General features: G+C 43.1%; 2 protein-coding genes across 5 annotated transcripts in view; one reads left to right on the plus strand and one right to left on the minus strand.

Moving 5' to 3' along the window:
* Positions 1–9,968: 9,968 nt before the first annotated feature.
* On the plus strand, positions 9,969–51,792 carry LOC115155538 (ly6/PLAUR domain-containing protein 6-like). Of its 2 annotated transcripts, none has more exons than XM_029702230.1 (5): positions 9,969–10,164; positions 42,867–43,040; positions 47,196–47,294; positions 48,554–48,684; positions 50,153–51,792. In XM_029702230.1, exons 2-5 carry the CDS (start codon positions 42,923–42,925, stop codon positions 50,324–50,326), a joined length of 522 nt encoding a protein of 173 aa, XP_029558090.1. In that variant the 5' UTR covers positions 9,969–10,164; positions 42,867–42,922; the 3' UTR covers positions 50,327–51,792. The 2 variants fall into 2 exon arrangements, with proteins under 2 accessions (XP_029558090.1, XP_029558091.1); XM_029702231.1 differs by lacking the exon at positions 9,969–10,164 and adding an exon at positions 28,328–28,438.
* Positions 51,793–66,031: 14,239 nt separating this feature from the next.
* LOC115155539 (methylmalonic aciduria and homocystinuria type D protein, mitochondrial) overlaps positions 66,032–72,089 on the minus strand; it is a 13,626-nt gene continuing 7,568 nt past the window's right edge. For 2 of the 3 annotated variants that reach the window (XM_029702232.1, XM_029702234.1), the window contains exons 7-8: positions 71,629–71,715; positions 70,465–71,421 (exon numbers count right to left, since the gene is read on the minus strand). In XM_029702232.1, coding sequence (XP_029558092.1) covers positions 71,221–71,421; positions 71,629–71,715 — 288 coding nt within the window. In that variant the 3' untranslated portion in view covers positions 70,465–71,220. Of the gene's footprint in view, positions 66,084–70,464; positions 71,422–71,628; positions 71,716–72,089 lie in introns of those variants that run through there. The other variant, XM_029702233.1, reaches the window with a different exon arrangement.

Consider the following 72,089-nt stretch of genomic DNA (forward strand, 5'->3'; position numbering starts at 1 on the left):
CGTGCAGCCGTTTCCAAAGGGCACTTCAAACAGGCGTGTGAGATGGGATGAGCCCAGCTCTTGTGTCTGATATACTGATAAATAATGGGTGTAAAGGCCAATATCGGACATCCAGAAAATGCTCTCAGGTCGTGTCTTGCAGTGGAGGGGTAGACCTGAGCCCTGGCCTCTCTCCTGTCTCCTCTGTACGACTGCAGAGTTGATGTTCACCACAATATGAATGGGCCTCTGTCTGCAGACTTGTCCTCCTCACTGTAACCATTGTCTCTCCTGATTGACAGGACCAGCTCTGATAACGTTAAAGGATGTGATATCCCAGACTGCATTGCAGGCAGCATCCCCTGTCAGAAGGAAGAGGTAGGCCTATAACTTCACCATGTTGTTCTTTTTCAGAAAAATGGAAAGGAAACAAGATATGGTCGAGCATAGTTGGCGGTGGGAAGATTTTCAGATGATTAATTAGTGGAACTTTAATACAATGCCTAAAAATAGACAGAAGCAATATTGCAATATGAATATGCTTTGATGGTCTGCCTGAGCTGTACTTGCAATGGGTTTTCTGTAGGCATTTTGTACACACACCATCACAGATACATCTAGTTATGACACGTCAGGCTGAGTGACGTGATTAGGCCATAGGAGTGTGTGTTGCGTGCTCTGACTCTCTTTCTCGCTTTCTCTCTCTTTTTCTCATCCCTCTATATGTTATTGAGTGTTAATATGTGAACCTATGGTCACCTCTCTCTCAGCTTCCATTCCTCAGGTACCCCTATTCTTCTTCAGACACCCTCCCCCTGCTCTCTACCTACTCTCTCTCTTTTCTCTTTTATCCTGAAGTGAAATCATCCTTATCTTGAGGATGGTCCCTCTGACATTCTCACTCCACCATTAGAAGACACCCGATCCTCAGGGAGGAGGAGGTTGTAATTATGGCAAATGACTGTTGTTGTTTTTTTAGCTTAACTGCACGTGGAATCCAGTCATGCTTGAAATCTGTACATGGAACCGGGGATCTTTCACCACAGTTGGATTACATGAATATGAGGCAGTGTACGGGAGGGAAAAGATGTCACATTTTAATATGCACGCAATTGGGTAATATAATTATTTGATTTATGTTGTAAAAATGTGTTCACAAGACGCATTACTTAATTCAATCAATGAAATTCTGGGTATTTTTAAATGAGCGTCTAGTCCATTTTGTTTTTTCCTGCACTGAGATCCCAAAATGATAATGACAAAATGTTTGTCTTAATTTCATCAGTGAGACATTGTGGATATCAAACACATTTTTGCATAGGCTACAGACCTCTACTCTGAAACAGGTCTGTTTCTTATTCAAACTGCAAGTTGAGGTCACTTGGTCATGAATTAAATTTGCATTATGCCAACTTTCTTAAATGATAGCATCTCTAGCTTGGTTCCCCAGAGCCTAACTGGGTTTATATGCTGGAAAACACATGTAGGCCAATGAGTAACTGCTCTGCAAGATGACCAGGGGATGGCATTAGGGGGCCTGCCTGCCCTACCGTACCTCCTTGCCCGTCCAAATAAAATATTGAAATATTTATAATTCATTTGACCGAGTTGCACACCGACAGAAAGATGCATCATTCTCAGATAAAGCATCCGATCGAGCCAAACAGCGCCCCTCTGTCCCAGTATGTGTAGACCATGCATCTGATGATGTCTGGACAAAAATAGTATGGCATGTCATCCTATTTTTAGCCAGACAGAATCAGAACCACACTGTAGACCCAAACTGTTACAGACCTATATCCATCCTGCCCTGCCTTTCTAAAGTCTTCGAAAGCCAAGTTAACAAACAGATCATCAACCATTTCGAATCCCACCGTACCTTCTCCACTATGCAATCTGGTTTCCGAGCTGTTCATGGGTGCACCTCAGCCACGCTCAAGGTCCTAAATTATATCATAAGCGCCATCGATAAAAGACAGTACTGTGCAGCCATATTCATCGACCTGGCCAAGGCTTTCAACTCTGTCAATCACCGCATTATTTTTGGCAGACTCAATAGCCTTGGTTTCTCAAATGACTGCCTCGCCTGGTTCACCAACTACAGGCGTGGCCAAAAGTTTTGAGAATGACACAAATATTAATTTTCACAAAGTCTGCTGCCTCAGTTTGTATGATGGCAATTTGCATATACTCCAGAATGTTATGAAGAGTGATCAGATGAATTGCAATTAATTGCAAAGTCCCTCTTTGCCATGCAAATGAACTGAATCCCCCAAAAACATTTCCACTGCATTTCAGCCCTGCCACAAAAGGACCAGCTGACATCATGTCAGTGATTCTCTCGTTAACACAGCTGTGAGTGTTGACAAGGACAAGGCTGGAGATCACTCTGTCATGCTGATTGAGTTCGAATAACAGACTGGAAGCTTCAAAAAGGAGGGTGGTGCTTGGAATCATTGTTCTTTCTCTGTCAATCATGGTAACCTGCAAGGAAACACGTGCCGTCATCATTGCTTTACACAAAAATGGCTTCACAGGCAAGGATATTGCTGCCAGTAAGATTGCACCTAAATCAACCATTTATCGGATCATCCAGAACTTCAAGAAGAGCGGTTCAATTGTTGTGAAGAAGGCTTCAGGGCGCCCAAAAAAGTCCAGCAAGCGCCAGGATCATCTCCTAAAGTTGATTCAGCTGCGGGATCGGGGCACCACCAGTACAGAGCTTGCTCAGGAATGGCAGCAGGCAGGTGTGAGTGCATCTGCACGCACAGTGAGGCGAAGACTTTTGGAGGATGGCCTGGTGTCAAGAGGGGCAGCAAAGAAGCCCCTTCTCTCCAGGAGAAACATCAGGGACAGACTGATATTCTGCAAAAGGTACAGGGATTGGACTGCTGCGGACTGGGGTAAAGTCATTTTCTCTGATGAATCCCCTTTCCGATTGTTTGGGGCATACGGAAAAAAGCTTGTCCGGAGAAGACAAGGTGAGCGCTACCATCAGTCCTGTGTCATGCCAACAGTAAAGCATCCTGAGACCATTCATGTGTGGGCTCACTCACAATTTTGCCTAAGAACACAGCCATGAATAAAGAATGGTACCAACACATCCTCCGAGAGCAACTTCTCCCAACCATCCAGGAACAGTTTGGTGATGGACAATGCCTTTTCCAGCATGATGCAGCACCTTGCCATAAGGCAAAAGTGATAACTAAGTGGCTCGGGGAACAAAATATTGATATTTTGGGTCCATGGCCAGGAAACTCCCCAGACCTTAATCCCATTGAGAACTTGTGGTCAATCCTCAAGAGGCAGGTGGACAAACAAAAACCCACAAATTCTGACAAACTCCAAGCATTGATTATGCAAGAATGGGCTGCCATCAGTCAGGATGTGGCCCAGAAGTTAATTGACAGCATGCCAGGGCGGATTGCAGAGATCTTGAAAAAGAAGGGTCAACACTGCAAATATTGACTCTTGCATCAACTTCATGTAATTGTAAATAAAAGCCTTTGACACTTATGAAATGCTTGTAATTATACTTCAGTATTCCATAGTAACATCTGACAAAAATATCTAAAGACACTGATGCAGCAAACTTTGTGGAAATTAATATTTCTGTCATTCTCAAAACTTTTGGCCACGACTGTACTTCTCAGATAGAGTTCAGTGTGTCAAATCGGAGGGCCTGTTGTCCGGACCTCTGGCAGTCTTTATGGGGGTGCCACAGGGTTCAATTCTCGGGCCAACTCTTTTTTCTGTATATATCAATGATGTCACTCTTGCTGCTGGTGATTCTCTGATCCACCTCTATGCAGACGACACCATTCTGTATACTTCTGGCCCTTCTTTGGACACTGTTTTAACAAACCCCCAAACGAGCTTCAATGCCATACAACACTCCTTCCGTGGCCTCCAACTGCTCTTAAATGCTAGTAAAACTAAATGCATGCTCTTCAACCGATTGCTGCCCGGCACCCGCCCGCCCGACTAGCATCACTACTCTGGACGGTTCTGACTTAGAATATGTGGACAACTACAAATACCTAGGTGTCTGGTTAGACTGTAAACTCTCCTTACAGACTCGCATTAAGCATCTCCTATCCAAAATTAAATCTAAAATCGGCTTCCGATTTCGCAACAAAGCCTCCTTCACTCATGCTGCCAAACATACCCTGGGAAAACTGACTATCCTACCGATCCTTGACTTTGGCGATGTCATTTACAAAATGCGACCTGTATGCTCTCGTTGGCTGGCCCTCGCTACATATTCGTCGCCAAACCCACTGGCTCCAGGTCATCTATAAGTCTTTGCTAGGTGAAGCCCCGCCTTATCTCAGCTCACTGGTCACCATAGCAACACCCACCTGTAGCACGCGCTCCAGCAGGTATATTTCACTGGTCATCCCCAAAGCCAACACCTCATTTGGACGCCTTTCCTTAGTTCTCTGCTGCCAATGACTGCAACTAATTGCAAAAATCACTGAAGCTGGAGACTTAAATCTCTCTCACTAACTTTAAGCATCAGCTGTCAGAACAGTTTACCGATCACTGCACCTGTACACAGCCCATCTGTAAATAGCCCACCCAACTACCTCATCCCCATATTGTTATTTTTTTGCTCTTTTGCACCCCAATATCTCTACTTGCACATCATCATCTGCACATCTATCACTCCAGTGTTAATGCTAAATTGTAATTATTTCGCCACTATGGCCTATTTATTGCCTTACCTCCCTAATCTTACTACATTTGCACACACTGTATATAGATTTTTTTGTGTTATTTACTGTACGTTTGTTTATCCCATGTGTGGCTCGCTCTGACTCCTTCTCCAGTGATAGTTTTAGCAGAGAGGAAGAAGCAAAGCGAGAGGGCTCACTCTCGCCAAAGTCTGTCCAGAAAATGCCGAATGCGTTTTTTATGGGCATATTATTAAGCAGAACTAAGCTTCTAGCCTGTCTTCCCGCCTTTGGGACAACGACTCCCATTGTTAGGGCGGAGACATGAGCATCTCATCATTATACAGATCTCTGTTTTAGCCTCTTGCGAAATGGAAAGGAAAGTTGGCGATAGCACATTGCTGTCACGTTCTGACCAGTAAAGGGGTTATTTGTTATTGTAGTTAGGTCAGGAGGTGGCAGGGAGGTGTTTGTTTTATGTGGTTCGGGGTTGTTGATAATATTGTTTATGTAGAGGGGTGTTTGTTTAGAGTTTTCCGGAGTTTTGGTCAATGTTCTATGTTAGTGTATTTCTATGTTCAGTCTAGTCTATCTATTTCTAGGTTTAGTTAATTGGGATTGGGCCTTCAATTGGAGGCAGCTGTTCCTCGTTGCCTCTGATTGAAGGTCCTATGTATAGGGGTGTGTTTGTTATGGGAATTGTGGGAGGCTGTCGTCCGTTCGTTTTCTTTGGTAAGTGGTTTAAATAAAGTTATAATGAGCACTCAACCCGCTGCGCCTTGGTCCACTTCCTACGACGATCGTTACAATTGCACTGTTCGGCTGCTGGCTTCCCCTAAAGCAAATGGATGTCTTGCCAAGATTATACAATTACTCCTGTCTAAATAAAATCATTCAAAATACTTCACCAGAGAGCACGAATTAGCCACAGAGGATCATTAGCTTCTTAAAAAAAATAGCTGTGGATTGTTTCAAATCCCAAGTGCATAGATAGGCCTATGCCTATTATGGGAAACACGCATTTAAGCGGCCTAGCTGATTGAGTCGCTGCTGTCAGCGAAAAGCATCTAAAATATGTGTCTTGAGTATAATAGAAAATGTTGCAACAAGAAGAAGGGTATAGCGCGTCTCTCTCCAGCATACATGCACTCAGCTCTCCCAGAATGCGCTCAGCTGTCTCCCGCCAATTAGTGCGCATTCATCGTGTGAATGGTTCGCCCTTCGTATATGTTGTATCAATTACCCATTACATTACATGTCACCTGTAGAACTTGTAAATGTACCATTGGTCTACAATTCTCATAATCGGAGTGGAAACTTTGTTTGCAGAGTTCGCAACCTGCTACACTTGTGAGAAACAAGTTTTGGTTTATTTCATAACCGTCATTTATGAGTTTGTCCATTTTTTATTAATACTGTCTTTTGTTTGGAGTGCTGCATGTGAGCAGTGAGCAATGAGCATGTGTCTGGTTTCTCTCTACAAAGCGCGCGCCTGAGCACCCAGAGAAGCAGTCCTACCTGGCCTGCTGCGTGAATATGTAGGAAAGTTCCTACTTGGGATTTCTGATTGTCTTAACTCACCACGCCCACCACTAATCATTCATTTTTTCTTCACCTCACACAGGAAGTCTTTTAATTTTTATTTTTTTTACATCCTTTGTGAATAATAATAGTTCTTCACAGTATTTGAAACATATTTTCAACATACTCTCCCAGCCATGATAATCGCCAAGCCTCGGTGTGAAAGAGAAACATACACTATCCTGATCTGATGACCCCGTATGTCCAGTGGAAACGTCACAGAAAAACAGCTGTTTGTCCCGAGCTCACAGGTGCAAGAAATTCTAGGCAGCCAGGCGGAGTAGAGAGATTCATGCTCATTTGAAAGAAATCTTATTTTCATCAGAATATATGAAGGCTATAGGCCTATGTATTTTACTTAGTTGATGATGGAAGTGACAGGCTTACTGCTGCATTGGCCTATTATGGGCTATCCCTGAGGTCCATGCGCTCATTTCTTTAGCCGCCAATGGATCAGAGTGTAGTCAGTGTCCATATGCTTTCGCCATAGTCACATTTTAACATTTATATTTTTTAATTCAGATTATTATGATTAACCATGTGACAATGAATTTGATAAACGAAAATGTTATTATTGAAATTAAACTATTCCATGAAAATGCGCATATAAAATAATCATAACTGGCACACAGATCGGTAGAAATGGTAGGATAAATTGTAAGCTTCCCCAAAATTGAAACTCATGAGCTTTCGCTGGTCTTTTCTTTACCATAACACCCCAAAAAAGTGTGAACCGGCAAGCGCGTGAACACACAGGTCTCTTGATAAAACGTACCCCCCTATGCAAATCAAAGGCCCGTCCAAAAATATTGAAGCCGTGATTTGAAATATAATGATGAATTCATGTTTTAAAAAATGTATTCATTACATAATAGTTGCTCTTATACAAGATAAACAAATAGTTGAGCTAGAAAGCCTGCTTCAAAACCGTTCAACAGCTGAATCCCAACATTTACTAATAACAACAGAACTCTGAACTCTAGAGCCTAGACCAATATCACAAGAAGCACCAGAGAAAAGGAACCCGTTCGCTCCTCACGGGACAATGCACCGGCCATCTATCCATCAACGCTTCCACCAAATAACATGACTTTCATCCACAAGCCTGTTCCGTTCCGCTGACTCTCAGATCCGCACAACACAAATCATACTCAACATCCAGACATACAGTAGAACCTGGGCACATTCCATTTCAGGTGTAACTTTAGGCAGATCGTTTAATGTGTCCTTGATTTATTTACTTATCAAGAGCGAACAACCCTCCCATTTGGTTTCAGCAAAGGAAGCGGAGATCTTTAAAATACATAATCAGCACGTAAATCATGCCCCCATTTATGTCTCTGTGGTAAATCTGTTATAGCGTCAGTGAGAGACGATTCGCACACAGGCCTACAGTGTTAGTACATGTTGCTACTGTGATTTGTTGTGACTAACGCGTCATCAAATGTCATATAGGCCTACCTATCGTTCAACAGTTATCGTATGCACACACACACACCAGCGTTGGGGTCAATTTGAAATTAAGTCAGTCAGTTCAGGAAGTATATTTGAGCTTTTTTCAATTATAAATTCAAATCACTTCCTGAATTGACTGCTATCAATTCGAATTGACTCCAACCCTGACACACACACAGCTGCATTCACACAAGCACAAACACACACTCTGTAAAAAAAACAACAAGTATTAGCCTACCCTGTAAGTAGTCTTATAAGCATGGGTGATGTTTTGTTTGTTTGCGCTCCCTCCTATTAAAGTTCGACCAGTGGAGGGAGCTGATCGGTAACTACAGGAAACGGAGAGCGGAGCACGCCCCCATCCACATCGACCGGGCGGTAGTGGAGCGGGTCGAGAGCTTCAAGTTCCTCAGTGTCCACATCACTCAATAATGAACATGGTCCACACACACACACACACACACACACACACACAGTTGTGAAGAGGGCACGTCAGCGCCTCTTCCCCCTCATGAAAATATTTGTCATTGGCCCTCAGATCCTCAACAAGTTCTACAGCTACATCATTGAGAGTATTTTGACTGGCTGCATCGCCGCTTAGTAAGGCAACTGTTTGGCATCCAACCGCAAGGAGCTACAGAGGGTTGTGCTATGGCCCAGTACATCACTGGGGCGAGCTCCCTACCATCCAATACATCTATGCCAGACGGTGTCAGAGGAAGGACCTAAGAATTGTCAAAGACTCCAGCCACCCAAGTCACAGACTGTTCTCTTTGTACAGAGGCACCAAGTCTGGAACCAACAGGACCCTGAACAGCTTCTACCCCCAAGCCATAAGACTTCCAAATAGCTACCTGGACTATCTGCAATGACCCTCTTTGCACAAACTCTTTGGACTCATCACATATGCTGCTGCTACTGTTTATTATCTGTCCTGTTGCCTAGTCACTTGACCACTACCTACAGTATATGTACAAAAGTATGTGGACACCCCTTCAAGTTAGTGGATTGGGCTATTTCAGCCACACCTGTTACTGACAGGTGTATAACATCTAGCATACACCCATGCAATCTCCATAGACAAACATTGGCAGTAGAATGTTTGGTGGAGGAGGAATAATGGTCTGTAGCTGTTTTTCATGGTTCGGGCTAGTTCCAGGGAAGGAAAATCTTAACGTACAGCATGCAATGACATTCTAGACAATTCTATGCTTCCAACTTTGTGGCAACAGTTTGGGGAAGGTCCTTTCTTGTTTCAGCATGACAATGCCCCACTGCACAAAGCGAGGTCCATACAGAAATGGTTTGTCGAGATCGGTGTGGAAGAAATTTACTGGCCTGCACAGAGTCCTGCCCTCAATCCCATCAAACACCTTTGGATTAAATTAGAACACCGACGGCGAGCCAGGCCTAATCGCCCAGCGTCAGTGCCTAACCTCACTAATGCTCTTGTTTTTTTAATTTAACCTTTATTTAACTAGGCAAGTCAGTTAAGAACAAATTCTTATTTACAATGACGTCCTACCCCGGCCAAACCTGAACGACGCTGGGCCAGTTGTGCGTCGCCCTATTGGACTCCCAATCACGGCCGGTTGTGATTCAGCCTGGAATTGAACCATGGTCTGTAGTGACTTCTCTAGCACTGAGATGCAGTGCCTTAGACCACTGCACCACTCGGGAGCAAGTGGCAAGATAGCAAGTCCTTGCAGCAATGTTCCAATATCTAGTGAAAAGCCTTCCCAGAAGAATGGAGGCTTCCCATAACAGTTATCGTTACTCATTGTGGATTTATTCATTGTGATACAATTGTTTCTATATTTTCTCTGCATTGTTGGGAAGGGCCCATAAGTAAGCATTTCACTGTTGTTTACGAAATATATGACAAATAATATTTGATTTGATTTGATCCACAAAATAATGAGTCATCAACGTTTTTTTTAATCAATACTAAAATACACAATTTAAAATGAAATTGACATCATGCTAATGTGGGCTGCAATGAACAATAGCCTTCCCTCTTTCAAGTTCTGATGTTGCCGACAAACTGGAGAAGATGGACACAGAAATATTGATTGGCCTATATTTTTGAAAGAAAAGTATTGGTTGCTCTTCAAAGACGACAGAAATATGACTTTAATGGAAGAATAAGGGATAAGTGAAAGTGTGTTGTCTGTCTGCCTCATTTAAATGTATTCCTAATATCGAGGAGCGCAGCCTATTGGGACCGTCCCAGCCGGTATTGAACACGCCTCCCGCGACCTCTGATAGGATCGGCGCTGAAATCATCCCAATAACCCGTCAACTAATGCAGCCTTTTCCCTTTCCAAGACGCTCAAAGTCACATACGTAGCTAATACACCGACCTAACGCGAAAAGCTAACAAACGGAGGAGTGTATGTTTGTGTTAGAGCCGTGGACTATTCAAAAGCTTGGACCTGGGGCGAAGTTTGAAGGCTGCAGGAGGAAATTCCTGGTGAGTAAAGTGTTTCGTTTATTTAGGAACCGCAAATACACATGGGATCAATAAGCGACAATACGAGTGGCTATGCCGTGGCATATAATGCGAACGGAGCCCCCCCACCAAGAAGGCTTTGGATACATTTACATGATTTATCATTTGAGAAAGAAAATGCATAGGACAACAGGAATAGAAAAGCCAAGTGCAATATGATACTATATGTAGTGCGTACTGTTTTTGTGTTGAGTTTCTGTGGTAATACGCTTCTTGTTGACCCACTTTGACCCCCATCCTCCTGTCAGGAGTCACGATTATAACATGATAACTAGAATAGAGAGAAGAAATATGATCCAATGACTACATGAATAATACTTCCTGTATGGGTGGAGAAAATGTAGCCTGTCATTTGATTAAAATGAGACGTTCTATTTGATTATAATGTGAAATATATTTGAAAATCTGTTTTTTGTGTTTGATATTAACAAATGATACTCCCTGAACAAAAGAGGACTGTTTGATTCTCCACAAGATAATTATTAGGCTACAGATTACTAGTTACCATTATTATTACACAATAATTACCTAATTTCTACGTTTTGCACATGTTATATTCCTAAATGAAGAGGTTGGTTTATTCAAGGAGTAGACACTATGAGCTCCATTTGGACCACAACACACCCCTGTCAGATTGTACTAAATACACACCACCCTCTGTGTGCAGTGCTATGCCATGCATACAGCTTCAATTTCACACGTTTGGTCAGTATTACAGGGTCCTAATCCACTGTGGAAAAGGAACCCAATATTACAATGGATGTTAATGTAGACTAACATGTGCATGGAGGCTCCCATACCCTTGTCTTGTCCATGTACAGTGTTTACCCTACTCTCAGACAGATGCATCCATGGAGGCTCCCATACCCTTGTCTTGTCCATGTACAGTGTTTACCCTACTCCCAGACAGATGCATCCATGGAGGCTCCCATACCCTTGTCTTGTCCATGTACAGTGTTTACCCTACTCCCAGACAGATGCATCCATGGAGGCTCCCATACCCTTGTCTTGTCCATGTACAGTGTTTACCCTACCCCCAGACAGATGCATCCATGGAGGCTCCCATACCCTTGTCTTGTCCATGTACAGTGTTTACCCTACTCTCAGACAGATGCATCCATGGAGGCTCCCATACCCTTGTCTTGTCCATGTACAGTGTTTACCCTACTCCCAGACAGATGCATCCATGGAGGCTCCCATACCCTTGTCTTGTCCATGTACAGTGTTTACCCTACCCCCAGACAGATGCATCCATGGAGGCTCCCATACCCTTGTCTTGTCCATGTACAGTGTTTACCCTACTCCCAGACAGATGCATCCATGGAGGCTCCCATACCCTTGTCTTGTCCATGTACAGTGTTTACCCTACCCCCAGACAGATGCATCCATGGAGGCTCCCATACCCTTGTCTTGTCCATGTACAGTGTTTACCCTACCCCCAGACAGATGCATCCATGGAGGCTCCCATACCCTTGTCTTGTCCATGTACAGTGTTTACCCTACTCCCAGACAGATGCATCCATGGAGGCTCCCATACCCTTGTCTTGTCCATGTACAGTGTTTACCCTACTCCCAGACAGATGCATCCATGGAGGCTCCCATACCCTTGTCTTGTCCATGTACAGTGTTTACCCTACTCCCAGACAGATGCATCCATGGAGGCTCCCATACCCTTGTCTTGTCCATGTACAGTGTTTACCCTACTCCCAGACAGATGCATCCATGGAGGCTCCCATACCCTTGTCTTGTCCATGTACAGTGTTTACCCTACTCCCAGACAGATGCATCCATGGAGGCTCCCATACCCTTGTCTTGTCCATGTACAGTGTTTACCCTACTCCCAGACAGATGCATCCATGGAGGCTCCCATACCCTTGTCTTGTCCATGTACAGTGTTTACCCTACTCCCAGACAAATGCATCCATGGAGGTTCCCATACCCTTGTCTTGTCCATGTACAGTGTTTACCCTACTCCCAGACAGATGCATCCATGGAGGCTCCCATACCCTTGTCTTGTCCATGTACAGTGTTTACCCTACCCCCAGACAGATGCATCCATGGAGGCTCCCATACCCTTGTCTTGTCCATGTACAGTGTTTACCCTACTACCAGACAGATGCATCCATGGAGGCTCCCATACCCTTGTCTTGTCCATGTACAGTGTTTACCCTACTCCCAGACAGATGCATCCATGGAGGCTCCCATACCCTTGTCTTGTCCATGTACAGTGTTTACCCTACCCCCAGACAGATGCATCCATGGAGGCTCCCATACCCTTGTCTTGTCCATGTACAGTGTTTACCCTACTCCCAGACAGATGCATCTATGGAGGCTCCCATACCCTTGTCTTGTCCATGTACAGTGTTTACCCTACTCCCAGACAGATGCATCCATGGAGGCTCCCATACCCTTGTCTTGTCCATGTACAGTGTTTACCCTACTCCCAGACAGATGCATCCATGGAGGCTCCCATACCCTTGTCTTGTCCATGTACAGTGTTTACCCTACTCTCAGACAGATGCATCCATGGAGGCTCCCATACCCTTGTCTTGTCCATGTACAGTGTTTACCCTACTCCCAGACAGATGCATCCATGGAGGCTCCCATACCCTTGTCTTGTCCATGTACAGTGTTTACCCTACTCTCAGACAGATGCATCCATGGAGGCTCCCATACCCTTGTCTTGTCCTTGTACAGTGTTTACCCTACCCCCAGACAGATGCATCCATGGAGGCTCCCATACCCTTGTCTTGTCCATGTACAGTGTTTACCCTACTCCCAGACAGATGCATCCATGGAGGCCAGAGGTTTTGGGTTGTACGTAACACCCTCAGTGGTGGAGAGAAGAGGGCTTTGTTTACAGGGGGGTTGCTGCTGTTGCTATGTGGATTTTAGTGCATCTGTTTGGGAGTGGTCTCTCTCGTTGCTCCATATTCTGCAGTCAGAGGTTACTCCCCCTGGTCAACCCTCCTCCTCCCTCCTCCCTCCTCCTGATAGGCTGCTCCCCTCTGTGTGCTCATACTGTGGTGGTAGTCCTGTCAGTTTGGCTCAGATCACTTTGCTGTGCATCCCTGTACCCATTTATGCCATGTATGAGTGCCACTAAAATCTGGTGGTCAGAGAAAAATGTCTGTTGATGACAAGAGGGTCCCTCCTCAGCCTGATCACTGGAAATATACTTTGATTTCGGACATTTGAAAAGGTCCTGAGAACGTCCTGCTCAGCGCTCACAACAAAAAAAGGAAAACGATTGACCAGCACTGGGCACGAGCTCGTGATGCTCGGAGCCAAAGCTCGCTGCTCAGACCACTGTGCCACTGCAGTTCACAATGCTCTAGCAAGCCGTGAGAATAATTGATGATACTTGATGATACTTGATGATACTTGATGATAATAGCGAGTTGTTTTTTTATAATACTTTTTTAAAGCCCTTCCTCAAACCATAGCCCTAACCTTAACCACTCGGAATTCATGCCTAAACTCTTAACCTTTTGAGTTCTTTCTGTTTTAACCCTGTCACCACATGAAATGAACCCTGTAAACAAGCAGAATTAATGTGTCAAAAATAGACGTTTATCCAAAATAGGAAGAATTTAGAAGGGAAACTATGAGATGTTGTTGTCCTCCTATAGTAGCATAGAGCCCTTTATCACCCAGTATGGTATTTTCCCTGAGGTTTCATCTGTGCCAACGGTTAGATAAGGACAACAATACATGGAAGGAAAAAAATTGAAAAAGCCCTTCTCAACAATCTGTGCAACTAGTTGAAATCCCTAGCACATCATCACCAACGACGACCAACGACGACCTTATGAACTGATATGTGATCAGAATAGAGGAGTATATGAACTGATATGTGATCAGAATAGAGGAGTATATAAACTGATATGTGATCAGAATAGAGGAGTATATAAACTGATATGTGATCAGAATAGAGGAGTATATAAACTGATATGTGATCAGAATAGAGGAGTATATAAACTGATATGTGATCAGAATAGAGGAGTATATAAACTGATATGTGATCAGAATAGAGGAGTATATAAACTGATATGTGATCAGAATAGAGGAGTATATAAACTGATATGTGATCAGAATAGAGGAGTATATGAACTGATATGTGATCAGAATAGAGGAGTATATAAACTGATATGTGATCAGAATAAGAGGATAAGTGTGTTTAATTCAGTGTGAAGAACCATCAGTAGTCTGGCTCATATTGATAACCGTGTGGCTTGTGAGTTGGGGCTCTGCATGCTTTTGTTTGGGAGGCCATCAGCAAAACTACATAGGATGACTAATTCGCTTTTGAGATGAAAGGTCCTCCAGTAAACTAAGGATGCGTCCCAAATAGCACCTTATTCCCTTCATAGTGCACTGATGTTGTATTTGTATTTATTATGGATCCCCATTAGTTCCTGCCAAGGCAGCAGGTACTCTTCCTGCGGTCCAGCAAAATTAAGGCAGTTACACAGTTTGAAAAACATGGCAATACATTTCACAACAGATTTCACAACACACTAAGTGTGTGCACTCACTCTATTCCTCTATCCACCCTATTCCTCTATCTACCCTATTCCTCTATACACTCTATTCCTCTATCCACTCTATTCCTCTATCCACACTATTCCTCTATCCACACTATTCCTCTATCCACTCAATTCCTCTGTCCACCCTATAACTCTATTTACTCTATTCCTCTATCCACACTATTCCTCTATCCACACTATTCCTCTATCCACACTATAACTCTATTTACTCTATTCCTCTATCCACCCTATAACTCTATTTACCCTATTCCTCTATCTACACTATTCCTCTATCCACACTATTCCTCTATCCACTCTATTCCTCTATCCACACTATAACTCTGTTTACTCTATTCCTCTATCTACCCTATAACTCTATCCACACTATTCCTCTATCCACTCTATTCTTCTATCCACTCTATTTTTCTATCCACTCTATTCCTCTATCCACTCTATTCCTCTATCCACTCTATTCCTCTATCCACACTATTCCTCTATCCACTCTATTCCTCTATCTACCCTATAACTCTATCCACACTATTCCTCTATCCACTCTATTCTTCTATCCACACTATTCCTCTATCCACTCTATTCCTCTATCCACTCTATTCTTCTATCCACACTATTCCTCTATCCACTCTATTCTTCTATGCACTCTATTCTTCTATCCACTCTATTCCTCTATCCACTCTATTCCTCCTCATTAGCTTGGACACAGTCCATTATGTGGTGTTCTGATGGAAAGTGCCTCCGGTCACCAATTGTGATATCATCACCGGTCAGCGTGGTGCTGCGGCTGGGCAGAGACAGATGTGCCACCTGGGGGGGTGTAGTTGTATGTGGCAGTGTGATGGACCAGGAATGGGGGACGGTGAGACACCCCCGGGTGTAATTTGAGACGTGGTTAATAACAACAAGGATGTGGAGACAGGATGCAGGCTGTCTGGTCGTTATCCTCGGTGGCTCCTGGCAGGGGATGGGGGATGGGGGTTGTTACCTGGTTGGAAGATGCAGGTATGGTGCTGGTGGAGGATGGTAATGGGCTGCTGTAGGAACCCTCACTCACTCATGTCCTGGGACAGACAGGTCCGCTGCTGAGCCTCCCTGCCAGGTTGATGGATGGCTTGTGTAACGTGCCTGATGGTCTTTGGTCCGTCCCTTTTTGCCTTCAAACACATGATAAACCAGGCCTGTTAAAGTATACTGTAAGTGCTTTCAACTCTATGTTGGTCTTGCTAGAATGCTGTGTTGACTGTTTTCTCAGTGATAAATTGGTTCTCCCTGCCGTTTCCAGTATCTGAGTTAGCTGCAGTAATTTAGCACCAGTAACAAGATGCTGTTGGAGAAAAAACAGGAGAGTGGTGATAGTGCGCGCTCTCTCGCTCGCACGGACACAGGGAGTCGTTGTGGAATATGCCACCCTGTTTCCTGGTGTAGACCTGGATGGCAGACCAGAGCATGTCTGGTAGTTAATCAGCAGACAGATAAAGAAACAGCAGTTTTCCATTTTTACTAACAGACATACGGCCTTTAGTATAGCCTTTGACAGACATATAGTCTATAGTATTGAATATGGTGTTTACTTCTAAAGGGAATTCTCCTTTTGAAATATTTCACACATCCTTTCATAAAGTTAATATCCAACTTTTATATAAGGGTCAAGCTCTATCTTTTCCTGTTACAGGCTTCTCTCTCTGCTCTCTCTCTCTCTCTCTTCTCTCCCTCTCTCTCTCTCTGTCTCTCTCTCCTCTCCCTCTCTCTCTCTCTGTCTCTCTCTCCTCTCTCTCTCTCTCGCTCTCTCTCTCTCCTCTCTCTTTTACTCTCTTTCACTCTATTTTGCTCTCGCTCTCTCCTTCTCTCCGCTCTCTCCTTCTTTCTCAGCTCTCTCCTTCTTGCTCTCTCCATCTCTCTCAGCGCTCTCCTTCTCTGTCAGCGCTCTCCTTCTCTCTCAGCTCTCTCCTTCTCTCTCAGCGCTCTCCTTCTCTCTCAGCTCTCTCCTTCTCTCTCAGCTCTCCTCTCTCAGCTCTCCTCTCTCAGCTCTCTCCTTCTCTCTCAGCGCTCTCCTTCTCTCTCAGCTCTCTCCTTCTCTCTCAGCTCTCTCCTTCTCTCTCAGCTCTCCTCTCTCAGCTCTCTCCTTCTCTCTCAGCTCTCTCCTTCTCCCTCTGCTCTCTCCTCTCTGCTCTCTCCTTCTCCCTCTGCTCTCTCCTCTTTCTCTCTCTGTCTGCTCTCTCCTTCTCCCTCTGCTCTCTCTCTCTCTCTCTCTGTCTTGCTCTCTCCTCTCTCTCCCTTTCGCTCTCTCTTCTCTCTCTCTCTCTCTGTCTCTCTGCTCTCTCTCTCTGCTCCTCCTTCTCTTGCTCTCTCTGTCTGCTTTCTCCTCCTCCCTCTCTTGAATTTGTTTTCAGATTGCTTAATTGGTATGAAATACAATTTGTAGATATTGCCAAAGCAGTATAGTGGTACAGTATTTCAGTAAATAAAGTACAATGCAATGAGTATAATGAAATCCAGTTCATTTCAGTAGTAGTAGTAATGGTACCTATAATCATGTATACAGGTACAACACTAGTGCAGTTGTATTCTGTAATCTTCGCTCGATAAATGTAATTAAAGAAAATACGATTATAAAAATAAATAATGGCTAATAAATAAACAACAACACGGATGATGGTTCCACTATGTATTACTGTCAGTTATATACAATGTAAATATAAATAAACAACAATATGATGATGGTTCCACTATGTGTTACTGTCAGTTATATACAATGTAAATACTTCAGGGAATTACTGGTCATGGGATGTCCCTCAGGCTATGGCAATCATATACATATATATACAAGGGCTCCCGAGTGGCGCAGTGGTCTAAGGCACTGCATCTCAGTGCAAGAGGCATTACTACAGTCCCTGGTTCAAATCCAGGCTGTATCACATCTGGCCATGATTGGGAGTCCCATAGGGCGGCGCACATTTTGCCCAGCGTCGTCTGGGTTTGTAATATTTGCGGTTCCTCCCTCACCCAGAATAATTCCCAGCTTTATGTCATTAGTAAATGGACAGAAGTTAGGAATTGATTGAGATATTTCTTGGAAAAAGATAATGTTATTGAGGAGTATTTATCACAGTAGAGGGAAAGTGCACCATCTGTCTCTACCTCCCATGTCGTGCAGGGATCACATAGACCCTCCTCTTTGGGTAGCCATGTCTTTCTGTATCTCCCTTTTTCTATACACACACACACACACACACACACACACACACACACACACATATATTTGGTCAGGATCGGTCTCGCTCTCTCCTCCTCTCTCTTTCTCTCTTTCAATTCAAGGAGCTTTATTGGCATGGAAAACATGTTTACATTGCCAAAGCAAGTGAAATAGATAAACAAATGTGAAATAAACAATAAAAAGTGAAGAGTAAATATTACACTCACATAAGTTCCAAAAGAATAAAAGAACTTCAAATGTCATATTATGTATATATACAGTGTTGTAGCGATGTACAAATAGTTAAAGTACAAAAGGGAAAATAAATAAACATAAATATGGGTTGTATTTACCATGGTGTTTGTTCTTCATTGGTTGCCCTTTTCTTGTGGCAACTGGTCACACATCTTGCTGCTGTGATGGCACAGTGTGGTATTTCACCCATTAGATATGGGAGTTTATCAAACTTAGATTTGTTTTCAAATACTTTGTGGGTCTGTGTAATCTGAGGGAAATATGTTTATCTAATATGGTCACACATTGGGCAGGAGGTTAGGAAGTGCAGCTCAGTTTCCACCTCATTTTGTGGGCAGTGTGCACATAGCCTGTCTTCTCTTGAGAGCCAGGTCTGCATACGGCAACTTTTCTCAATAGCAAGGCTATACTCACTGAGTCTGTACATAGTCAAAGCTTTCCTAAAATTTGGGTCAGTCACAGTGGTCAGGTATTCTGCAACTGTGTACTCTCTTTTTGGAGCCACATAGCGTTCTAGTTTGCTCTGTTTTTTTGTTAATTCTTTCCAATGTGTCAAATAATAATCTTTTTGTTTTCTCATGATTTGGTTGGGTCTAATTGTGTTGCTGTCCTGGGGCTCTGTGGGGTATGTTTGTGTTCTCTCTTTCTCTCTCTGGACTGAAAGACATTATACAGAAATAATCCACAAGGAGACTCAGGCACTTCTCAGCTGCCCTCACACAGTCCTCGCAAATCAGTTGCACACTTGTCATCGCCATGATGTTCAATTGGGTCACAGCTCATAGCAGCGGTTAGTGGTGGGCGAGATCTGAGTTCCGAGCTATGATAGTGATGTTTAAACCAGTTCAAACCAGTATTAACCCTTCAGCCAGCCCCGTGGGCAGAGAGAGAGAGGCTTTCTGTCTGCATTACCTCAGAGGCTGGGCGGGTAATGTAGGGTACTCCCTACTCTCCAGTCGGAGTGTCACTGAGGAGAGACTGTCAACAGGATCAGGGTCAGAGATGAGGTGGCCTGCTCCATAGCTCGGTCTGGGTTTTCCTCCAGGGCGTCTGTAATACTCAGATCATTCACAAATTAGTCCAATCAGGTTTAAGATGGCTCTTTTGATTATTCTCAATCAAATTATCCATACAGTTACTGTATTTTTGAGGACAGTACTTTAATTGTAATCTGTAGCCTACGCGTGTTAAAATGCATACGGTTACTGTATTTTTGAGGACAGTACTTTAATTGTAATCTGTAGCCTACGCGTGTTAAAATGCATACGGTTACTGTATTTTTGAGGACAGTACTTTAATTGTAATCTGTAGCCTACGCGTGTTAAAATGCATACGGTTACTGTATTTTTGAGGACAGTACTTGAATTGTAATCTGTAGCCTACGTGTGTTAAACAATGATTACTGTAGATTATGTGGTTCCCTGTAGCTGTTGTGTGTTCCTGTAGTCTGACATACTGATAATGCTGCTTTCTGGGAATTATTCAGCAAAGTTTGTGGAAGCTTAACTGCATGGATGACTTTTACTACCAGATGTTTCTGTTCGGTCACTGCTCCGACTCTCCGTACCGCCAGGGCAGAAACCCCTCTAACCTCTAGTGGAATCATAAGGGCATGGGTGTGCAGTGTGCACTCATGTCTCAGGCCCAGTGACGACAGAGGGATTTGAACTCTATTTTTCTGGGGAGACTTTTATTGTAGAGTTACATGCAAACCCCACTGGACACGTTGCGTGCGCGAGCTTTGCAGAATACATTTACACATACATGTTATACAATCATTTCACCTATACAGCTCACGCAAGTGAACCGGCGTCTGTGTACCCAACATGGTTCTGTTAGAGCCGTTCTGCGCGCTGCAAGTCCCTTCCTTATTGGATATCAGGAAGATACAGACCCACATGGATACATGAAAAACCAACGAGGAGAGAATAATTAAAACAGTGTCCAATCAAGATGCATATTTTGACCAGGGGCGCAACTTTCACTGGGGACAGGGGGAAGAGGTGTGCAGTGTGAAATTGCATTTTTGGCTCCTCGTTTTATCAATGGAATGTGATACAAAACGAGGCAACGCTGTGCTATAGGACCATGTGGACGCCTCCGAGTGGTCAGGTAGGATGTTTGGAGTGTTTACCCCACCCCCCAAAAAAATTATTTTACAAATTATGTCCCTTCCACTTCCCAAAGTTGCTCCCCTGATTTTGACCAATGTGTAAAATAATATGTTAACCGTGTAGATAATTCTATAAGAAATCCAGTGGTCCAAACCTCATGTCTATTATCATAATCAGTTCATAAGTTCTTGGAGTTTTTATCCTTGTGAATGGCCAGAATTAGGGTGACTAAATCAATGGAGGCCAGAGGGAAAAAAAGTGGTTTGAAATCAGGAAAACTGCATCGTGTCAGCTACGCTCTTAGGAAAAAAAGGTGCTATCTAGAACCTAAAAGTGCTCTTTGGCTGTCCTCATAAGAGAACCCTTTGAAGAACCCTTTTTGGTTCCAGGTAGAACCCCTTTGAGTTCCATTTAGAACCCTTTCCACAGAGGGTTCTACATGGAACCCAAAAGATTTCTACCTGGAACCAAAAAGGGTTCTACCTGGAACCAAAAAGGGTTCTACCTAGAACCAAAAAGGGTTCTACCTGGAACCAAAAAGGGTTCTACCTAGAACCAAAAAGGGTTCTACCTGGAACCAAAAAGAGACAGACGAATAATCTTTTTGGAACCCTTTTTTCTAATAGTGTCAGCTTGATTCTGGGCTACTAGCTACCTGACAGGCTCACTTTCCTGTCGAACTCATCTTTCTTCTGGAATCCGCAGGACATAAAACAATATAGAGGTAAGAGGGATGACGATTTTGAGACATGTTCATATTTTCGATTTCGCACAAAAACAGGCGTGCCTGTATGAAATGTCAACAGAGCACTGAGCATATACCAAGCTTTTTCTTTTCAAAGACTTTAACATTTAATTCAGGTCGTCTCATTCTAATTTTGCTTTTTGCGACCCGCGGGAACAACTTTGATGACGACGACCACAAAATGTATTCAAGGCTCCAACCACCCAGGGTAATAATGTAGGATATATTATGAAATCTGACTTTTTGGATTTAATGTTAATGATATGTGAGAGGAAGACCCCACTGGACGATTCAGAACATCAATAATCATATTTGTCTTGGTGAAATGTATTTTATAACATAAGGAAGGGAAATGTCATCACCAAAGCGCTATTTCACTCACACTGGGCAGCGTTGGTGGACACCCTATAATTAAGCAATACTGCCTGAGGGGGTGTGATATATAGGCCAATTTACCACGGATAGGGGCTGTTCTCACGCACAACGCAATGCAGAGTGCTTGGACACAGCCCTTATCCACTTAGCCGTGGTATATTGGCCATATATCACAAACCCCTGAGGTGCCTTATTACTATTATAAACTGGTTACCAACGTAATTAGAGCAGTAAAAATAAATGTTTTGTCATATGCCTTATATACCATGGCTGTCAGCCAATCAGCATTCAGGGCTTGAAACACCCAGTTTATAATTAAGGATTAACTAAAAACTAACTAGGTTTACTTTTTTTGTCTGTGGATTAATCGTTGTGGAAGAGAAACACATGATTTTGTATGACACCAGATCAAATCAAATGAAATTGTATTTGTCACATACACATGGTTAGCAGATGTTAATGCGAGTGTAGCGAAATGCTTGTGCTTCTAGTTCCGAATACAAAAAGGAACCAGATACAAAGAGGTCCATATGTATGTCAGGTAAAATAAAAACCCAATGTTCATCTTCCAGGAGTAACTAGCTAGCAACATGAATGTTTCATGTGTTTCGACCTGCCCCGAAATGAATGTAATTGATTCACAGTTGATTTTGGTATTTTAACCTGCGTAGTCATGATCGCGATGGCGGACGCACGCGTGTGGCCGGTGTAGTCAGTATATTAGTTCATAGAAAACCACTGGCAGGGTTTTCCTAGGATTTTCCATGGCTGCAGAGGGGTGTGTCCTTGTAGAGTTCAGTTCAGTTTCAGATTTTGATTCTAATTACCACCCCTTTGTAACGCTTGTCGTCTGTAGAAGAAGGGGACCAAAGCGCAGCGTGGTGAGTGTTCATATTAATGTTTTAATAATAAGAAACACTTCAAACAAACAAGAAAATGAACAACAGCCAACAGTTCTGTCAGGTCACAAAATGTACAAAACAGAAAATAACTACCCACAAACCCCAAAGGAAAACAGGCTGCCTAAGTATGACTCCCACTCAGCGACAACGATGTACAGCTGTCCCTGATTGAGAGCCATACCAGGCCAAAACAAAGAAATACAAAGCATAGAAAAAAGGACATGGAATGCCCACCCAAATCACACCCTGACCAAACCTAAATAGAGACATAAAAAAAGGCTCTCTCAGGTCAGGGCGTGACACCCTTGGCATCTTTCCGAATGGTTTCATGAAAACAGATGTATTTGATTTGTCCACACCGCATCCCTCACGCCACTGTGTGCCAGGAAGAGGCTTCCATCTTGGGGTGAACCTGCTGTCTCTTTTTGTCCTGGTATATTGGGGTTAGGATGCTTGATTACCATATTCTGCTGTAGCAACTGAGTGGCATATCCTAAATATTCAACTGATAAGAATTCTCTGTGTTTTGATATCTGGGTGGTTTCATGCTGTGAATTTTCTCATCACAGAGTGTAGCGATGTTCATTTGCATTGCAGTGAAGTATGAAGAACCGCTGATTAACCTCCATTTTAGTATGCAGGCAAGTTCATCACCCTGCTCAACCCTTTGAATGGAACAGAGCGTAAAGGGGCACGGTTCTTCTATCTACAACCAGAGATACAAGCACGTCTCTTGAGATATGTCGTTTGATGATATTTCTTTGAAGTTCAGCACTTTATGCCATGAATGTGATTGGGTGGTGTCCTATGCATAAATCATGCTTTGTAGTAGTACTAGGAGTATCCATGTTTTTTTTCTGCAAAGTTACACATGTTTCTGGCACGCAAAGGGAAAGCAAGCAATAAAACTCACTCAAATAATGAGAGGATCATTCATTTCCTTTCTATGAAGCCATTTCCTGTTTTACATTCTGTTTATTGAATTCCTAAGTGTGGATATACTACAATAATCACAGTTGTTCTTCCCGTGAGTAAAATAATAATTCCCTTCCAGGACCTGAGCATTTCCAATAGTAAAATGTAACATTAAAAGTTTTTTTTTTGTCTCTAAGACTTAAGCCCATCTTCAATTGAACGCTTGAAACTATATTTCCTGACTGTGAATCGATCAGTCCAATTTTCCTCAGGTTACATGGTCATTTTCTTCCAAACGAAGCGGCCAGTCATTCTGACTTTGAAGTCAGGCCTTTACAGAACATATTGTTTAAAGCTGAAGCACCGTGTCTAATTGTGTGCTTTTTTATGACAGACTCTTGTTGGGAAGAAAGGAGAAAAATGTGGTCCTAAACCTGTCATATTTACTGAGAGAAATGAGTTCTCTGGGAGCTCAGATCGTCACAATGCGAGCAGACCTGTAAGATCAACTGTAACTTCAGCGTTACTTCCACGGGCTGCTAGGGAGTAAATCGGAGAACCAGAGATTTGTTGAGTTTTGTTTGGAAAGATCAAATGAAATTGTATTAGTCACATGCCCCGAATACAACAGGTGTAGACCTTACAGTAAAATGCTCACTTACGAGCCCCTAACCAACAGTGCAGTTTCAAAAAGATACGGATAAGAATAAGAGATAAAAGTAACAAGTAGTTAAAAGAGCAGCAGTAAAAAATAACAATATATACAGGGGGGGGGCTGTCTTTTATTGACAGTTAACGGGTTGTTTATATGGGTTTTGTCGTCTGTCTCTTACTGCAGGCCCAGCCTCAGCACTGGCCTCAAATGTTCAATCAATCTCAAACAAAATCCGAACCAGTCCAGTTTTATAGCTGTTCAGCTTGCTGAAACTGAAAAGCTGTACTGTACATTTATCCATCCACCTGGGGAACACCAAAGAGGAGCTTTCCTAATTAAACCTTTAAAGTCACCAGTCCATTCCCTGCACATGTGCTGTGAAATGATTTTGTCACTAAGCAGGGAGGTTTGTCCCGTCCTGTGTACTGTACCTCTATTAAAACAAAAGAGATAAATCCCAATTAGCTCCTATGTTGACTTTCAACTGGACCCATGTTGTCATCAAGTTCACAGAGATCAGGTCCTCCCCTGCAGACCCTCTCTCTGAGTCCGAACCTTCTACAGCTGTTACTGGGTACATTACCCCCCCTCAGCCCCTCTGTTTCCCATCAAACCCCAGTCACAGTCACACGTGAGATATTAAAAAGTATTCTGTTTCACCCTCTTTTGATGTTATGATGTTCACATTCCTATAGAACTTTGTTTAATCCTGCTCATATTTGTATATTTTCTTAATGATCATAATATATTTACTGTTTTCATATTCATAGGTTATGTGTAAGTTGTAAACATGATTCGATACTAAAGGACACCCATATTTTCTTTTTAGTTGACTTGTTTTGCCCTGTAGAAATGCAGGCAAATTTACAAGCTTTGTTTGAAAAAAAAGCTGCAGCTACAGGCCAGAAAACACAGAATGTCAGGATAAAGGTCATTATTTAGACATTTGGGAAATGACCCTGTGATTAGGAGGATTGCTCGCCTGGTATTTGTTGTGTGATGTCACGACAGCGTTTGAGTTAATGTGATTTATGTAGGCCTAAATACTTCAATGCATACTGATCATATTTTAATGGGATGAAGTTAAAAGTAAAGGAAGCTTTGATCGCATTGCACTTGGAGCATTCCTTTATTTTCTAGAAGGCCCTAAAACATTAACTCCACAGTTGAAAGTTCCCTGCTCCTTTAAATGGAGTGGTGTCTTGTCTTCTAATGTATATAACTAGCCTACTCACTAGCAATTGAATGGAACAGTTTATTAGGTACACCCATCTAGTACCGAGTCGGACACCCCTTTGCCTCCAGAACTGCCTGAATTCTTCGGGGCATGGAACCGTTGCTCAATTGGTATCAAAGGACCTAACGTGTGCCAGGAAAACTTTCCCTCACACCATTAAACCACTGCCTCCAGCCTGTACCGTTGACACCAGGCAGGATGGGGCCATGGACTCATGCTGCTTTTGCCAAATCCTGACAACAGGAACTGGGATTCGTCGGACCAGGCAATATTTTTTTTCTCTCCTCAGTTGTCCAGTGTTGGTGATTGTGTGCCCACTGGAGCTGATTCTTCTTGTTTTTAGGTGATAGGAGTTGAACCTGGTGTGGTCGTCTGCTGCAATAGCCCATCCGTGACAAGGACTGACGAGTTGTGCATTCCTAGATGCCGTTCTGCCCCACCACTGTTGAACTGTTATTTGCCTGTGGTAGCCCGCCTGTTAGCGTGCGCGATTTTTGCCATTCTCCTTCGACCTCTCATCAACGAGCTGTTTTTGCCTACAGGACTGCCGATGACTGGATGTTTTTTGTCTGCCGCACCATTCTCTATAAACCCTAGACACTGTCGTGCGTGAAAAGCCCAGGAGGTCAGCCGTTTCTGAGATACTGGAACCGGCGCGCCCGGCACCCACGATCATACCACACTTAAAGTCGCTTAGGTCACTCGTTTTGCCCAGGCTAACGTTCAATCCAACAGTAACTGAATGCCTCGATGCCTGTCTGCCTGCTTTATATAGCAAGCCACGTGTCTAAAGGAGCGAACCATTTTCGTGTACCTAATAAACTGTATACACAAACAGGCATTGACTATAATGACTATATTCCCAAACTGTTGAGCCATACAATCCTAATTAAGTCTTCATTTGATCAAGTGTCCTGACACTCTCTTATTACAGTCCCAGACAGTTTCACCCTACTGTGGTAAATCTGCACATCTCATAGCTTGTGTCTATCGTCATGTGACTTACAGTAAGTCTGGTTTAAAAGGAGTACCTAGGCAGATCCCATGTCATGGTAAGGCCAAGGTAGGGGACATTCCGCTGCTTTATTATTGTAGAGTGGACACCCTTTATTCCTGGCCATGGCATTTGTAGGCTGTAGCCAGCAGCCTGTTCCCTCCATGAGTACCAGCTACATGGCTAATCCTCTGGATCTTCGTATGCGCCAGCGGTCGAGATGGGGATTAGAAAGTTATACAACTGACTTGGAGCACTTCAAAAGAAAACTGCTGAATTAGGGTTGTGCTGGTCGCATGTAGGATTTCAATTAGCCAGCCAGTGATTCTGATCCGATCTGACTCCCAGTCTGCTTCCCAAATGGCACCCTATTCCCTATATAGTGCCCTAATTTTGACCAGAGCTCTATAAGCCCTGGTCAAAAGTAGTGCACTGTATACATTTTATTTGTCACATACACGTGTTTAGCAGATGTTATTGCGGATGTATCGATATGCTTGTGTTCCTAGCTCCTACAGTGCAGTAATATCTAACAATTCACAACAATACACAAACATCTCAATTAAAGGAATGGAATTAAGAATATATAAATATTTGGATGAGCGAAGTCAGAGCGGCATAGACTAAGATACAGTAGAATAGGATAGAATACAGTATGTATGAGACAAGCAATGCAAAATATGTAAACGTTATAGGGAATACTGGGTGCCATGTGGAATGCGACCCCGGGGTTTGTGGGTAGGCTACCAAGGGGCCGGGGCTTCGTTGGCTGCTGCCATATGGCAAATGACAAGAGGGATGGTCGTTGGTGAAGCATTGTTCTGGTTCTTTTGGATCAATGGGGGTTTGTCTCGACTGTGGTTGTCAGCCCTGCGTTTAATCAGCTTTACTTTGTTACTCTGAATCACTCTGAGAGAATAGCATAATTGGATTTGTTAAGGGACAAAAGGTCTTCATACGGCATAGATTTGTTGAGCTTTTTTTCAGCAGAGCAGGCAAGTTCAGGCAAACCCCTCCTACTGTTGCATGTACTGGGGCTTATTATGCTATAATAATAACTTTTATCATATTTTATTCCCTTCTGCTCCCTGGGTCCAACGCGGTTTAAATGTGCACAACTGTAAAAGGCACACAGCACAGGAAGAAAAGCTTGCAGTAACTACCTTACCACTCTCCCCTCCTTCTCTCCCCCCCTCTCTCCCGTCCTCCCTCCCTACCTTCTCTCCCGTCCTCCCTCCCTACCTTCTCCATTCCTCCCTCCCTTACTGAATCTGATCAGACCAGTTCTCGGAGTCACAAGACTGCTGGTGATTTGCATTTGTGCTGCTCAGTCAGAAGGGAGGAACCACAGTTCACAGGTCGTTGCTCAGGCCAGGAGATGGTGTTGCGGTCCACTAATTGCCTTACAATGCTGGCAGCAGTATAGAGAGGGACTCTGCTGCTCTCACCCACAAGAAGGCTCAGGCTCTGAACCGAAACGTTTTGGGTCGGGGTTTTGATTTGTATATCTAAAGTAATATTAACGTGAGGTCTGTCTTTGGCAACTGATCTGAAAGGAGAATGGGATGGGATGACATTGTGTCCAGTTGTACAGAGGCAAGGCAAATGTCATTCTGTTTCTTACAGTATGTGGATCTACAACTAGAGAATACATTTCACTAAGGTTGTGTGATGAATGGGGTTTGTTTGTTTATGAGTGGTGTTAATGTTACCCTCCTCCAATATCCACAACCACCTGGAGTTATTCACTACTCCCCTTGGGCCATGAGGGGCACTGAGAGGGATCTTACAAAGATGAAGGGCTGCTTTGGTTCATTACTTCCCTATTGACCTCTCACATCAGGCTAATTAAACGTAAGCACTCCCAGACACACACCCTTTCCTATGCATTTGCATTTAAAGCCACAATCCCGAGTCTGTGATCGGTTGCCCCGACCAGCCACTTGTTTTGGTGAAAAACTAAAAGTGAGAGTGTTGGGGAAATGCAACCACTCTAAAATGCGTTAAAGGCTGGAGTGTGATGCTTTGCCCTTTAACCTGTCACCTCAGAGTGAGATTCATCCTGGCTGTGTTGTGGGATGGATAAAGAGAGAGTGAAAAATACTACACAGGTAAATAAATGAGATGAGAGCTAAGAAATGAGACTGTCGGTTCTTCCTCTTCTCCTCCAAAGTGATAACCTCTACGGCTGTGCCATCTGCCAACCAACAGTGTATCAGCCCTGCCCTCAAACCTGTTGAACAAAAGGGAACATTCCAACCTTATACAAACAAGTGACCACAGCTTCCATTTGCACCGCGTGCCAGCAGGTATGAAGGTTTTCATGACAAGTTTAGCTTATGGCAGACGACCTGGCAGAGGTTAAGAGAGGGAGGTGCCATTGAAATTCCAATCCAAGAATTTCCTGCCTGAAAGGTTGCCCTTCACAACCACCCATTAATTATTATGACTTATTAAAATGTTTCTCAGATTTTTTAAAATATTTTTTTTATGCTCTCTGTCTGACCAAGGATCGATGCTTATCTCAGATAGCATGTTAAGATTATTAATGAATTAATCGAAGAGGAAGCTCTGTTAAAGAAATTCCTAGTGCTGATCTCAAAACAGACGAAGACCGACATCAAATGCCATTTGAAATCTATTTTCAAGAATCATATCAAAGGGTCAATACAAACACCCATAGTTTGTGGGAAGCTTCTAGCTAGTGGTCATTTTTATCTCAATGTGTAGGCAATTCCTTTGTAATTCCGTTATCCATTTGACCTCCGTTTATCTACAATGTTGTAGTCGCCCTGTGCCTTTCTCGATCCTTCTCCATTTCTGTTAGAATCTTGTCTATTTGTCTCCTCCAAAGTCCTAGTGGTCTTTATCAGGCCAGGCACCTGCTGACTAGGTCACAGTCTCACCTCCCAACACAGAAGCATTAGCATGTAACATGTAAATCTAGACTCCTTGCAGAGAGATGGAGGTAAAGAAGATGTCCACAGGCTTCTGTGTGGAGACCTGTAGGTTGAAACCAGACCCTTGTCCCCACTCCCCATGTCAATGGGATGCCTGTGAGGTTGTGTCCGTTAGCTTTCTCCTCATTCATATAGGAGCTATTCTTTTGTATTCCCCAGAGTTGTAGAGGTTCAGGCAGAGTTTAGTCTATCAGAAACACACATCTGATCTGCCTCGTCAGTTCTGTGGCGAGTCAACGGTTTCTCTGGCTTGTTTTAGAACCTCAACAGTCCTCTAAGGACTTCATGTGCTACTGAGAAAGTGATTCCATCTGGGAAAATAATGGAATTAGGTAATCACTTCACTCCAAATGGGGGAGGTCTGGAATGCTGGTATTTTCTAAATACGTGTTCTAAGACAGACTTCGTGGTAAAGAAACTCTTGACAAAGAAAGCCCTTTGCCCTAGAGCTTATACTGTAAGGTCATGCAAGAATGTGTCTGTTTGCATAAAGTTTAGGTAAGTAAAATGGTTTCAAGTTAGTGTTTACCACATCTCTCGAACTGAAGTAAAAGTATTTGAACTTTTGTCAGACTTGTAGTTTCTGTTGAACTTTATCTATCATACGTCTATTGATAGTTTTTTTTCTTCTTTAGTGTGTCTACAGGGATTTTACTGTACTGTCAATATGCTTCATGTATGTGTCTGTCTACCTGCTACAGTAGTTGCTAATGTCTACCCTGTTGACAGACCGAAGCAGGAAACAGGAAATGGGTCAGGGTTGCCGCTGGTTGATATGTACACCTCTCTCTTTGGTCTCTCCCTGAATACACTGTGGACCTTCAACCATGATAACATCTCTGGGAGCAAAGTCAATGCAGTCCAGCGTGGCTACAGAGTGCCACAGCCCAGTGTCCAGAGGGCCAGGAGGCAGTGCAGTCCAGCGTGGCTACAGAGTGCCACAGCCCAGTGTCCAGAGGACCAGGAGGCAGTGCAGTCCAGCGTGGCTACAGAGTGCCACAGCCCAGTGTCCAGAGGGCCAGGAGGCAGTGCGGTACATTGGGCCGGGACTCTGCATAGCCTGTATATGTTGGTTTGTGTTGGTTTTTGTTGTGACGCTTAGCTCAATAAATAGGTGGTGTTGGTTTTCCTGGCATCAAATTGGAAGTAGAAATTGCATTACACGATGTATGTGTTTACAGGAGAGCTGTAATGAACAAGTGTAGTTGAGAGGCACTGATTCTGGTGTTGAATGTAAACAAGTCGTTTTGTAAAGAAACTACTCGACCAACCATCCCTCATAACTTCCCTCGGCAGTTTGCAGTGGTGCGTTGCCAATACTCATGTTATCGTACTCACAGTTACTGTAACACAGTCAACAACATGTTTTAAAAGCATTCAAATGGCAAACCCTGATTTTATTTGTATTTTTTTATTTAACCTTTATTTAACTAGGCATGTCAGTTAAGAACACATTCTTATAAAAATATAGGACCAAACACACATCACGACGAGAGACAACACCACATAAAGAGAGACCTATGATAACAACATAGCAAGGCAGCAACACATGACAACACACCATGGTAGCAACACAACATGACAACACAGCATAACAACAACAACATGGTAGCAACACAACATAACAACAACATGGTAGCAACACAACATGGTAGCAGCGCAAAACATGGTACAAACATTATTGGGCACAGACAACACCACAAAGGGAAAGAAGGTAGAGACAACAATACATCACACAAAGCAGCCACAACTGTCAGTAAGAATGTCCATGATTGAGTCTTTGAATGAAGAGATTGAGATAAAACTGTCCAGTTTGAGTGTTTGTTGCAGCACGTTCCAGTCGCTAGCTGCAGCGAACTGAAAAGATGAGTGACCCAGGAGTGTGTGTGCTTTGGGGACCTTTAACAGAATGTGACTGGCATAACGTGTGTTGTATGTGGAGGATGAGGGCTGCAGTAGATATCTCAGATAGGGGGGAGTGAGGCCTAAGAGGGTTTTATAAATAAGCATCGACCAGTGGGTCTTTAGACGGGTATACAGAGATGACCAGTTTACAGAGGAGTATAGAGTGCAGTGATGTGTCCTATAAGGAGCATTGGTGGCAAATCTGATGGCCGAATGGTAAAGAACAACTAGCCGCTCGAGAGCACCCGTACCTGATGGGCTGGTATCATTTGGGGCTTGACGTACTTTACCTTAACAAATGATCCTACATGGTTCTCTCCAGTCAGGTTAGTGTGCTGCTGAAGGGAAGAGTCTGTGTGATTGTAGAGATTAGTTCAGGCTTGAATGCCACCGTTCAGCAAATGCTGGAATTGTTTTGAATTCCCCTTTTTTCTGATAACTTTGACAACCTACAGGTAACTGCCAAAATAAAGGAAACACCAACATAAAGTGTGTTAATAGGGTGTTGGGCCACCATGAACAAGAACAGCTTTAATGCACCTTGACATATATTCTACAAGTATCTGGAACTCTGTTGGAGGGATGCAACACCATTCTTCCATGAGAAATTCCATCATTTGGTTTTGTTGATGGTGGTGGAAAACTCTGTCTCTGGTGCCGCTCCAGAATCTCCCATAAGTGTTCAATTGGGTTGAGATCTGGTGACTGAGACACACACACACACACACACACACACACACACACACACACACACACACACACACGCACACACTTTAAACCCCTGATGCTCCTTTAAGACCTCTCTTTCAAAGTCACTGATATCTCTTCTTCTAGCCATGGTAGCCAAAATAATGGCCAATTTTATACATGACACTAAGCATGATGGGATGTTTATTGCTTAATTAACTCAGGAACCACACCGGTGTGGAAGCACCTGCTTTCAATATAATCTGTATCCCTCATTTACTGAAGTGTTTCCTTTATTTTGGCAGTTACCTGTATATAAAGTATTCTACTATTACATATCAGTTCTCTGAACACACTTGTTCTCGTCGTGATGTCTCTGACGTCGTGATGTCTCTGACTTCGTGATGTCTCTGCCGTCGTGATGTCTCTGTCGTCGTGATGTCTCGTGATGTCTCTGCCGTCGTGATGTCTCTGCCGTCGTGATGTCTCTGCCGTCGTGATGTCTCGTGATGTCTCTGCCGTCGTGATGTCTCTGCCGTCATGATGTCTCTGCCGTCGTGATGTCTCTGCCGTCGTGATGTCTCTGACGTCGTGATGTCTCTGACGTCGTGATGTCTCTGCCGTCGTGATGTCTCTGACGTCGTGATGTCTGTCGTCGTGATGTCTCTGTCGTCGTGATGTCTCTGCCGTCGTGATGTCTCTGTCGTCGTGATGTCTCTGTCGTCGTGACGGCTCTGTCGTCGTGACAGCTCTGTCGTCGTGACGTCTCTGCCGTCATGACGTCTCTGACGTCGTGATGTCTCTGCCGTCGTAATGTCTGTTGTCGTGATGTCTCTGCCGTCGTGATGTCTCTGTCGTCGTGATGTCTCTGTCGTCGTGACGGCTCTGTCGTCGTGACGTCTCTGCTGTCGTGACGTCTCTGCCGTCGTGACGTCTCTGACGTCGTGGTGATGTCTGACGTCGTGATGGCTCTGCCGTTGTGATGTCTCTGCCGTCGTGATGGCTCTGCCGTCGTGATGGCTCTGCCGTCGTGATGGCTCTGCCGTCGAGATGTCTCTGACGTCGTGATGGCTCTGCCGTCGAGATGTCTCTGACGTTGTGATGTCTCTGTCGTCGTGATGTCTCTGTGATGTCTCTGTCGTCGTGATGTCTCTGTCGTCGTGATGTCTCTGCCGTCGTGATGTCTCTGTCGTGATGTCTCTGTCGTCGTGATGTCTCTGCCGTCGTGATGTCTCTGTCGTCGTGATGTCTCTGCCGTAGTGATGTCTCTGTCGTGATGTCTCTGTCGTCGTGATGTCTCTGCCGTCGTGATGTCTCTCCCATCGTGATGGCTTTGTTGGAACGTTTTGTGCTCTTAGTTACTGCTTAATCTATTCAAATCAAATCCATTATTGCGGACTTACATTGAGTATTGCGATGGTTTCTGCCTTCCCTTAAGGCTTTATTATATTTCATTATGCCAAGTTGGAGCACAACCACAACCTCAGGCCCTATCTTCTCTATCACAGAAACATCCCTACATCAAACGGTTCTGTTGTTTTTATAAATCAGGTACCCTGCCAATAGCTCAGACTAAAGAGAAAATATTTGCTCTGGGTCATTAGTTAAAAAAAGAAGCTGATTTAACATGATAAGATAGACAAACGTATCTTATCTCTCCAACAGCAGTGTGATGTAAAGAAGGGAAAACACTCCCAGTACGCTATGAGCCAGATCCCAGAAAATGAAAGATGTTTTGTTTTGGTATGCTGAAAATCAAACAGTGTGTCAATAAGATAAAGATCATTTCCTTAGTCTTTTAGATTTCTTTGGCCCATGTTACTTTAGCTACCTGCCTCAAGGTTCATACACAATACAAATCCTAATCCACAGTAAACTTGGTTTAGCAGCTTTCATATAACAATGTCAAATATTAAAGCTTATAAGTCCAGAGTAAAAGGATGTGGTTTGGCTGTGTTCTTAGATGGTGCTGCTTGGTTAAATACATTAAAGTGCTTTGTCACTCCCCAACCACAGCGGCCTGGTCGCCCTGGGCGACAGAAGCGCTAATGGTTTTCGTACGCCTGTCCTTAATGACATCACCGGTTAACTGAAGAGGCAATGGGATGTACAAAAGATGGCTTACAGGAGACTTTAAAGTGTAACGTCTCAGGGAGATGCTGCCATTTGTGAGCAATATTTGATTTGGTTTGGTGAATTCACTGCTCAGTTTGGGTCACCTGACTTTGAGAGCTAATCCTAAAATGACCCAGTGAGGCTCAGAGGTAAATCTTCTAATAAGAATCAGTTTGACTTATGACTGGGGGTGTCAGATTTTACCAGATTAAATTTAACTGAATGTGAAGTTTAGAGGAATGTATTTGTTGTTGTTTCTTGTTTGAATTAATCTTAGGAATGAGCCAAATGCAATTTCTTACTCAAATACAGTTTCTTAATCAGTTTGCTTTGTACCCTTCTCTGTGTCTTGTACCGCCATACCTAGGGCTTGATTCAAGTGTATGTGACAAATGCGTAAATGGTTTCAATCTTTGTTTAAAGAATAAAAAACAACCGCAGGGCCTTGTCCCCTGACAAGGCTCTCTTCTGTATACCTTTCAGCTCTCTCTGACAGAATGGCCCAAGGTCTTTCTCAGGGTGAGGACAACACAATTACGCCAGCCAACACCTACATTTCCCTCAGGGTTGATGGACGAGCCTTGTCTTCCATCTCTCAGGCTGTGTCCTGTGGTCTAGGCTCTGACAGAGGTCCAATCTAACCTGGCTATCCTGGCCCTGTCAGCCCATTTTACCATTCTCTGGAAGGTCAGGCCACTTTACAATTCTCTGGACAGACTTTTACAGACTTTAAGAGAAGTTAACATCTACCCAGAATCGCTAAGTTGGATAACAAGGTTGCCCTTGGAAAAAGAGACCATTTCCTCATCTCCTCACCCTTTTGCAGATGCATTCCTCATCCTAATGAATTTCACAATATTGTGTCTAGGTAAGGCTGGTTTATCTATATTGGCCATGTTGTGGATAACTGTATATTTTTTCAGAGAGAATTATTCAATCTTTTCTGGAAAAGTCAAGGGAGATCCATAACCTAATGGTAAAACAATACATCTTAATGTGCACAAACATCGCACCAGTGGCGGTTCTAGACCATTTCAACTGGGGGGGCCAAGCTGGGGCCAGTTGTACTGTTAGAGGGGCCAGTTACATTAGAAGTTATTGTTGTCATATCGTTTTCTTCACTGCATTGCAGGCATTAGCAGGCAAAAGACCATGTTCATAATCATCATCGTTGCCACTGTCTAATAACGGATGTAAAAACGATAGCAAAAATGTATGTAAAAATTATTTCATACTGCACATTTAGGGCGGCCACAAGGGAGTCCAAAATTGTTGTCACAGGGACACTGGCCCCCCCCAGAACCGCACGTGGATCTAGCGTTCGTCTGCCGATCGTTCAGCAGGCTGTGCTTTAGGGACAACTCACTGTAGACGTCTGACTTACGTCATTCTGCATGTAAAATCGGTGCGCACTAGTTCGCAAATTACGTTCAGAGGTGCTAAGTACTCTCAGCCAGAAAACGCTTTCCGTGTGTCTGAGCCCTTAACCAGGCTCACACAGACACTCAAGGACACAGGCATACCATAAAAGGCATGCACAGCTGAAGTTAGAGAGTACAATATACAGTACATGCTAATGCATTAACTTCCTCCTTCCCCCTGTAATGTTGCTAGGGAATCTTATTTCTCTGTCCTGTTAAGTGTGAAAGTGTAGGCAAAAGGTTATTCTCTTTGTTGTGATGGTGATACATCAATCCAATGGCAGTCACCCTACTTTACGTCACAATGCCTCAGGCATTCCATAAGCCTTCCGGAATAACTTTTGATTAAATCATATTTCCCTCTCATGACAGGTGTATAATAACAAACCAATAATATTTCAGTCAGACTTTTTATTTATTTGTGGTTAAAGCAGAGGAAACAGAAAACTGATGATCATTTACAGCATATTTGTATCACTTCCAGAGCTCTAGAGAAGTGACTTGGAAGCAAGTTGATACATTGGGTAACAATAATGTAAACTAATAAGAAATAAATTCAAGGAAACAATAAGTAAAGAATACTAATATAATAATGTCTACTTCTTATGTTCTTTTTAATATCACAAACAGCAAACATGACACAATAATAAAACACTATTATAAAACACAATTACAAAACAGAATAATAAAACAATACAATTACAAAACAACACAATTATAAAAAAAACACTATTATAAAACCATACAATTACAAAACACTATAATAAAACAATACTATTATAAAACACAATTATAAAACACCACCCCTTCCACACACGAAATGACACAAACAGAAAAAAATGGAAAGGTATGTAGTTAGAAACATAACGTTTTATAGATATTACCCTTACATGTTGGAATTTTGATGAATTCCTCACCCAACATACCGTCACTCTCCACTTCGACTCTGCTGTTCTGCTGTCCAGGAGGCTGAGCTGCGACCCTCCTGCTCTTTTCAGAAGCCTGGTCTCTTCTCCTGGTCTTCAGGTTCATAGCGATCACAGCACAGACCATCCCCAGCAGACCACAGACCATCCCCAGCAGACCACAGACCATCCCCAGCAGACCACAGACCATCCCCAGCAGACCACAGACCATCCCCAGCAGACCACAGACCATCCCCAGCAGACCACAGACCATCCCCAGCAGACCACAGACCATCCCCAGCAGACCACAGACCATCCCCAGCAGACCACAGACCATCCCCAGCAGACCACAGACCATCCCCAGCAGACCACAGACCATCCCCAGCAGACCACAGACCATCCCCAGCAGACCACAGACCATCCCCAACAGACCACAGACCATCCCCAGCAGACCACAGACCATCCCCAGCAGACCACAGACCATCCCCAACAGACCACAGACCATCCCCAGCAGACCACAGACCATCCCCAGCAGACCACAGACCATCCCCAGCAGACCACAGACCATCCCCAGCAGACCACAGACCATCCCCAGCAGACCACAGACCATCCCCAGCAGACCACAGACCATCCCCAGCAGACCACAGACCATCCCCAGCAGACCACAGAAGGTAGTAGTTATCGATACACACACCCCTTCATCTCCTCCTTCAGACATAGTTCTCCCCACTGTCCCCCAGTGACAGGTTAGAGAGGACCAGAGAGATGGGAGCTTGAGATACATTAATTTGGCCATTCAAATCTTCAGATATGGTTGCTTTTCTGATTTGTCCAGTAGATTTGACCAGGATGACATGGTCCCCTTCAGCAGTCTTTCTTCTTCACTCAAGCTGGTTAGACTCAGTAGAAGTAGAGTTACAGCTGAGAGCAACCTCCTCTCCCTCTGAGAAGAACTGTGTGAGCTGGTCAGACTTTGGGCAGACCACTAGCATATACCTTTTGGATGAGATTCTTCACTTGATTTTGATGCTTCAGACATGAGTAAACCTCAGAGTGGTTCAGCATCAGGAATGGGATGACCAGCGAGTAATTCCTAGTCTCTCTTCCATCCACCACATGCATCTGCTTTCCGAGGTCAGCGAGGTCACTCAAATGGTTTTGAGATGGCAATGATGTGATGCCTTTTCCCTTCTTGTAGGTGTCCCACCATATCTGTGTCGTATTTGAGTCAGTATTAAAGCAAGGTAGTGCAGGCCTCTCTCCCACAAAGACATGTATATACAGATCCTTAACATACGTCAATATCAGGTTACTACTACAATGGTATCCTTCCTCTACAGTGCAGATGTAAATGCCTATGTCCTCCGTGGTAAAGTTGGTAATTCGGAGAGAGGAGTTATTCTCAATCAATTGGATTCTGCTGGTTTGGTCCTCCGTGAGAGGCTTCCGGGTTCATGTATCTTGAATTTTCCTGTGTGTACCATTGAACCGTCATGCTGTCACCACCACTTGCACCTTTACATTGCAGGTCTACTGTCCATCCTAAATGGCAGAATATTCCATTACTATTATGACTGCAAACTGAGAGACTAATACATTGTTGGTGTGAAATATTGCCAGCTGTCCAGCACTCCACCCTGTACAATCCAGATTGAACAAGCTTTTTCATTTAGTAATTACTAAGTGAAGGGTTAGATGTGTTCCACAACAGTAGGCTTTCTTCACCATTGGATTTAAAGATCACACAGTACCTCTGACGGAGTTTCAAATGAATAAACGTCACCTTCTTCAAGAATATGATTCGTTTCTTGGCCTGCAAGGAAAGTGACAAAGTGAAAACATGTTTCTAGAATTTTTTGCAAATTTATTGAAAATGAAATACACAAATATCTGATTTATTTAAGTATTCCCACCCCTGAGTCAATACTTTGTAGAAGCACCTTTGGCTGCGATTCTGGGTGTCTCTAAGAGCTTTGCACACTTGGATTGTACAATATTTCCCCATTATTATTTTTTTTAATTCTTCAAGCTCTATCAAGTTGATTGTTGATCATTGCTAGCCATTTTCCTGTCTTGCCATAGATTTTCAAGACGATTTAAGTCAGAACTGTAACTTGGCCACTCGGGAACATTCAATGTCATCTTGTTAAGCAACTCCGGTGTAGATTTGGCCTTGTGTTTTAGGTTATTGTCCTGCTGAAAGGTGAATTTGCCTCCCAGTGTCTGTTTGAAAGCAGACTGATCCAGGCTTTCCTGTAGGATTTTACCTGTGCTTATTCCTGTATTCAGATTATTTTTATTTAAAAAAACTCCCTTGCCGATGTCAAGCATACCCATAACATGATGCCGCCTCCACCATGCTTGAAAATATGAACAGTGTTAGTCATTGATGTGATGTGTTGGATTTTCCCAAAAGCAAACTTTTTTTTATTCAGGACAAACAGTTCATTTCTTTCCCACATTTTTGGCAGTGTTTCTGGGCAAGAGTAGTAACCAGATTAAATCCGGTACGTTTTTTTCACCCGGCCGTGAAAATACTGCCCCCTATCCACAACAGGTTAAGTTCCTTGTTGCAAACAGGATGCATGCTTTTTTATTCTGTACAGGCTTCCTTCTTTTCACTCTGTCATTTAGGTTAGTATTGTGGAGTAACTACAATGTTGTTGATTCATCCTCAGTTTTCTCCTATCACAGCCATTAAACTCTGTAACAGTTTTTAAATCACCATTGGCCTGTATCTTTGAAGTGACTGGGTGTATTGATACACCATCCAAAGTGTAATTAATAGTTTCACCATACTCAAAATATTCAATGTCTGCTTTTTTTTTATCCATCTATCAATAGGTGCCCTTCTTTGCAAGGCGCTGAAAAACATCCCTGGTCTTTGTGCTTGAATCTGTACGTCAAATTACCTACTCGATTGAGGAACCTTACAGATCATGTGTGTGGGGGTATGTGTGGGGTACAGAGATGGGGTAGTCATCATGTTAACCACTATTTGTCACGTCCTGACCAGTAAGGGGTCATTTTGTAATTGTAGTATGGTCAGGACGTGGCAGGGGTGTGTTTGATTTATGTGTCTTGGGTTTTTGGGTAATGTTCTATGTTGTCCATTTCTATGTTTGAATGTCTATTTAGTCTATTTCTATGTTCAGGTTTTGGTTTGGCCTTCAATTGGAGGCAGCTGTTCTTCGTTGCTTCTAATTGGAGGCCATATTTAAGTAGGGTTTTTTTGTCACTGTCCTTGTGGGTAGTTGTTCCATGTATAGCTGTGTAGCCTTACAGGACTGGGTTTTGTCGTCGTTATTTTTTGTTAAGTGTTCACATTTATTCTAAATACAAAAAGGAAGACGAGCACGATACCCGCTGCGCCTCGGTCCACTTTTTACGACGCTCCTGACAGAACTACCCACCAAATGAAGACCAAGCAGTGGGGTTTGGAGCACCAGGGAGAAGGATGGACTTGGAGTGATGAACGACGATTCTGGGAGGACAAACTAAGGGAGCTAGAGGAGACCAGGAGGCATCTCCCCCCCCCCCCCCCCAACACATTTTTTTGGGGGGGGGCACACGGGGAGTTGGGTAGAGTCAGGATGCAGACCTGAGCCAACTCCCCGTGCTTATTACAGTGAGTGACGGATCAAGAAAGCACCGAGCTATGCGGAAATGCACACTATATTGCCCAGAAGCATTCAAAGGCCGGTGCGATTGGTTAAAGCTCCTCAACATGGCCAGGCTATATGGAGCACTCAGCCAGGAAGGGTTGTGCAGGCCGTATGCTCCAGACCTCCAGTGCGTCTCCAGGTCCAGTTTACCCTGTTCCTGCTCCTCGCACTAGCCCTGAGGTGCATGTTACTAGGCTAGCGCCTCCAAAGCCAGCCCCACGCACTAGGCCTTTAGTGCACCTGCCCAGTCCAGTACATCCTGTTCCTACTCCTCGCACTAGCCCTGTGGTGCATGTTCCTAGTCTGGCGCCTCCAAAGCCAGCCCCACGCATCAGGCCTCTAGTGCGCCAGCCCAGCCCAGTACGTCCTGTTCCTGCTCCCCACACTCACCCTCCAGTGCGCCTCCATAACCCGGTACAGCCAGTGCCTGCAGTGAGCACTTGGTCCGCCAGTCCGGCGCTGCCATAGTCGCCCGCCAGTCCGGCGCTGCCATAGTCGCCCCTCAGTGAGGGTGGACAGGTTAGGTTGGGACTAGGGCCGGAACCAGAGCCTTCAGCGAGGGTGGACAGGTTAGGTTGGGGACTAGGGCCGGAACCAGAGCCTTCAGCGAGGGTGGTTAGGTTGGGGACTAGGGCCAGAACCAGAGCCTTCAGCGAGGGTGGACAGGTTAGGTTGGGGACTAGGGCCGGAACCAGAGCCACCTCTGTAGGGGGGAGTTTGGGGAAGGGGGGGTGTTTGCACAGGAACCGTCGGTGGCCACCCTCCCTTCCCTCCCTCCCTCCCTCCCTTTAGTTTTTTTTTTTGTTGTGGGTTATTGTTGGTCTGTTGGTTGGTTAAGGTGGATTCGGGGTCTGCACCTTTGGGGGGGGGGGGACTGTCACATCCCGACCAGTAAGGGGTCATTTTGTTATTGTAGTATGTTCAGGACGTGGCAGGGGTGTGTTGATTTGTGTCTTGGGTTTTTGGGTAATATTCTATGTTGTCTATGTTTGAATGTCTATTTAATCTGTTTGTCTTTCTATGTTCAGGTTTTGGTTTGGCCTTCAATTGGAAGCAGCTGTTCTTCATTGCTTCTAATTGGAGGCCATATTTAAGTAGGGGGTTTTTGTCACTGTTTGTGGGTAGTTGTTCCATGTATAGCTGTGTAGCCTTACAGGACTGTTTTTCATTGTTAATTGTTATTTTTGTTAAGTGTTCACGTTTATTCCAAATAAATAAGGAAGATGAGCACGATACCCGCTGCGCCTTGGTCCACTTTTTACGACGCTCCTGACACTATTATTGAACACGGATTTGAGTCCAAGCAACTTTTTTGCAATTTGTTAAGCACATTTTTACTCTAGAATTTATTTAGGCTTGTCATAACAAAGGGATTATTGAATCAAGACATTTCAGCATTACATTTTTATTAATTTCTAACATTTTCTATAAACAACATTTTACTTTATGGGGTATTGTGTGTAGATCTGTGACACAATCTCAGTTTAATAAATTTTAAATTCAAGCTGTAACACAAAATGTGGAAAAAGTAAAGTGGTGTGAACACTTTCTGAAGGCGCTGTCTTCTCACCATCTTTCCTCTGATTTAGCTTTCTGCTCTTACTCTACAGAACAAGATGATAAGATAAACTGCTCATTTTTCCCGCAATCATTTGAGATGCTGTCAAGTCCTCACACGCATGAATGTCATAGCTGAGGACATTTTTGGGGGGAGAAAAATAGATTAGTGTAATGATCTAATAAATAAACATTAGATATTTGACATGGCATTGCTACAAAACCTCACTGAAGGCCTATTCATTTCAATACAAGTTTATCCCCTCAGGTGCAATGAAGAAAGGCACGTCAGTAACTAGTATCATAAATAATCAACACTGCACCCGCTACACACTGGGGCTCCCGAGTGGCGCAGCGGTCTAAGGCACTGCATCTCAGTGCTAGAGGCGTCACTACAGACACTCTGGTTCGATTCCAGGCTATTTCACAACCGGTTGTGATTGGGAGTCCCATAGGGTGGTGCACATTTGGCCCAGCGTCGTTAGGGTTTGGCCGGTGTCGGCTGTCATTGTAAATAAGAATTTGTTCTTAACCTACTTGCCTAGATAAATTAAATAAAAGGTAAATAAGATGTTTATCTTAACTGACTTGCCTAGTTAAATAAAGGTTAAATAAATACATTTAAAAAACACTCTGAAAAAAGGACTTTCTGTAGAGGGGTGTGTCTTTAATGTGCCCGAGATTTGACTATTCTCAATTGATACCTTGAAATATCGTATTCAAAATCATCTGTGACATTTACATTTTTACATTTGAGTCATTTAGCAGACGCTCTTATCCAGAGCGACTTACAGTAGTGAATGCATACATTTCATACCATTTAAAAAAAAAAGTATTTAAATTTTTTTGTACTGGCCCCCCGTGGGAATCGAACCCACAACCCTGGCGTTGCACACACCATGCTCTACCAACTGAGCCACAGGGTAGGCTATCGTTAGACTGAAAGACATTGTTGTGTGCATATACTGTTTATTACTCTCCCAACTGTTTATCCATGTCTAGCTCTGTTACTCTTTTCTCCCTGCGCTAAGACTGAGCTCGATCAGAATGAAGACTGTATGAGGGCTGATGATGCATCTGGCCTGGTCCCTGGCAGACTGTCATTGATCTAGTGAGGAGATGTTTGACTGGGGGGATAATAGATGTAGGCTGAATCCCAACTGGCACCCAATTCCATATGCAGTGCACTACTTTTGACTGAAGTCTTATGTGCCCTGGTCAAAAGTAGTGCACTACATAGGAAAAAGTATGCCATTTCGGACGCAGATGTAATGAGAAACACTGCTCTGTTGTTCTGGTCTGGTGGATGTCCAGTGGCTTTCCTCTGTGTTTTCCAATAGGGCTGGAGACACCCATGGTCACTGTTCCATGGCATGTAGTTGGGATAGGCAGTCAGGATGCCTTGATCAGACATCCAAAGGGATTGTCTGCATTGTGCAAAATGAAGCATGATTTCATATAGACTAAAACAGGTACTTTAACTAAGAATCGGGTTACATGTGGGCTCTCTTTTCCTCTGCAGGTGTCATCGTGTTGTTGTCCAATCAGAGACCTGCATGTGTGAAGCCGCGGCCAGCAATGGAACCCTGGCCTGCAGTGGCCTGGGTCCTACTGCTGATGGTCCTCGCTGATTGGCTGAAAACGGCCCAATCAAAGGACTTCACAGAACAGGATATCATCTACCTCCATCCCTCAAGTAATAGTTTTTATTATTATATTTTTGGGGACCACTTTTGGCTCGGGAGCCTACTTTCAGGACTATTTGCTAAAAAGTAAACAAAAGCACCGGAGAATCTCTTTAAGGGTTATGAAAAAGTGGGTCAGAGGCTATGCTATGCATGAATAGCAGTTAGGGGTATCCAGTGAACTTGTGATCCCCCAGCCTAACCAGACAGATGCACAGCTGGCACAGCAACTGTCTGCTGCCTCCCCACCCCTCTGCACCCCGCCACACCCTCTCCACCCCCCACCACTCTGCACCCCGCCACACCCTCTCCACCCCCCACCCCTCTGCACCCCGCCACACCCTCTCCACCCCCCACCACTCTGCACCCCGCCACACCCTCTCCACCCCCCACCCCTCTGCACCCCGCCACACCCTCTCCACCCCCCACCCCTCTGCACCCCGCCACACCCTCTCCACCCCCCACCCCTCTGCACCACCTGGCACATCTCGTTGATCTGAGGTGTGGGGTCACGTGACTCTGTGCATAGCTACTGGGCTGTCAGACGCCCCATGTTGTCAGTGCTTTCTGCCCTCTTTAGTCTCATCCACCCATTAGCAACATTTTACACACTGTATCTATATGTTATTGATGTCTGTTTAATATTTCCATGTCATCCAAAAAGGTATAATTTTGTCTCATCTGTCCATAGAACATTCTTCCAAGAGTCTTGATGATCATCAGGTGCTTTTTGGCAAACATGAGTTAACTTTTTGGATGAGCTAGATCCCATTTTATGTCTGCCGAAAACAAAACACTGTATTCCACAGTAAGAACTTCATACCAACGTTGAAGCATGGTGGTGCTAGTGTGATGGTTTGGGGATGCTTTGCTGCCTCAGGACCTGGATGACTTGTCTTATTAGAAGGAACCCTGAATTCTGCTCTGTATCAGAGAATTCAGAGAATTCTACAGGAAAATGTCAGGCCATCCGTCTGTGAGCTGAAGCTGAAGCACAGATGAGTCATGCAGCAAGACGATCCAAAACACACAATCAAGTCGACATGAAGATGGTCAACAAATTTGAAGTTTTGAAATGGCCTTGTCAAAGTCCAGACCTAATCCCAATTGAGATGTTGTGGCAGGACTTAAAACAAGCAGTTCATGCTTGAAAACCCACAAATGTCGCTGAGTTAAACCAGTTCTCCATGGAAGAGTGGGCCGAAATTCCTCCACAGCGAAGTGAGAGACTGATCAACAACAACAGGAAGCATTTGGTTACAGTCATTGCAGCTAAAGGTGGTACAACCAGTTATTGAGTGTAAGGGGGTCATTACTTTTTCACACAGGGGAATTGGGTGATGCGTAACATTGTTTATTGAATAAATAAAATTACGTATATATATTTGTTTGTTATTTGTAAACTCAGGTTCCCTTTATCTAATATTAGGTTTTGCTTGAAGATCTGATAACATTCAGTATAAAAAATATGCAAAAGTAGAGAAAATCTGAAAGGGGACAAATTCTTTTTTTACAGCACTGTGAGCTCTGTCTCTTACTGTGTATGACGTTTATGACTTCCTTTATCAACAAATCAAAGACAATTCGAACAGCAAACAACTGTCATGTAGATTAGAATTCTAGTGGCATGAACCAGCAATGTGACAATGATGATCAACAAGACCCAGCTGAGGGTAACTGATTGATTATTGTCCTTTGGCTGTCCCTATGACTCGAACAGAATGTTCCAGCGTGGCCAGAATGTGGACACTCACTAATTGGTCCTCAGTGTCAATTAGATCATGTTCCCAAGCCACAACTTTTTCTCTCTCTCTTTTTCCTTCTCTCTCTCCCTCTCTCCCTCTCTTTCTCCCCTGGCACTCCCCTCACCCCAGTCCGTGTACAACAACAGGCTGGGTCACTATACTGTAGGCCTCTGAGAAGGACATATGCCAGGTATAAGCCGCTAGATTAGGGACTGAAACAACCCTAACTCTCCCCAGGGCGCGGGCATGTTAGAGGTCAGCCCTCCCACGTCTCAGAAACAGGCCCCCGCATAGCCAGAAAGCAAACTCTTAAGATCTGTGTCTCTTTCATCACAGAGAGACAGAACTCCCGGGATCAGGTTTCTGGGATACTGGAGATATCTGTGTCGGCTCGAGGCCACCCCTCTAGCCCCACTGGGGATTTGGTGTGTGTGTGTGTGTACGCAAGTGAGTTGGCTTGTGTGCGTAGCTGTGTGTGTGCGTGAGTGTACACATGTGAGCATGTGGCAGAGTAATTGTGTGTGTGTGTGTGTGTGTGTGTGTGTGTGTGTGTGTGTGTGTGTGTGTGTGTGTGTGTGTGTGTGTGTGTGTGTGTGTGGCAGGGTGTGTGTGTGGCAGGGTGTGTGTGTGGCAAGGTGTGTGTGTGTGAGAGGGCTGCTAGGAAGTGGTATGGTAACTAACCAGACTTCCTGAGGAGATGAAGGAGTAGTCTAGCTAGCTAGCCATGGCAACGCGATATCATGGTCTAGCTAGCCATGGCAAGGCGGTATCATGTTCTAGCTAGCTGGCCGGCGCAAGGCAGTATCATGGTCTAGCTAGACATGGCAAGGCGATATCATGGTCTAGCTAGACATGGCAAGGCGATATCATGGTCTAGCTAGCCATGGCAAGGCGATATCATGGTCTAGCTAGCTAGCTAGCTAGCAAGGCAGTATCATGGTCTTGCTAGACATGTCAAGGCAGTATCATGGTCTAGCTAGCCATGGCAAGGCGATATCATGTTCTAGTTAGACATAGCAAGGCGGTATCATTGTCTGCGTCCCAAAGGGAACCTTATTCCCTATGAACTGCACTACTTTTGAGCAGAGCCCTTTGGGATATATATTGCACTACATGGGGAATAGGGTGCCGTTGGAGATGTAGCCATGGTGATTGGCAACATACCTTGTGTTCTAAATGAAGTTTGCCTGCCCTGCAGACCTTCAGCTGTCACTGGGGAAGGGTGTGGAACTGGCCAATTAGATTAATGTAATGGTGCGAAATTGGAAAGACTAACAGCCTCCTTGTCTGTTTGATCACAACAGATGGCCTCCATGGACATTTTCCAACCTCTGGGGACCAAGAATTGAGAAGGGAAGGGAGCAACTGGGCTACATGCTCTTAGTCTTAGTGTTTTACTGGATTAGCACAGTGCATGATGGGTTAAACTGTACTTGACACTATTGGTCTATATCAGAACAATTGTGTGAGAGAGATAAATGGTTTGGCAGGTGATAACAGCTATAAAGAGAGATAGATTAAACTACAGTATATGTTTGGAAGGACTGAGTTCCCCAGACAATGCTTTCTCAGAGTCCATATTAGAAGTGTGACTATATTAAACCAATCCAAAATAAGGCCTTTGATGCATTCCAAACTTTTTTATCCATCTTAATTTTCCAGATGTTCCATATTTTTCTGGACAGATTTCCTAAACTAATGTTATTAACACAGTTTATGGTATGAACTTGCAAATCTTATTCAACGTTTCAGGACCTCTGTGTACACTGAGTGTACGAAACATTAGGAACATCTTCCTACTATTGAGTTGCAGCCCCTTTTGCCCTCAGAACAGCCTCAATTCATTGGGGCATGGAATTTACAAGGTGTCAAGTGTTCCACAGGGATGCTGGCCAATGTTGACTCCAATGCTTCCCACAGTTGTGTCAAGTTGGCTGGATGTCCTTTGGGTGGTGGACCATTCTTGATACCCACGGGAAACTGTTGAGTGTGAAAACCCAGAAACGTTGCAGTTCTTGACACACTCAAACCGGTACGCCTGACACCTACCACCATACCCCGTTCAAAGGCACTTAAATATTTTGTCTTGCCCATTCACCCTCTGAATGGCACAACCCATGTCTCAATTGTCTCAAAGCTTAAAAATCATTATTTAACCTGTCTCCTCCCCTTCATCTACACTGATTGAGGTGGATTTAACAAGTGACATCAATAAGGGATCACCTGGATTCACCTGGTCAGTCGATCATGTTCCTAATGTTTTGTACACTCAGTGTATAACTTCTTAAACGTTTCAGGACCTCTGTACATAGCTTATTCAAGGCTGAATAGGTTGTTGGCTATGTCTGTTAAGGTGATTCGTTATGGCTGTCCCAGTGCCCTGTGCATGGCCCCTTCTAAGTGTGTGTATGTTATCCGCAGCTACTCCATTCCCAGGCGGGTTCAAGTGCTTCACCTGTGAAGAAGCACCTGACAACTATGAGTGTAATCGCTGGGCGCCAGACCTGTACTGCCCACAAGGTGAGTCCGACCACTAGGACAAACCATTGTTCTTCTCAGCACTGTTGATGATTACATTATGACTTCAATCTCAGGAAGTAATACTCAATGTGTAAATTCTACACTCCCTCTGCTCTCGGATTGGCCTACTCTTATTTAGTATTTAGATTAGGTGTTCTTTCCTTCTCTGAGTGCTTCCAACACAGTTGTAAATGACCACTCTGTTCAATGGAGTCAACTGTACCTGTGTATTATTGAGTATAATGTCACCCTGCTGTTGACATGTTTAGCTCATAAATAGCTAACCACATCAAGAGAGTTAGCGTGGCGCGACCACAATCAGGCCAGATTTACAGCACTCTCTTAAGGACTAATAAGTTACTGTGGCCGAGCCCAAGACAAGACACATTCTTTGTATGAATAACAACCCCATAGATCGTTGGATAGAGAGATGCTGTGCTTGACCTAAACTGCCTGGAATGCATTGTGTAACGTGGTACGATTGGCATTTCCTCCAGGTTTAAGTGACCAAGGTGACCTACAGTCATGTGTCACTTTGGAGTATATCAGAAACCATATGGCAGAGACTTCAATTAAAATACCGTATGGTGGAGACTTCAATTCAGATACCGTATGGCGGAGACTTCAATTCAGATACCGTATGGCGGAGACTTCAATTCAGATACCGTATGGCGGAGACTTCAATTCAGATACCGTATGGCGGAGACTTCAATTCAGATACCGTATGGCAGAGACTTCAATTCAGATACCGTATGGCAGAGACTTCAATTCAGATACCGTATGGCAGAGACTTCAATTCAGATACCGTATGGCAGAGGCGTCAATTCAGATACCGTATGGCAGGGGCGTCAATTCAGATACCGTATGGCAGGGGCGTCAATTCAGATACCGTATGGCAGAGACTTCAATTCAGATACCGTATGGCAGAGGCATCAAATCAGATACCGTATGGCAGGGGCATCAATTCAGATACCGTATGGCAGATACTTCAATTCAGATACCGTATGGCAGAGACTTCAATTCAGATACCATATGGCAGAGACTTCAATTCAGATACCGTATGCCAGAGGCGTCAGATGGAGTTAGTCTATAGTGTTTTTACCCCACAACCTCAGAACAGAAAAAATAACAGTTTTTCTCTCAATTCTTAGTCCCTCGTTAAGCTGAGTTAACTCAGTATCCATCCATGCTAACCAAAAAGTGGTATTGTCGCTACCAGGTCAATATGTTTTATTTACTATCTTTATTATTCTCAACAGAGGCTAGATACTGTTACACGCGGCACAAGATGGACATGGAGGGGGACAGTGTCTCTGTGACAAAGAGGTGTGTGGCTTTGGGAGACTGCCTCTCTACTGGATGCTCTGAAGAAGACCATGAAGGAACCAGGGTAAGGAGTGGGGCGTATTCAATAAGGAACCAGGGTAAGGAGTGGGGCGTATTCAATAAGGAACCAGGGTAAGGAGTGGGGAGTATTCAATAAGGAACCAGGGTAAGGAGTGGGGAGTATTCAATAAGGAACCAGGGTAAGGAGTGGGGAGTATTCAATAAGGAACCAGGGTAAGGAGTGGGGAGTATTCAATAAGGAACCAGGGTAAGGAGTGGGGAGTATTCAATAAGGAACCAGGGTAAGGAGTGGGGAGTATTCAATAAGGAACCAGGGTAAGGAGTGGGGAGTATTCAATAAGGAACCAGGGTAAGGAGTGGGGAGTATTCAATAAGGAACCAGGGTAAGGAGTGGGGAGTATTCAATAAGGAACCAGGGTAAGGAGTGGGGAGTATTCAATAAGGGGAATAGTGTTGGGAGGTTAGATTGAAGATGGGAAGAGGAGAATAGTTTGGCCTGGTGTTGTCAGTAGGGATGACCAGGGATGTTCTCTTGATAAGTGTGTGAATTGGACCATTTTCCTGTCCTGCTAAGCATTCAAAATGTAACAAGTACTTTTGGGTGTCAAGGAAAATGTATGGAGTAAAAAGTACATGATTTTCTTTATGAATGTAGTAAAGTAAAAGTGAAAGTTGTCAAAAATATGAATAGTAAAGTCAAGTACAGATAGCCCCAAAACTACTTAAGTAGTACTTTAAGAATATTTACTTAATATTGTCCAGATCTCAAGCTATGGTTGCGGTCAAAGCTGGAGTGGGGTCAGAACCAGGGTCAGACTATGTGAACATGGCCCTTTATGTTATGGCCCTGTCCATGTCACCACCACTTAACGGTGCTTTTCAGTTCATCTGGAGATCCTCCACAGTGCTCACTCCAGTACACTGCCATTCCAATCCCTGGGGAAAGGTGTGTCCTCACAACCTCGGAAGTCTGCATGATTCCCCTGGAGAGAGAGGAGAGACAGAGAGAGAGAGGGAGGGCAGAGAGAGAGAGAGGGAGAGCAGAGAGGGAGAGCAGAGAGAGAGAGAGAGGGAGAGCAGAGAGCGAGAGGGAGAGCAGAGAGAGAGAGAGAGCGCAGAGAGAGAGAGGGAAAGCAGAGAGAGAGAGGGAAAGCAGAGAGAGAGAGAGCGCAAGAGAGAGAGCGCAGAGAGTGGGAGAGCAGAGAGAGAGGGAGAGAAGAGAGAGAGAGAGCAGAGAGAGAAGCCTGTAACAGGAAAAGATAGAGCTTGACCCTTATATAAAAGTTGGATATTAACTTTATGAAAGGATGTGTGAAATATTTCAAAAGGAGAATTCCCTTTAGAAGTAAACACCATATTCAATACTATAGACTATATGTCTGTCAAAGGCTATACTAAAGGCCGTATGTCTGTTAGTAAAAATGGAAAACTGCAATTGATTCCACTGGAGGAAGGGAGGGAGAGAGAGAGAGAGCGAGTGTTGTATCTAATGGTGAAACTTTTCTCCTTAGATTTGCACAGCGTGCTGTGAGGGGAATATCTGTAACCTTCCTCTACCCTGGAACGTGACGGAGGCTGTGTTCGCCACCACCTCACCCCTCAGCGGCACCACAGGGCTCTCACAGTGCTACACACTAACCTCCAGCCTGCTCTACTTCACCCTGCTCATCTCCAGCTATGTCTGACCAGTGGAGAGAAACACTGATATAAGGTCTGATACGACTAGATGGACTCAATATACACCTTATGGAGATAGGGCTCACTGCAGGTTTTGGACAATTTATTTCCCTTTTAATTCAATAGGAAACCAGTTTGGATTATCTTTCATCGTTATGCAGGGCCTCAATAAAACAGGCACTTAGAGCTCGACACTGCTTCTGAAACAGGCAATATGGCTGTCAATCTTGAAGGATCAATCATACTAAATATCACAGTATGACATTGCATCATTCTCCCCCTACTAGTCTTCTGCACAGGGACGGAAGGAGGGGGAACTGTGGCGTGTTTGGACTCGTCAGTAGGTTATAGGCCATTGTAAAAGCTGCAATATTTTCCAGTGATAAGGAAGAATAACAGACAGACAGCAGCTTCTGTGAGGATTAGTCTGCTTGAACCTTTTTTCTGCTTTTATGTTTTCACATTTGTGAGTCAGTTCCCCATGTTGTATGTTTGACACATTATGTACATATACATAGTATTTATTTTTTTAAAGAACATGGTTGTTAGACAGTGAATATGTATGTGTGAAATGTTAGCATTTAGGTAAAGTGGAACAGATAACATAGGCACTGCTCATGCTTTTATGTGTAGTATGTGGAAAGTCTTTTTAACAACAGAAAGAGAGCCTGGTGCCCATCAAACAAACGTATAACGCTTTGCATGAGGTGGAAAAACTATTTCCTCAAACCTTAAAAAGGATTAAAGTTAATTACAGGTCTATTTTGGCTTAGCATTTTCCGATGATGAAAAATAAATCTGACTTTCCACACAGTACAGTAAGCTTCCCCCATAGCACAGCACTTTGCTTGGGCTAGGCTTTGGGAGCTGTACCGTAATTCTAAGACTTATTGAGAGGCAACAATGCATGACACCATTATTTACTGATACTACATTACATATGCTCTTAAACAGAGCTCCTTACAGTAGTGAATACATACATTTTCATACTGGTCCCCCATGGGAATTGAACCCACAACCTTGGCGTTGCAAGCACCATGCTCTACCAACTGAACCACACAGGATGTGCTTCAGTAGTCTTTTACTCACCCCTGTTTTAATGTTTTCCGTTCTCGTGACACATACCTCTGGTGTTTATACGGTGTTTTGTGACATGTTTGTCATCCATCACTCTTTGTTGGCCGGTGTGGCTGCCTGGCTGGCCGAGAAAAATGCAGAGTTAGCAAATACAGTGTTATTGTTCTCCAGGCTTTTATGATTTGTTTAGGCTGACCGCCCGAGACATAGAGGAGACCAGTCATTTCAAATGGTATTTGAACCAAGGTGTGTACGCCTCCATCTCTACTGTCTGTTCAGTAGCACTCCAGCCAAATGGTAAGAGGAAAAGAGTGAAGCGTGATTTACAGATGGCAAACGTTTTTATCTACTGTAGTCTGCTCTGTTCACATTTAATAAATTACATTTTGTTTTTTTATGGTGGGCCTTGTGTTTTCCACTATCATAGCAAGATTTCATCCTGTATTCTAAGCCTTATCCAGAAATGAGAATTGCACCAAATTTGCATTTGTCTGAGGATGGTGCTGGACCATCTGAAATAAACAGAAAAAGGGGCAGCTTTAAATAAAGGTTCAAATCCAGGTCATGTGACGATTGCTCAAAACACAGGGCCCTATTTATGGGGTAACAAAGGGATTGTTTGGGATTTTGGCAATGAGGCCCGTTATCTACTTTCCTAGAGTCAGATGAACTCATGGACACCATTTTATGTCTCTGTGTCAAGTACGAAGGAAGTTAGAGGTAGTTTCGCTATTAGCATGCTAGCAGATACCCATAGACTTCCAGTCATTGCGCTAAAGCTACTTCACATTGGCTCGCGAAATTACCTCTAACCTTCATACTGGACACAGAGTCATAAAAATGGTATTCGTGAGTCCTTCTGACTCTGGGTAAGTAGATAAAGAGCCTCGTTGCCAAAATCCCAAAGTATCCCTTTAAGGGCTAAAACATGTTGTGTCCCTTTAAATCAATCAGGAAATACTGGAGTTTATCTTTAAAATATTTCACAAGGTCTTTTGCATTGTGACCTGAGAGCCAACATATCTTGCCAGATGTTGCCTTAATCTGACTCTAGAGAAGCACCGTACAAGTGCGTTTGCATGAGTTTATCAACATTGATAATGTGACTGTTTCATGTTATGTTGTGCCAATTGATATTATGTAAATATCATCTCTGTTTTTTTATATGCAATGTTTTTGTAAATAACTGAATATATAGATGTGAAAGACTTTGTAACTTCATATTTAAGATGAAGACATGACCACTTAGTCAATGGCTTATGAGATAGACCAACCTAGGGCTGAATACCCATTCAGAGTCAGACAAGAGAATCAGCATTCAACCACTACGCTTCGTCCTCTCACTACAGTAGGAATTAGTGGGAGATTCCTGTAGGTGAGGATCATTTGATAGATGTCCCATTTTTGCCATGCATCTGCATTCCATTGCTATTCACATCCGTCCTTTTTCCACAGATTGCAGAATTTCCATCAATTGCGGCCCAAGCCCCAGCCCCAGCCCCAGTGTGGTGCCTATAAATCTGCTTGTTTTTCTACCCGTCCAACTTTCAGTGTTCATAAATATAAAAGTGACGTCTGAGGATGACTCTTCGGAACCGAGCAGACCCATGTCATCAGTAGAATCGGCAGCGGTTCCTGATAAGCCATCCCTGGAGTGTTGATCTAGGGGCCCCTGTGTGCCTCTGACAGGCCCCTGATTCCCTGTTCTAATACTTAGGGGTGGCATTAGCAAACAAACAACCCTTCTGGACAGTGTTTATGTCCCCCTTGGTTGTGGAATGGTCGCTATGCTGATCCTCAGGGCAGGGTAGCCCTACTGGTAGTATACAGTGTCTGGTGTATTGGACAGCAATGGGATGGAATGCAACAGTATAAGCAATAGGCACTAGGTAAAAGCGCATCATTCAAGAGTAAATATGACAAATTGACGGTTTAACATTGAAAATAAAGGGAATTGTGGTGCTTTGTTCCAGTTCAGATCCAGATTTACTTGAGCAAACAGTCAAAACAAGTGGTCAAATACAATACACCAGTAAAATGTGTTTGGACTGGGTGATGTCCTCCATGGTGAGTTACGGTCTGGTCCCAGTGGCCTCAGACTGCTCCCATAGTGAGGTGTTGTTTGGGAACATGACCCCAGTTGGATAGAACTCCAGGGGAGTCAGGGGTTAATATCCTGGGGCCTTTGTCCGCTTCGTACCGCATATGGACTCCGCGGCGAAAATGAAGTCGACTTTGTAGAAAATTCTAAAGGCTTTAGGTTTCACTCTGAGGTGGCGTCAGTGGTAGCTGGGGTTCTTAGGTAATGTCCTAATCTGGAAACAGCCGTATATGTATGGCAGTCAGTGGGAGAAAAATATCTTGTTCTCTTTTTTGCCTTCTCCTCTTTCAGGGGCAGCGAAAACAGCAATAGCGTTCTCAGGCTTTAGACCCTGCAGTGTAATTTCCAATCCTTTTTTTTCAAAGGGATTAACATCTTTCTCTTTTGCCTCAGGATCTGTGTTCATTTAAAGGTGACCGTGGAGTGGTTGTGTTGCCCAGAGATCTGCTCTCACAGCCTCTCACCGTAGGAAAAGAGAAACCCAGAAACATGAGTTAAGAGGAGTCAACAAGAAACCACAGCAAAATAGAAGCATGAGAGAGAGAGAGAGGGAAAGAGAGAGGGAGAGCAGAGAGGAAGAGAGGGAGAGCAGAGAGAAAGAGAGAGAAAGAGAGAGACAGAGAGGGAGAGAAGAGAGAGCAGAGAGAAAGAGAGACAGAGAGGGAGAGGAGAGAGAGAGAGAGGGAGAGCAGAGAGGAAGAGAGGGAGAGCAGAGAGAGAAAGAGAGAGAGACAGAGAGGGAGAGAAGAGAGAGAGAGAGAAGGAGAGCAGAGAGGAAGAGAGGGAGAGAGAGGGAGAGCAGAGAGGAAGAGAGGGAGAGCAGAGAGAGAGTGAGACAGAGAGGGCGAGAAGAGAGAGAGCAGAGAGAGAAGCCTGCAACAGGAAAATATTGATCTTGACCATTATATAAAAGTTGTGATTGAGGGCTGTTTCAGGTCTGGTTGTTAAATGTTATGTTTTTAGTGATTGTGATTGAGGGCTGTTTCAGGTCTGGTTGTTAAATGTTATGTTTTTAGTGATTGTGATTGAGGGCTGTTTCAGGTCTGGTTGTTAAATGTCATGTTTTTAGTGATTGTGATTGAGGGCTGTTTCAGGTCTGGTTGTTAAATGTTATGTTTTTAGTGATTGTGATTGAGGGCTGTTTCAGGTCTGGTTGTTAAATGTCATGTTTTTAGTGATTGTGATTGAGGGCTGTTTCAGGCCTGGTTGTTGAATGTCATGTTTTTAGTGATTGTGATTGAGGGCTGTTTTAGGCCTGGTTGTTAAATGTCATGTTTTTAGTGATTGTGATTGAGGGCTGTTTCAGGCCTGGTTGTTAAATGTCATGTTTTTAGTGATTGTGATTGAGGGCTGTTTCAGGCCTGGTTGTTGAATGACATGTTTTTAGTGATTGTGATTGAATGCTGTTTCAGGCCTAGTTGTCGAATGCCTGGCTGGTGCAGGGTTTCAAGAATTACCCTCATTGTATGAGGGCATGGCTGCATATCCTGTTCAGCTTCTACCTGCTGAGATTTTAATTACCCTTAGAGGACTCTCAGGGAAGAGGGATCTGCAATGGAAACACATCAAGTCCTCTCTCACTGCAGGGGAAAAACCCAACCACACAGCACAGTACAGGGCTCTCTGGATTCCTGTGCCATTTAGCAGACGCTGTGCATTGAAACAAGTGGTTGCCGGTGGCAATGGTATTCTTGTAATGGCAATAATGGTCACCTGACAAAGTAGGCTACAGTACACATGGTCACCTGGCATAAAGTAGGCTACAGAACACATGGTCACCTGACATAAAGTAGGCTACAGTACACATGGTCACCTGACATAAAGTAGGCTACAGTACACATGGTTACCTGACATAGCTTTTAAGTGGAGTAAAACAAGGCTGTCCGTTGTCTCCATATCTAAACTCAGCAAAAAAAGAAACGTCCCTTTTTCAGGACCCTGTCTTTCAAAGATCATTCGTAAAAATCCAAATAACTTCACAGATCTTCATTGTAAAGGGTTTAAACACTGTTTCCCATGCTTGTTCAATGAACCATAAACAATTAATGAACATGCATCTGTGGAATGGTCATTAAGACACTAACAGCTTACAGACGGTAGGCAATTAAGGTCACAGTTATGAAAACTTAGGACACTAAAGATTCCTTTCTACTGACTCTGAAAAACACTAAAAGATGCCCAGGGTCCCTGGTCATCTGCGTGAACGTGCCTTAGGCATGCTGCAAGGAGGCATGAGGACTGCAGATGTGGCCAGGGCAATAAACTGCAATGTCCGTACTGTGAGACGCCTAAGACAGCGCTACAGGGAGACAGGACGGACAGCTGATCATCCTCGCTGTGGCAGACCACGTGTAACAACGCCTGCACAGGATCGGTACATCCGAACATCACACCTGCGGGACAGGTACAGAATGGCAACAACTGCCCGAGTTACACCAGGAACACACAATCCCTCCATCAGTGTTCAGACTGTCCGCAATAGGCTGAGTGAGGCTGGATTGAGGACTTGTAGGCCGGTTGTAAGGCAGGTCCTCACCAGACATCACTAGCAACAACGTCACCTATGGGCACGAACCCACCGTCGCTGGACCAGACAGGACTGGCAAAAAGTGCTCTTCACTGACAAGACGCAGTTTTGTCTCACCAAGGGTGATGGTCGGATTCACGTTTATCGTCAAAGGAATGAGCGTTACACCGAGGCCTGTACTCTGGAGCGGGATCGATTTGGAGGTGGAGGGTCTGTCATGGTCTAGGGTGGTGTGTCACATCTTCATCGGACTGAGCTTGTTGTCATTGCAGGCAATCTCAACACTATGCGTTACAGGGAAGACATCCTCCTCCCTCATGTGGTACCCTTCCTGCAGGATCATCCTGACATGACCCTCCAGCATGACAATGCCACCAGCCATACTGCTCATTCTGTGCGTGATTTCCTGCAAGACAGGAATATCATTATTCTGCCATGGCCAGCAAAGAGCCCGGATCTCTATCCCATTGAGCACGTCTGGGACCTGTTGGATCGGAGGGTGAGGGCTAGGGCCATTCCCCCCAGAAATGTCCGGGAACTTGCAGGTGCCTTGGTGGAAGACTGGGGTAATATCTCACAGCAAGAACTGGCAAATCTGGTGCAGTCCATGAGGAGGAGATGCACTGCGGTACTTAATGCAGCTGGTGGCCACACCAGATACTGACTGTTACTTTTGACCTCCCCTTTGTTCAGGGACACATTATTCCATTTGTTAGTCACATGTCTGTGGAACTTCTTCAGTTTATGTCTCAGTTGTTGAATCTTGTTTTGTTCATACAAATATTTACACATGTTAAGTTTGCTGAAAATAACCACAGTTGACAGTGAGAGGACGTTTCTTTTTTTGCTGAGTTTATTTATTATGGCCATTGAAATGCTAGCTATTAAAATTAGATCCAACAAGAACATCAAGGGGTTAGAAATCCAGGAGATAAAAAAAGTGTATGATGTATGCCGATGACTAGTTTTTTCTTAAGTCCGCAATCTAGATCTCTGGATCTCTGCACAGTCACATTAAAGATCTTGAACACTTTTCTAGCCTCTCTGGATTAAAACCTAGTTATGACAAGTGTACCATATTACGTATTGGATCGTTAAAAAATACAGTGTTTACACTACATTGTAGTTTACCAATAAAATGGGCAGATGGTGAAGTAGACATACTTGGTATTAACATCTCAAAAAATATAAAGGAACTTACCACAATTAATTTCAATAGAAAGTTAGCAAAAATAGATAAGATTCTGCAATCATGGAGAGGTAAATGCTTGTCTATTTATGGAAAAATCACATTGATTAACTCGTTGGTCCTATCACAGGTTACTTTCTTACTAATGGCACTGCCTACTCCAAATGACTCCTTAAATCATATGAGCAAAGAATATTTCATTTTATTTGGAATGCTATGCCAGACAAAATTAAACATGCCTATTTATATAATGAATATGAGTTTGGGGGGCTAAAATGATTAAATATTAAAGCTTTAAACCTCTCACTAAAAGTTTCACTCATACATAAGTTATACTTAAACTCCAAATGGTTCTCCAGTAGATTATTAAGAAAGGCTCATCCTTTGTTCAAAAATGGCCTTTTTGCCTTCATACAGATTACAACCTCTCCTTTCCGACTAATTGAAAATGAAATGTTGGTTCAAGTATCGCCCTTTCTTTAACAAGCCATACGAAGCTGGTTACAATTTCAGTTTTATCCTCCAGAAAAGACAGAACAAATATTACAAAATATGTTATGATTAAAATCAAATATACTGATTAATTAAAAAAACTTTCTTTATGGAAAAATTGTTTAAAAAAAAATCTTATATTTATTAATAATATTATGAATAGAAACGGAGGAGTTATGTCACATCAGTTATCAAAAATATATGGGAAAATCTGCTCAATCCAAATTTACAACCAACTGATTGCAACACTACCACAAAAATGGAGGAGGCAGGTGGAAAAGGGAGAAGGTAGGGAACTTGTTTGCCTGCCATATATTAAAGATACAAATTGGCTGAAAGGAACTGGCATAAATATAAAAATATACCAGTTTCATCTGAGGACAAAAATGTTGACAGCTGTACCATACAGGTTGGAAAATAAATGGGAGGAGATTTGATGTACCGATTCCATGGCATATGGTATGAACTGGTACAAAAACTACACGATTCAACACTTAGAGTTTTTCAATTTAAATTATTATATACAATTCTTGCCACCAACTGAATGCTATATACATTTACATTTTAGTCATTTAGCAGACGCTCTTATCCAGAGCGACTTACATTTCATATATATAAATACATATATTTATTTTTTTCGTACTGGCCCCCCGTGGGAATCGAACCCACAACGCTGGCGTTGCAAACACCATGCGTTGCAAACACCATGCTCTACCAACTGAGCTACAGGGAAGGCCACTGAGCTACAGGGAAGGCTATATCTACAGTATGGGGCATACAACAATCTCAGCTCTGTAGATTTTGCTGCGAAGAGACAGAATCAATAGATTATTTATTCTGGTATTGCCCCTATGTAGCTTGTTTCTGGTCACAGGTTCAGGAACGGTTAAAAAAAAATCCCAACTTGCACTTAAAATTAACCTTACAAATATCAGTGTTGGGCGATTTGAAAAGACATAGTCAGTGAATAAATCATGTAATAATACTCGTAGGAAAGGTTTTCATCTTTAGCTCACAATCTGTGGATAGTATACGATTAGAAAGGTTAAGAAATTGTGTAAAACATCACAGCACAATTTAAAACTATATGGCACATGGAAACCAAACGAGGGGGGGGGGTCTATGGTGATAGGTGGGATGGGCTGAGAGAGGGGTGGGATTAAAGAGTTTATGTTTGGTAATGTATTATTGTTATGTGACGGCTTTATATAAAAGTACCGTGTATGTAAAATGTATGTGTATGTAGTAAAAAAGCTGTAAAAAAACTAAAATATTTGTCCTCTGAAGAGGGGGGTTTGGGGGAGGGGTTAATATATATATTTAAATAAGAGGGTGACTGTAGCTAGGCGAAGTGATTGTGATTCTGAAAATGGCCAGAGATTAGGACACTACCTTGTGCGAATGTTAATTTGATCCTATCTTTAATGTTCTTACATGTAATGAAACAGTGATAGGACTGATGAAGCCGTTGCACCTGGACTGGTAGGGGTGTTGTGAACTGTAGAGAAGCAGAGAATGGAGCGTGAACAACCATGACAGAGATTTTATGGATGGTTGGTGATCCATGGAAAGGATGAGACAGGAAAGAGAGGAAGGGGACATAAGTACAGGGGGTACAGGGGTGGATGGGGGGTACGGGGGCTGGATGGGGGGTACGGGGGGTGGATGGGGGTACGGGGGCTGGATGGGGGGTACGGGGGCTGGTTGGGGGTACGGGGGGTGGATGGGGGGTACGGGGGGTGGATGGAGGGGTATAATTACAGGGGCATATGGGTGCCCTGGTGACTGGGTTGGTCAGCTGTGAACCACAATCCCCCTGGAATGTCAGGGAAGGGGATTAAAAGTGTATCTGGAGCACAGGCCAGATGAGATTACAGTGTGTGTGTGTGTGTGTGTGTGTGTGTGTGTGTGTGTGTGTGTGTGTGTGTGTGTGTGTGTGTGTGTGTGTGTGTGTGTGTCTGTCTGTGTCTGTGTGTCAGACCTGGGTAAAAATACTATTTAGGGGTATTTTGATTACTTTCAAAGACATTTGGAAGTAAGTATTTAGATTTTTTTTAATTTAAAATTCTCAAAATGACTAAAATACACTGACTCATACACACTGGCTCAAAATGACTAAAATACACTTGACTCATACACACTGGCTCAAAATGACTAAAATACACTAACTCATACACACTCCCATGCATTTATCCCAGGTATTTGAAAACAGTATTTGAAAATACTTTCAAAAACTTCCAATAGAAGTAGTTGATTTGGGCCACATTATCTGAAGATACTCAAACACATTGAAAATATTTATTTAAATAAAAAATACTCAAATACACATGTATTTGAACCCACATGTGAACCCACATATTTGAACCCACATGTGTGTGTGTGTGTTTAAAGAACTCTGGAGACATTGTTTTATACAATGAGTGTACAACACATCATGAAGTCTTTCCATGGTACTGACTGACCAGGTGAATCCAGGTAAAAGCTATGAACCTTTATTGAAGTCACCTGTTAAATCCACTGATCTACAATCAGTGTAGATGAAGGGGAGGAGACAGGTCAAAGAAGGATTTTTAAGCCTTGAGACAATTGAGACATGGATTGTGTATGTGTGCCATTCAGAGGGTGAATGGGAAAGACAACATTGAAGTGCCTTTGAATGGGGTATGGTACAGTAGTAGGTGTCAGGTGCACCAGTTTGAGTGAGTCAAGAACTGCAACGCTGCTGGGTTTTTCATGCTCAACAGTTTCCCGTGTGTATCAAGAACAGTCCACTATCCAATGGACATCCAGCCCACTTGACACAATTGTGGCAAGCATTGGAATCAACATGAGCCAGCATCCCTGTGGAACAGTTTTGACACCTTGTAGAGTCCATGCCCTGCGTTGGCACCTAGGAGGCCAACACAAGTTCTCCTCCAACTCTTTCCCATATATATTGAATTGCCGTAATCACCAGCTCACTCAGACTACTTACTCATTTTTTGGAACACTTCAATGTGTCACTTTTTCCAGATCAAACCACTGATAAAAGGAACAGAAAAAGGTAAAAGGAAAACAGTTATTTTTTCAAGAGTCTGGCTAATAAAATGTTTAAATCGATGAAAGACTTTGGTGCATGTTAGAATTATCAGTGAACAGCCCAGGGCCTGGTTTCCCACAAGGTTCTAACATGAACTTAGCCTTATGATACTTTTGGGAAACCGGGCCCTGGCCCTAAAGATCAAACACCCTGATTTGTCGTTGTTAATGCTTCTAGCATATAGGAAGTATTAGTGTAGGAAATGATATGAGGTGAAAATGTCAGCCTTGCTGAGAAGGATTTCTATAAATGAAGACATTACCGTGGGAACGGGGTAAAAGGGCACAGCTATAGTGTCTCTAGGCGTAACCGCCAAAACAATAAAGTGGATATTGATGTAAATGTGAACGCTTCTCAAGGGGAAGACATTGACAGTAAGGAAGCATGTTGTGAGAACCCCCAACATATTTATGGGTGTTGTTTCTGGTTTTGGAAGTGATCCAGGAAGTGTAACTGTTTTAGATGCGTTATGGAAGTTTGCGTCATGGCAACTTGTTAGGGAGAGAGTGACGGACGGATAGATGGATGGATGGATGGAGGAGGGTCTCTGACCCCTTTACAGTAAAACAAAAGAACAGAACCAGCTTTCAACACCTGATTATAAGTAAAAAAATTGAAAATTGCTTGCTTGTTATAAAAGTTGGTATGGAAGGGAATCACTAAAATAGCATCGATTTTTATTTTATATGTCTAACCTCCAATTTGGCAACACACACTTTTGCTCAACTGATTCAACTATGTCCCATGGTGCAAAGCTCTCTATGCCCAGCACTCCCACACCGCAGCTTTCCCAGAAGCACCCTCTCGCTATGTCAGGTAAGCTGTGTTTGCTTTTGTCTGCCCAAGACCATGTCCTGTAGTTCATTGCAAACCCCTGTGCTAATCTGTGTCTTAATTAAATGAATTCCCTGGTGTGAAGGTCTAACAGGATTAAGTGGTTGTGAGTATGAGAATGAAAAGACAGAGCACCCGTCCCTGCCCTGGACAACCCTGGGATTATTGTAGGCCGTCATTGTAAATAATAATTTGTTCTTAACTGACTTGCCTAGTTAAAACATGTTTAAATAAAGTTGGAAGTTTACATACACTTAGGTTGGAGTCATTATAACTCGTTTTTCAACGACATCTACTTTGTGCATGACACAAGTAATTTTTCCAACAATTGTTTACAGACAGATTATTTCACTTATTATTCACTGTATCACAATTCCAGTGGGTCAGAGGTTAACATACACTAAATTGACTGCGCCTTTAAACAGCTTGGAAAATTCCAGAAAATGATGTCATGGCTTTAGAAGCTTCTGATAGGCTAATTTACATCATTTGAGTCAATTGGAGGTGTACCTGTGGATGTATTTCAAGGCCTACTTTCAAACTCAGTGCCTCTTTGCTTGACATCATGGGAAAACCAAAAGAAATCAGCCAAGACCTCAGAAAGAAAATTGTAGACCTCCACAAGTCATCCTTGGGAACAATTTCCAAACGCCTGAAGGTACCACGTTCATCTGTACAAACAATAGTACGCAAGTATAAACACCATGGGCCACGCAGCCGTCATACCGCTTAGGAAGGAGACATGTTCTGTCTCCTAGAGATGAACATACTTTGGTGCGAAAAGTGCAAATCAATCCCAGAACAACAGCAAAGGACCTTGTGAAGATGCTGGAGGAAACAGGTACAAAAGTATCTATATCCACAGTAAAACAAGTCCTATATCGACATAACCTGAAAGGCCGCTCAGCAAGAAAGAAGCCACTGCTCCAAAACCGCCATAAAAAAAGCCAGACTACGGTTTGCAACTGCACATGGGGACAAAGATCATACTTTTTGGAGAAATGTCCTCTGCTCTGATGAAACAAAAATAGAACTGTTTGGCCATAATGACCATCGTTTTGTTTGGAGGAAAAAGGGGGAGGCTTGCAAGCCGAAGAACACCATCCCAACCGTGAAGCACGGGGTGGCAGCATCATGTTGTGGGGGTGCATTGCTGCAGGAGGGACTGGTGCACTTCACAAAATAGATGGCATCATGAGGCAAGAACATTATGTGGATATATTGAAGCAACATCTCAAGACATCAGTCAGGAAGTTAAAGCTTGATGCAAATGGGTCATCCATATGGACAATGACCCCAAGCATACTTCCAAAGTTGTGGCAAAATGGCTTAAGGACAACAAAGTCAAGGTATTGGGGTGGCCATCACAAAGCCCTGACCTCAATCCTATAGAAAATGTGTGGGCAGAACTGAAAAAGCGTGTGCGAGCAAGGAGGCCTAGAAACCTGACTCAGTTACACCAGCTCTGTCAGGAGGAATGGGCCAAAATTCACCCAACTTATTGTGGGAAGCTTGTGGAAGGCTACCTGAAACGTTTGACCCAAGTTAAACAATTTAAAGGCAATGCTACCAAATACTAATTGAGTGTATGTAAACTTCTGACCCACTGGGAATGTAATGAAAGAAATAAAAGCTGAAATAAATCATTCTCTCTGCTATTATTCTGACATTTCACATTCTTATAATAAAGTGGTGATCCTAACTGACCTAAAACAGGGAATTTTTACTAGGATTAAATGTCAGGAAACATTTAAACTCAGTTTATTTGGCTAAGGTGTATGTAAACTTCCGACTTCAACTGTATATATAATTACACTGGCTACAGTATCTGACTGGGGTCAGAGCAGGTCTCTAACTGACTACACTGTGTCTACCTGACTGGGGCCAGAGCAGGTCTCTAACTGACTACACTGTGTCTACCTGACTGGGGTCAGAGCAGGTCTCTAACTGACTACACTGTGTCTACCTGACTGGGGTCAGAGCAGGTCTCTAACTGACTACACTGTCTCTGACTGACTGGGTTCAGCAGCAGGTCTGTAACTGGCTACACTGTGTCTACCTGACTGGGTTCAGCAGCAGGTCTGTAACGTTTGGAACATGGAACATGAAAACTGGTTCTGGGGATCTGAATGAAAGCTCTGCTACAGAGATGTTCTGTACATGAATGTAATGCAGACGAGGTACCGGCATATGTTTTGAAATAGATTCATGTCAATTTGAAGGAATGCAGTATATTTCAGACAGTTAATTAAACAGGAAATAATGAATTATGGATAGTTTTGTTTCTCCATTGTTCTTTTAAGTGGATAGACATTCCCACTCCCTGCAATAATGTACATCCTCCTGGCCAGCCTGAACACTGGCCCTGACTCAGTAAACTTGAAACAAACTTAGCAAGCGCTGATTTCTTATGACTGTATGCTTTATGTTTTTGCAAGTGGTCCTTGGAGCCTGTTTATCACAAGAAGTGTGTGTGTGTGTGCGTGATACAGTTGATTAATGGGGTATTTTAATAAATATAGGCTAAACATGTTTTTATCCTATTTCAATTGAATGTCGGAAATGATTTGTCTTTGGGAGTCAGGTTTGATGTTAATTATTCATTTTTTATGTAAACTAACAAGCAACTAGTCTGACCTAGCTATCAACCTTGATTAAATATGAATAAAGATTAATTAATGTGATAAATTCTGCCAGCATGTGTGAAACCCCACAGTAACAGTATCAGATATTTTTTGTATTGCTGACAGGATCAATCCATAATCAGCTCATATCAAGACCGACAGACAGCTTTTTCTTGTCTGGCGGCCATTGCCATTTCCTTCAGAAAGTAATTCCAAGGAGGGAGTCAGACTTTAGGAAATGATAAGAACCCCTCTCATCACTAACAGAACAACCTCCTTGACCTCTATTCTTTAGACAGGAAATGGAGACCATAGAGTTTTCATCCACATACTGTACAGTATGTATAATATTTACACTAACCCCTTGGTTACAGTTGTGGGGACGATAAATGGAAATACACACTGATTGACTAATCGGACATTAAACACTTTACTTTCATGTAATATTCCATCAACACAATAGCAGAAATCACAATGACAGAGAAAAATAAGTGTCGTCACTGGCATACAAAGCCATGACTAGCATTGAGTTGTGAGCAGAAATAAGTACTTCGTGTTTGAACCGAGACTGATCTGTGAGACTGACAGACCCAGACAACCACAGTCGGTAGGCCTACTGTATGTAGTGATGAGAACTTGAGACTAAAACCTTGGAGGCCATTGTTTGAGATGTCCGATAGCACCAGACTTCAGAAGAGTTGCGGGATTCAGAGATAGTACAACCAGATTAACTTGTTTGCTCCCTGGCGCTCGCCAACCATCACATCTCTGTCTCGCAACATGCCTGGAATTTGGGCTAATTGTTGTGTGCCTCATGGCCTGATCTGTCAGCAGCATGGGGCCTTGCTTCAACCATTAACCCTTCACTGTCTGATGGGAGAGAAATCACACAACTAAACAGTTCCAGAGTTCTAGGCCCATGATTAGCACACAACTAAACAGACTAGAGTTCCAGAGTTCTAGGCCCATGATTAGAACACAACTAAATAGACTAGAGTTCCAGAGTTCTAGGCCCATGATTAGAACACAACTAAACAGACTAGAGTTCCAGAGTTCTAGGCCCACGATTAGAACACAACTAAACAGACTAGAGTTCCAGAGTTCCATGCCCCCATGATTAGTTCCATACTCCGGAACTAGATGTGCCTACAAAATTAATGTGTACCTACAAAGTATGTTACCCATTCTGACAATCTAATCGTCAGCTTCTGAAAGCATCATCCAAGTGAGAAAATATACACACTAATACACCACTGAGTCCATATCTGTAATATCTGCATATATACAAGGTTGTCGCTAGTTGTTACCCAGGATTTAGCAATTTAAAGTGAAGTGTAACTTTATAGTTACCTGAGAGCATTATCTATATAATTACTTATTACTCATTACCAAGTGAAATTTCATACAAACAAAAAATGAGCTTCTACTTTAGTCAACTTTATTGCAACACGTAAAAGACCTTACATTTCCAACAAAATAATAAGGATTGTTAGATTAATAATTAGAATTTTATTTAACTACTGCAGGCAAGTAAGTTAAGAACAAATTCTTATTTACAATGACGGCCTACCCTGGCCAAAACCGGACGACGCTGGGACAACTGTGCACCGCCCTATGGGACTCCCAATCATGGCCGGTCGTGATACAGCCTGGATTCGAACCAGGGTGTCTGTAGTGACGCCTCTAGCACTGAGATGCAGTGCTTTAGACCGCTGCACCACTCGGGAGCCCAGATGAATTAGTTAACAAGTAACAATGGAAATTGCCAACTCTGTCTCTGTCCTTGTCTGTTTTTTTCTTGTAAGCATTTTCCCATCCTGGAGTCTGAGACCTTGTGGGAATCTGTGGTAGAGAAGAAGAAGAATGTAGGACAATTTAGCATTGACGCTCTACATTACCCCTAGTTATCATCAATATCATTCCAGGGGCACATCTCTGGTTTTAGAAGTGGGGGGACATCACTTTTTTTTTTTTTTTATCCAGTCGGATAAACACTCCAAACAGCCAACCTGACTGCTCGGAAGCTCCCGCATGGTCATAAAGCACACCATTGCCTCGTTTTGTATCACATTCCAATTAGAAAACTGGTGTGACAAAAATGCAATTTCAGAATGTTGGGGGGGACATGTCTACATTGAAAAGGAACTAATGTTACTCATAGTGTGTTGACACAAGTAGCTAGCTAGCTGGCTAGCTAACGTTAACATGCTGGGTGTCTCACATAATACCCTTGGGTAATTGATACCGTGAGAATAAGGTTCAGGGAAGATAAGACCATCGAGCCTAGCTAACGTTAAATAGCTAGCTAGTTAGCAAGAAGCGACCATAGCATATTTGCCAGCTTTAGCTAGCTAGCTAGTCAAGGTTAGAAAACTAGATGGCTATCGTGCTAGCTAATCCACAAAAACTCTACAGATTTCATGGAAAGTCTATTCTGTAGATGGTATCTAGCTAGGTAGATAGACTAGTTGGTAGGCCCAACAAACATGCCAGCTAATGTTTACTATCTAGCTCGCTACAGTTAGCTAGCTAACAAACTATGCTAAATCGTCCAGTAAAATTCCTGTATTCAAAAAAGATAAACTAATTTCTCTCTCCTGACCTTCTCGACCCCGTTCTTTGAGCACTGTTACATGACGCCAGTGTCATAACATTTTGGCACGTTTGAGGTCGTCGTTATTTCGAATGTGTTGCGCAGATGGACAGATCTTGACATGATGCCTTAATTCCTGGGATAAATAAATAATTGCACCAATGCATCCCATCCAAAAGTGAGAATGTTCCTCAACAGTGAAACTCTTGCAGTGTTGCATGATGGAATAAGAGTTTGTCTTACGACCATTTAGGCTTAGAATTTGACAAGCAAGAATTACTCTCACAATTTACATATTAACGTTTTATTTTTTTCTAAAAATGGTTAATTGATTGTTAAAGTAATAGACCCATTGTCAAATGCACCGTTAAATGATTTAACAATTTCAAGTATTATTTTTAATGTAAACCATTTGTGAACCCGTTTTTGCATTAGACTCCAGAGCCCTTTACTGTAGAGTTGTGTTTTTAATTGGCTAACACTTATCACATGGTTAGTGCAGGCTGAAATATGGTGCGTTGGGATGCTATCGGAAACTTTAACATTTGTAACAAGCATGGTAAAAAGCATTTGTTGTTACACCCTTGTAATTACAGACAGCAATTACCACCATTTACATGTTTTATTACAGTGTAACTATAAATTAGTACAATTAATTACAATACTTGTTAGTGTAATTAAATATGTAAAGTGGGCAAACTTAGGCAGGAAATGCCAACAACGAACATTGAGCCATCGTATTCATGCATAAAAAAAGAAATAATGACAGAAAAGCATTGCAAGTTTGAATTCTGTAAAATTAGTGTCGGAGAAGTGGAAAATGTTTTGTTTTCAAATCAATAAACCTCCTGGCATTGACAACTTAGCTGGAAAGCTACTGCCTTGAAGGCCAGCATCCCGGAGTCACCTATTCACTGCTGCCAGTTGAGGACTTATGAGGCGTCTGTTTCTCAAACTAGACAATCTAATGTACTTGTCCTCTTGCTCAGTTGTGCACCGGGGCCTCCCACTCCTCTTTCTATTCTGGTTAGCCAGTTTGCGCTGTTCTGTGAAGAGAGTAGTACACAGCGTTGTATGAGATCTTCAGTTTCTTGTCAATTTCTCGCATGGAATAGCCTTCATTTCTCAGAACAAGAATAGACTGACGAGTTTCAGAAGAGTTATTTGTTTCTGGCCATTTTGAGCCTGTTATCGAACCCACAAATGCTGACGCTCCAGCTACTCAACTAGTCTGAAGGCCAGATTGATTGCTTCTTTAATCAGAACAACAGTTTTAAGCTGTGCTAACATAATTGCAAAAGGGTTTTCTAATGATCAATTAGCCTTTTAAAATGATAAACTTGGATTAGCTAACACAAAGTGCCATTGGAAGTGATGGTTGCAGATAATGGGCCTCTATTCGCCTATGTAGATATTCCATAAAAAAATCTGCCGTTTCCAGCTACAATAATCATTTACAACATTAACAAAACAATTGCATTTCTTTCAAAAACAAGGATATTTCTAAGTGACCCCAAACTTTTGAACAGTAATGTATGTGTTATGGCTTTTCAACATCAGCTCTGAATCCACAACACGGCAATCTATCTAATAGAACTCGAAGGGTTTTCTTTAATGGAAGCTTCTCTAATGTCAAACAGGTAGTGTACCGCAAGGCAGCTCTCTAGGCCCTTTACTCTTTTCTATTTTTACCGATGACCTGCCACTGGCATTAAACAATGCATGTGTGTCCATGTATACTGATGATTCAACCATATACGCATCAGCAACCACAGCTAACGAAGTCACTGAAACACTTAAAGTGTTGCAGTCTGTTCTGGAAGAGGTCACCAGTAATAAACTGGTCGTAAACATCTCTAAAACTAAGAGCATTGTATTTGGTACAAATCATTCCCTAAGTTCTAGACCTCAGCTGAATCTGGTAATGAATGGTGTGGCTAAATTACTTGGTGTTACCTTCGATTGTAAACGGTCATGGTCAAAACATATAGATTCAATGGTTGTAAAGATGGGGAGAGGTCTGTCCGTAATAAAAAGATGCTCTGCTTTTTATTTCATTTAATGTTTATTTAACTAGGCAAGTCAGTTAAGAACAAATTCTTATTTACAATGATGGCCTACTCCGGCCAAACCCTAACCCGGACGACGCTGGGCCAATTGTGCGCCGCTCTATGGGACTCCCAATCACAGCCGGTTGTGATACAGCCTGGAATCGAACCAGGGTCTGTAGTGACGCCTCTAGCACTAAGATGTAGTGCCTTATACCACTGCGCCACACAGAAGCCCATGCTTTTTTGACACCACACTCTAAAAAAAAAAAATAGTTCTGCAGGCTCTAGTTTTGTCTGCTGCAAGGAAAGACATAGTTAAACTGCAGATGGCCCAGAACAGAGTGGCACATCTTGCTCTTCATTGTAATCAGAGGGCTGATATAGATATTATGCATGCCAGTTTATCTTGACTAAGGGTTGAGGAGAGACTGACCGCATCCCTTCTTTTTATAAGAAACATTAATGTGTTGAAAATCCCAAGTTGTTTGCATAGTCAACTTACACACAGCTCTGACACAAACACTTACACCACCAGACATGCCATCAGGGGTCTTTTCACAGTCCCCAAATCCAGAACAAATTCAAGAAAGTGTACAGTATTATATAGAGCCGTTATTGCATGGAACTCGGTTCCATCTCATATTGCTCAAATAAACAGAAAACTTGTTTTAAAAAAACAGATAAAGCAACACCTCACGACACAACGCCTCTCCCCTATTTGACCTAGATAGTTTGTGTGTATGTATTGTTATGTAGGCTACGTGTGCCTTTAAAAATGTATGTAGTTCTGTCCTTGAGCTGTTCTTGTCTATTAATGTTCTGTATTATGTCATGTTTAATGTTCTGTGTGGACCCCAGGAAGAGTAGCTGCTGCTTTTGCAACAGCTAATGGGGATCCTAATAAAATACAAAAAAGAAAATACCAAAGATGACCAAGTTAATTTTGTGGGATAGCTTACTGACCTATGCTAAGTAGTTGGGTGTTTGTTAGAGTTAGATTTTGGGCCCATAGCAATAACGTACTTACAAAGTTCAGACTGCAAGAACAAGGATAGTGCATTTGAACACATTATTTCCACTTGGTACAAAAGACAACGGCAATTAATTTCAGATCGTGTGTGACAAGGGACCCATCTAAATGATGCAGTGAATAATCCCGGCGTGGCTCTTAGAGGAGACTGATTACGTCACATCTGCTGTGTGCTTTCTGGAACAGTAGAGGTCAATGACCACATACACTACCTACTACTGACACCTTCCAGTAAAACAGCCTGAACCGACAGCTGCTCATTTCAGCTCATCAAGTTCAACACGTGCCTCTGACAGTCAATGAGAGCTGTGGGTCATGATGACAAATAATCTAAATTTAATCATTTTTGTTTCATATCCCTCCCTTCACAACACATAAGCTTTTTGTGCATATAGAATACATTTTGGGGCGCTTTGTCTTTCAGCTCATGAAACCAACACTTTACATGTTGCGTTTATATTTTTGTTCAGTATATATCAATTTGTTAGTACTATGAAGGTTAGTTAATCAGCAACCTCTTTCCTTTCACCCTGAAAGAACTGACCACAGTGACAAGATTATTTGGTTTATTGCATTTCACATGTGGACTTCTGGATTAAAGCTGCCACAAGAATCACAGACCCATTTCTAAAACAGTTAATTTTGTAGAGAGACTACCTGTCTCTTTTAGACCCAAGTGCATTGATTACTGTTACGAGCACAATATTCAAGGATTTGAGGGTTAACTGGATCTCAGGACCTGTGAACAAGACATGAGGTCTCTATTCTGAAGGTAACATGGATCAAATAAGAGCTCGAGATTCATCTCATGACATCAGAAAAGTAAACCCTTATCTTCTGATAAACATGGCAGGTGATCAACCCAAGTCATGTGTAGCAGCAGGTCTCCCATGTTGTCTTTATATCTAACTACATTACTTATTCTACTGTGAAACTCAACTGGACAGAGTCAATCCACCTTTAACCACTTTCTATTTCACATTCAATATAACCTTTATTTCTACAGTTAAGTCTCTGAGATAAAAATCTATTTTGCAAGAGAGACCCTTTTCAAATCAGGCCTTCAACCACAATACACTGAAGGAAAAAAAAACACTGTCTGGCACATAGACACTTAAAAATACATATACTCTAATGGTAAAACCCCCAGGGACCATGGGTGTGGGTATTTCACCATAGTACTATTTTGAGGTTTCTATAGAAATGTGAACAACAAACAGCTCTCCAAACAGTAGTTGAGGCCTGTGTAGAGCCATGACACATCAAGGTATAATAGCAACCACATACCAGACACTCTCCCATCATTCAGGATAAGTTCCCTTGCAGCTTCTTCATGATATGGCTATCGGGAGGTGCGTTGGTTAAAACTGTCCCCACAAAAACATGTGTTCCCCACAAGGTGTGGCGGATGACTTTGCAGCAGCCCAAGTCCTCGATGCTGAAGCCCAGGTTACAGTACCGCTCGTCGGTCTCAAACAGTGTGTTGTTGGTGTACGACCCAAAGAACTGGAAGAGAGACAGAAGACATTAAGGGAAAAGATCTGAATACTGCTTGTTTATGTTTGAAAGACGTTAGTTCAACAATTCTAATCAATTTCAATTGGCAAGAAGACCACACAATTGCCATCACTGTGTCACAACTGTATGTACTGTTATGAGACAGCTATTTCTGTAGCATAGTGCTAATCCTTGAGCAGCTATGAGTTGTCTTACCGCCATGCCTGACGATGGGTCGATGAAGTCAGCCCAGAAGCCTTCTGTCCTCAGGGCATAACAGATCTCTTTGGCACCAGCAACAAACTGCAACAAGAGAACAATGCAAAACTTATCTTTAGACAATTGATTTCATTTTCATGTTCGTTACAAAACGTGTGAGAAAGTATCAAACATTCTGAATGTACCTTTCAAAAGTTTGGGGGCACTTAGAAATGTCCTTGTTTTTGAAAGATATATATTTTTTTCCATTAAAATAACATCAAATTGATCAGACATACAGTGTAGACATTGTTAATGTTGTAAATGACTATTGTAGCTGGAAACGCCAGATTTTTAAATGGAATATCTACATAGGCCCATTATCAGCAACCATCACTCCTGTGTTGCAATGCCACGTTGTGTTAGCTAATCCAAGTTGATCATTTTAATAGGCTAATTGATCATTAGAAAACCCTTTT

This window comes from Salmo trutta, chromosome 20 (genome assembly GCF_901001165.1).
Source record: "Salmo trutta chromosome 20, fSalTru1.1, whole genome shotgun sequence".
Classification (NCBI taxonomy): Eukaryota; Metazoa; Chordata; class Actinopteri; order Salmoniformes; family Salmonidae; genus Salmo; species Salmo trutta.

Excerpts from the sequence above, each read along its gene's own strand:
- LOC115155538 (XM_029702230.1), top strand. The coding sequence starts at position 42,923 with ATGGAACCCTGGCCTGCAGTGGCCTGGGTCCTACTGCTGATGGTCCTC. Across the intron at positions 47,295-48,553 it reads AGACCTGTACTGCCCACAAG|AGGCTAGATACTGTTACACG; the intron begins GTGAGTCCGACC and ends TATTCTCAACAG. Across the intron at positions 48,685-50,152 it reads AAGACCATGAAGGAACCAGG|ATTTGCACAGCGTGCTGTGA; the intron begins GTAAGGAGTGGG and ends TTTTCTCCTTAG.